The sequence below is a fragment of the Ceratotherium simum genome, chromosome 31 (genome assembly GCF_057802395.1).
Source record: "Ceratotherium simum simum isolate JZ-2026a chromosome 31, ASM5780239v1, whole genome shotgun sequence".
NCBI classification, from domain to species: Eukaryota; Metazoa; Chordata; class Mammalia; order Perissodactyla; family Rhinocerotidae; genus Ceratotherium; species Ceratotherium simum.
The window spans coordinates 14053301-14114248 of record NC_141930.1 but is presented as its reverse complement, the minus strand read 5'-3'; the positions used below and the strand labels follow the sequence as shown (position 1 = coordinate 14114248).

The following is a 60948-nucleotide window of genomic DNA, read 5'->3' as shown; positions in this document are numbered from 1 at the left end:
CCTTTTTAGGGCATCTTGTTCTTATGTCATGATTGATATCTTTTCATCTCTTCGGATCCTGGCATTCTTTATTATTTTGTTTTGTTATATCGCTTGTTTCTGTTTAATTTTGGTTTCTCTCTTTCTTTGTTAGTGGTTTTCCTCAAATGTCCGGGGCAGTCCATTTATATTTATGAGTGAGGATGAAAAAGCTGATTGGAAGCTCTGCGAGTACAGATGTGTGCTCACATGTCAAGATGGAGGCATTCCTGATAGTGATCAGACAGGGACTTGGCTATTGCAAGCTGTCAGTACTGTCGACCAAGGAAAAATCCACTACAGTTTAGACAGCAGATATTTATTTGGGCAATTACAACTGCAATCTGGGAGACACAGATTCAGGTAGAAACCCAGATTGTGCTTTGGAGAAGACAAAGAAGGCAAGGATTTATAAAGGCCAAAAGAAAGAAATTACACAGAGTGTTTTGCAAGATTTGTGATTGTTGCTGGCAACAACTGTTACTTCTTGGCTATACGTGATCAGTTGCTAAGGCCATCTCTAAGGCAAAAAGTTCCTATCTATGGGAGTAAGCATATTTCTTGAAAGAAGGTCAAGATGACAACAGTGAAGCACAGTTCAAAAGTTACGTTTCATCTGGGTAGAGATGCGGTGTGCGTGCATCAGCCCCATTTCCTTAATGGCCTCCCAGCTCCATTTTAGAAGCCTTGACTTATGTTACTCCATTTTGTTATTGCTGTCCACAGTACCTACAGTCATTTCTCTTGGATGATCCATTTCCTCAAAGAGAAATCTAACAAACTGTTCTGAGTGGGTGAGAGTGGCAGTGAGGGAGGGGAGTACATATCCCTGGTTGTAGCATTCTCAGAGCACAAGGAGAAGGGACAAGGGTGGGGGTCACCATTCATAATGGAGACTCACTCAGTCTCCATTCTCAGTTGCTGTTTCTGGTGTTTACAATCTGGACACCCCACCAGAGAGTAAACCTTCTGTCAGGCTGTTGCCTGGCTGCAGAGGACTCTAAGGCTCTAACTGTTTCTTATACCAACTGTCAATCATTCCACTGAAAGAAGTTTCTGGAACCTTTAGCTCCTGAGCCTTTCCAGGATGCTGTAAATGACCCTGTTCACTCAAATTCACTTCTGTAGGCATTTGGCTTTCTCCTCTCTTCTTAGTCAGCCATATGCTTTTCCGGTCCCAAAATTTTGTGGCCATCTCTTTTCTCCTGTCTTTTTCTCTCTTCATCTCCTTATCATTATATTTTTTTGTCTTTTTAAAAAATCATTTACCTATAATTTTATTGGGAATTGGGAGGTGAAGGAGGTAAATATATGCTCAACCTGGCATGTTTAACTGAAAAAATATCCTATTTAGAACCCTCTAACAAGGCTTCTGAATCCCTATACCTCTGAAGGGCTGTATCGTGCCTTCACACTTTATTAGTAGCTTGGCTAATACAGAAAGCTAGTTTCAAAATTATTTTCCCTCAGATCTTGGAGACTTTATTCTATTAGATTTCAAGCATCCACTGATGCTGATGAGAACACTGCTATCTTCTTATGGGGATTCTTATTCCATTGTAGGTAATCTGTTTTTCTCTCTCTGGATGGTTTTAGAGCCTTTTCTTTATCTTTGATGTTCAATTTCACAAATTTGTCTCTCGGAGTGGGGATTTTAAAAATTCATCTTGTTTGGAGTGCAGTGGGACCTCCCCACCCCAGGAAGAATGGCTCTCACCTCTGATTCTACTTGCTTTTCTACATGTTTTAAAGGGTATGGTCCCTCCATTCTGTTTTATCCCTCCGTAGAATCCCATTTGCTTACAATCTTCAAAAACGTTCTTCAGAATCTCTAGGCTGATTTCCACACCCCACTCCCGCACCCTTCTCATCTATGTCATGGACTTATTCTCTTTTGTGACTCTTGTAATCTCAATGGGATTTGCGGAAAGAGAGAGGGTAAACGTGTATCCATCTGTCACCTTGACCTAGAGTTTCACTTCTGTTTCAATATGCTCATCCCCTGATTGCTTATACCTCAGAATGCCCAGGTCTTTGCTTTCTAAATCAACTTGCAGTTATTTGTATGAACCTTCACTAGAATATTCTTAGAGGACAGAGCCAGTTTTATTTTGCATCATTTTTCTGCTTTCCTAGCAGAAAAGATGGCTAATTAAAATTTTTATGCCAGCATAGAACTAAACATTTTAAATTATCCCTATTGCTATTTATGCTTAATTACAACATTCTTGAATAACAACATCCCAAGAAAGACCCCAAAAAGAGAATAGTGTAATTATAGTTCACCTTGTTCCTTTTTCTACTCTTTTGTTTCCCTTCTCTTTTTTTTTCACTTTTCTCTTCTAAATGATTACCATCCCTAATTCCTTTCCCCTTCTTTCCTGAGTGGGTATATTTATTTTTGTTCAAATTACTTCCCACATGCACTTTTGAAAATCAGTTTATTAAGTAATTCTAGGGTCCGTAAATCATTGTAGAGTGCCTGTGGGAAGGATCCCGACACTAAGGTACTCATTAAAAAAGAATATCAACTGAGTCTTAACTACTTTGATCTTTAACTTTAAAAATAAAAGCTTTTGGTTCTTCATTAATCACTTGGACTACATGTTTCAGTTCTGAACTGTTTCCTTGGGCTTTGCTAGAATTAATAATAAGCTTTCAAGATCATTATTTAATAGTTAGGTCCTCTAGCCTAGGAAATTCTTCTCAAAAATAGAAATAACAAAAATATACGAAAGTAATTAATGGCCATGCACAAGAAACTAAATACATAAGGTGAAAAACTGATTTTATACAACTCAAATATGTTAAGTATTATAACACGTATTGGAACCATAAACATATCATAGCTTTATTGCTGTTAGTCATCAGACCCATGCCTATCAACTCTGAAGGGTTTTTTTGTTTTATTTTTGGTAAAATTTGGTCATTCTCTGACCAGTCCAGAAAACTTGGGTATTTTCTAGTAAAACAAGTAAAGAGCTTTTTAAAATGTGAACAGAAATTTATTTACTTGTATAAAAATTTTAGGTAACATTGAAAATTACCCAGGTATATCTTCGAAAGTTTTGCTTTACAAATGTTAGAAATGGTTTTAAAATGTTAATACTGAACTTATACTTGAAGTTCCTAACCTTGATGTGACTCAAATTTTTTCTTATTAATTTCTGAAGAATTTAATTTACCATAAAAACAACTCTGACAGTTAAATGAATATAGTCTGAAATATTACTACACTCAGCATTCAATAGTGAAGATTTTTCCATCCCTATTAAGCTTGCTATTGTCATTCTGTGTTACGTGATAAGTACCAAGAAATATGCATTTTAGTAAATCATTTGCTAGTGAATAATATTTTATACAAATGAAACCAAAGGAATTTCATACAGTTTAAATATCGAGATTCAATCCTCCAAAGAAAATATCCTGAATTTAAAATTTGTTTCACAAATGAAGAGGGCTTAGATTTTACGGCACAGTCTTTGGCACAGTCAGGCTTTTATCAGAGCTGAGCCCTGGATGAGGAGCTGAGACTGGGCTCAGGCTGATTCGTAGAACGACCTGTCATCCAGATCCCTAAATAAGCCACTTTGTCTCTGGTTCTCTGATTTTCCAATCATACAAGAAGGAGACTAATAATTCTCTGTGTGTGTGAGATTGTAACATTTGTAATAAAATCCATGCCTTCTATAATCAATACCTCTGCCTATTACTCCAAACATAAAAAAATGTATGATGTAGAAAAAAAGTAGTCAAGTTTACTTCACCTAAACTTGAAGTTGGACTCTGGGAGATTATTTTAGTCAGCTTCAGGCTTCAAGCCTTGGAAATAATCTTAAGATGCCAATGATGGTAGAATTTTCATAATTAAAGCAATTGTTTCATTCCTTCATGCCAAAATTTCACTTCATGAAAATGATAATATTTAAAGGAACTTGTACTGACCTAGAATGAACATTTGATGAATCATTTCACTTGAAGAAATTTCTTCTTCTTCAAAAAGGTATTTTTAGCATAGCTGTTGGTTTTTCATTACAAAATTCTTACTAAATCTTAAACAGCTTGTCCTGTGGAAAATTATTTGTAACAATTTGCTTGAAATTATTATTTCAGAATTTATGGAATAACATATGGAAAATGTATGTGTGAGAGTATACATTTTTTAAAGCAAGAAGTTTTTAAGAGATTATGGGATAGAAAGAAGGAATGCAAGACTCAAAGTGTGGATACTCTTAAATGACAACTTACCAATAAATGGACCACTAAAATGTAGTAATTTTAGTGCAAACAGACATGTATTCTGTGTGGCATGGGCCACCTGTTGAATGGGAGGACTCCAGGTGGAGGGTTAAGGACATAAAACCATGGGAGTCTTTAGGGTGGGTCCTCAACTTAGTAAAAATAAAAAAGTACTGTGTTTCTTGAGAACTGGCCCCTAAATTTTCTTTCTCTACTTTACAGTACATCAATGACGTGTGTTCAGGGACTTTGGCCAGTTTTCGAAGGTTTATGAAGCACTGAACCTGACTTGCTAATATTTATCATGTCTACAAACACATTTTAAAATATTTATATTGCAACCTATATAAAAATAAAACTATGAACAGCCGGACAAGAACACTGGTCTACTCGCCGAACTTTCTTCCAAGTTCCTTGACATCGAGGATTGCCAATTGCTTGCCAATGAAGAGTTTGATTTCTGAAAAAATATTTTGAAAATGTTAGTTAACTAAAAGTAAACCAAAGAAAATTCTAATTTACAGAATTATAAATTGAGGGTCTTTTTTTTTTTTTTTAAAGAATGATCAGCCCTAGAGTTTTGAAGTGCTTTACAAATTGAAACTTTTGAAAAATGATCACAAACTGAGTTTCCCTTCTTTGGGCTTTCAAATCAAGTTACCAATTAATCCCTATTTGAGGACACCCTCATGTTGAGAGAGTCGTTTGAGGTTACTTGTTTCTCTCATTTGGTCTGAATATATGAAGTGCTACATAAAGGAAAATGGCTTCCATTTCATATATATTTAAATTAGAGGGGTCTGAGCCAAATGATCGCTTGTAATCCTTTCCAACTCTTTGACTCCAAAATGAAAAAAATGGGAGAAGTGGAAAAAGCAAAGCCAGATTATTGAAATTATTATTTTTAAAGTCACTGGAAGCTCAGCCAGGGTTTAAGGTACTTTATGGGTACAAATTAAATTATAAGTTCATTTAAAGTCAAAATATGGATGAGGTATTCAGAAAAATATTAAGTCTAAATATTAAGTTTCTATTGCATATGAATTCCTTACCCACTTTACTGTTCATATAGTATACTCAATACAGAGGCTGTTAGGCACAAGTGACTAATAAACATAAATTCAAGTTACTAAATATTAAAATATACTATGAAAATAATGATTAACTGCAAAGGTCCATATTTTACTTTCTAATCTGTATTTTTACCAGTTCCATCTGACATACTTAAAACCATAATCCATGTCCAGCACGAAGTCTACCCTTCTCTTAGTTATGAATAGTGTTATCGAAATTAACCGATAGTTAAGTATAGGACTAGGATAGATTTTCAGTGTGGTAAAATGTTTTCATGGGTCAATTCTTTTGGACAATCCATAGACTTCTGTAGGTTTAGGAACCTGCAAAGCTGAGCCCACCACTATCTCAGTTATGATTTTATGACTACTACTGAATTGAGTAGTGGTTCTGAAATTTTGCTATGGGTATTAATCATCTGGTCAGGGGTCAGCAAACTATGACACATGACCCAAGTCCAGCCACCCTGTTCCTGTGCAGTGTATGAGTTAAGAATGATTTCTTACACTTTTAAAGAATTGAAAGAAAAATCAAAAGAAGAATATTTCGTGATATGTAAAAATTGTATCAAAATTTAAATTTTAATGTCCAGTAATACAGTATTATTAGAATAAAGCCAAGCTCATCTGTTTACATAGTGTCTATGGCAGATTTTGTGCTATGATGGCAGAGTTGAGTAGTTGTGACAGAGACCACAGGGCCCGCAAAGCTGAAACTATCTACTATCTGGCCCTTTACAGAAAATATTTGCCAACTCTTGACCTAGGAGATGGCTGAAAATCCACCCCCAAAGATTCTGAATCGAGTGGGGCTCAGGAATATGCATATTTTAAACCATCATTCCCAGAGATTCTGATTCAAATGGTCTTCGGAACACTGCTTTGGAGCCATCAGGTCTCTGGTGGTCATTTGGGAGCTTGGTCTGAACCCCAATATCCAAATTCACCCATTCATCCTGCTATAGAGCCTCCAACTCCCATAGTGTGAACTGGGCCCTGGACTCTGGAATTGCTAGATGGAACGTTCCCCTCATTTATTGTTTTGACTCCTCAAATCATGCCTTGATACTGGTCAGCTGTTCAGGACATGGAGAGGACAGACCTCTCCAAATGAGTAACAGAAAAAGTCCTTCAACCAATTTCCCTGGCTTACCCATCAGAGTCCAGGCCATCTCCAGAACAACGAAGGCTCACAGAGTTCATAGCTGGAGGCTGACAATCTACACACACGGTGTACCCCTCTCGGAGATACTGCATCCATCGAGTCAGAGGTCGGTTTTCCATAGCACAGTGAGGAGTCAATGATTCTGTCTTGAACTCCATACAGTAGCTAGAGCAAAACAATAAGGAACAGTTTTACCTGCTGTAATTAGAGGTGGTCTAACACGGTACAAAGTCTTAGGAAGCCTGTAATCCCCGAGGACATTTGACAGACTGGAGAAGGCAGTGCAGAGCATCTTCACAGGATGCACATCAGCCACAGAATGCCTTGTAGAGTTTCTCACTCGCTGAACTACCGTGATGTCTGACTGACAACTACAGTGAACCTTTTTGCTCTTTTTCAATCCATGATTGAATAACCCGGTCAACATGAATGTTCAGAAATTTGGATATCCTATATCCTGTCTAGTCTGACCACTAAATTGTGTATAAAAGCACATTTCAGTAGGAAAATAGCCCTTGATAACTTTGCTGATATTTTAATGAATTATAGAAATTAAACAAGAACTTGCTTGAGCCTGAGAATATGTGAGCCCCAAGAGAGCTAGTCCTTGACACCCAGGCCAGCATCTGTGCTTTTCTGCCCCACAAACATTCTCAGGGCCTTCCCTACACTCCTCACTCAGCTCACCTGCATGATCTGGGGTAATGAGATGAGTTTTGACTTGAAGTCAAGCATCAAAGATATACTGGGCATCACAGATAAAAAGAAATGGGAAGCTGAGACATGTTTTTCTGTCACAGAGACTACTGTCACCTTATACTGAGCTGTGGAAAACTCTAACACTATATGTGACTTGACTCTGAAGGCCCCGGGGCATCCAGACATGGGTGAATATTTTAGTCTTGTACTTAAAAGCAAACAACTTTACAATTCTTCAGGGAAACAAACATAGTAAAAACCCTGAATGTTGCAATTTAGGTTCTAACTATGCTAAAATGGGCTAGTTTTTTATTCATAGAATTGTGAGCTGTAATAGGCTAGATGAAAAGCGTATGGAGAGTCTGCTGCAGAGAAGATCTGTAACAATGGTAGGTATCATGTATTAGGTAGGTACCTTATTGTATTGAGGTAGGAAATTCTATGATGCAGCTTCAATCAACTTCAGACAGCTTAACCCAGACATCTCTTCAATGATATCTTCTCATTAAATTCTCATAATGACCCCATGTGGTAGATATTAATATTCTCATTTTTCAAGAAGAAAAAAACCGAGGTGGCTAGTGAGTGGCAGTGGGGATTTGAACATGCAGCCCTCTGGTGTCTCTAGTCTGACAGCAGAAGAGTGGACTTCTAGTGAGCACAGATGTTCCTCCCTCCCAGCCTGTGCCACTAGGTCTTGATAGAAATCGTCAGAGCTCAGGTGTGGGCCACTTACAAATTCACCAAACAGAGGTGGTGCTAGAGTCCACGGTCCCATAAAGGCTGTAAGAGGAGCATCCTGAGTGTGAATGACAAAATAATATCATCTCATTTTTATATAGTGTGTCTCTTCTTGGACCTGAGAGACAGAGAAATCTTTATGGCCCAACAAAAACAGGGAGGAGATAAGTTCTTTCCCAAGTCTGTGGTGGAGAGTCATCTTTCACCCAAAGTCAAGGAACAAGTAACAGAAGAAAACCCATCATGCCAAGTTGACCTTAGTGGGCTAACTTGGCCAAACAACTGGAAAAATATAAGTAAAAAGCATAAAAAAATCATCAAATTACCCGGCATCCTCTGTGTCTGCAGACCACCGTGGAGAAGCGGCTTGTCTGGTTCTCTCCTTGTTGAACGCAGAGGTAGTTATAAAGGCAGGGACTAGAAAAGGGAGAACGACGTTGAACACATGGAACCTGAAGTACTCACAGTGACATTTCCCAAACTTGGAGTCTAAAGCTCTCCACCTCTAAGTCCAAAGGAGCAAAATGAGGCTAAATTACAGTGTCCCCAGAACCCCATTCCAGAAAGAGTCTGTGGGAGGGGAACCGCAGGCCTTTGACAAGCAGGCTTGTCTGCAGTGATAAATCACACTGTATGAAAGGAAGGAGAGCGGCCAGGAAGGAGAACCAAGAGGAAATGATAAAAAAGATGGGGGAAAAAAACAAGGAAAAAAAGTGAGGTAATAGAGAGAGGGAGAGGACATTTTTAAAACTGAAAGGAAGAGAAATAGAGAAGAAAAGGGAAAGAGAGAATAAAGTAAAAGAATAGAAAGGAGAAAGAGAAGGAAGAAAGGAGAGAGGAAGAAGACAAAAGGGAGAGAAAAGGGGATGGAAGGAGAAAAAAAGACAACCAGAGAGACAGGAAATGAGATAGGGAAGAAACAGAAGAAGCAAAGGAAGGAAGTGTGAGTGCCCCCTAGGTCTCCGGTAACCGCAGCCGGGAAGCTTCACCACCGACAGCCACCAGTGTCCTCTCCTCTTCCCTCTCCTCCCCCGACTCTACCCCAACTCTGACACTCTTGGTAGGAGAAAAGAAAAGGAGCCAGGAATTCTTTCCTCCCACCTGTGCTCTCTTCTGTAGTTTTATTTTGTTTGTGTGTCTCCTTCCTATTTCATCTCTAAAGTCTACGGAGGGTTTTGCTTTATGTAGCACCTGGAGATAACCTCTTGGTTCCACTCCGCTGTCAACTCAAAGAAGACGAGGTTTTGCCTTGTTCATCACTGTAGCCCTCACACATTTACACACTCAGTAAATACGTGTGCAATGAATGAATGGGTTGATGAGTGAATGAATGAAGTCACAAAATTGCCACCAAGGTGCCCAGGTCCTACTTCTCTGTGGTCTTCTGTTCTTATACTGAGCCTTGCAGCCAAGATGGCTCAACAAGCCTTCCTACCTTTCATTTCAGAAACTGCATGATCCCAGGAAGGGCAGGTCCCAGCTGATGTTGGCTTGTGCGATGCCAAAGGCATCATCAACGTGAGCAAAACGGCATGAGGGCACCCTTTGCAAAACAGATGCTTCAAGTCTACATGTTCATTTCACCTGCTCCTTACCGCCACAAGATGGCAGCCCTAATTCTCTTTTAGATTTTCTTAATGAGGAGTCATTTTTACATAACTAGAGAATATAAGACAAGAGAGGCCTAATACCTGGAAGCCACTTGTTCCTCAGAGATGCAGGTAACTGGTCTTGTCTCATGTGGTTTGGTGTCTAATCTCTCTCCAGTAGGACAATTATCCACATCTAGAGGAAGCCCTGAGTCCCAGCTGTGTGGCTCTTCCTTGCTGCACTAACATGTAAAATTGTTTTTCGAAGAGAACATGCCATGCATTCGAAATGTGACTGTAGCTTTTGAACTTCCAAAATCCATGGATAGAATCAAAAAGAACAAGTGAGTGCAGGTATGTTAGGATCCTTCTCTGTTTCTCTTAGACCTAATTATCAGAAACACAAACATCCAAAGGATTTTAGTTTTCCCATGTCGTTTTCATTTCTGTTCTTCTGATGCATTTATGTGTTTATTCACCAAGTGAAGAGTGCATTTACTGCTAAATCCACGTAGCACTATACGAGACAAAGTATAAAATTTTCAGGATGTGTTTCTTTAGCTCAAAACATTTATTTGATCTCCTAATTTGCACTGCATATATTATTACAAAAGTTCAAAGGCAATATGCTTAATGTGTAGCTCAGAAAAAAAATTAGGTTAGGAAGAAGAGGGCAAGTACATGACTATAGTGTCAGGTATAAAATCCTTAGAAAAAGTTCTATGATAATAAAAATAAAAGCTAACAGTTATGCACTCCTAAGTTTCCAGGCATGATGCTAAGCACTTTTTTCATGTGTTAACTCATTTAATTCTCACAACAACCCTCTGAAATAGATGCCATCATTTCCCCATTTCACAGATGAGGAAATCGTGGCACAGAGAGGTTGAGAAATGTGTTCGAGGCTCATGTCTAAATGTGGCGGTGCCAGGAAATGTCTCCCAAACCACACTCTTCACTGTCAGCTCCATTACCTCTATTATAAAGCAGATTATAACATTGCACCATTTTATGAAGGATATTTTCCATGAATTAATTATATTCCGCTTTATTTTTCCTTTCTGTCCCTAATCACTGTCCTTAACGTGAAGTGAGATCTAAGAGAGGGAAGGGGAGAATGTTAGCCCTTACACTCGGAGTCCCCCAGGCCATGGGAGAGGGGTGGGGGTGGAGCTGGGGCCCAAGAGGCGGCGGAGGGCTCTCAGGGGGCACAGATGAAGGCCTGTGGCATGATGGCCCCTTGTGTGTTCACAGCCTGCTCATTCACAAAGTACTTTCACATCATATGTCATCAATCTTCACAAAAGCTTTGTAAAGAAGTGTTATGCCAATTCTACTCATCAGAAAACTGAGGCTCATAGAGGTTAAATGAAGGGAAAATAAAGAGTAAATGACTGGGGCCGCCTGGTGGTGTAGGGGTTAACTTTGTGTGTTCCGCTTCGGTGGCCTGGGGTTCGCAGGTTCGGATCCTGGGCACGGACCTACTCACCGCTCATCAAGCCATGCTGAGGCAGTGTCCCATATAGAAGAAGAACTAGAAGGACCTATACAACTATGTACTGGGGCTTTGGGGAGAAAAAAGCAAAAGAGGAAGATTGGCAACAGATGTTAGCTCAGGGTCAATCTTCCTCAAAAAAAAAAAAATATATATATATATAAAGAAGAGTAAATGGCTAAGCAAGGATCCCAACACAGAAGATAGGTTCTGTTTTTTGAAGACCTACTATCCATGTCAAGCCTCTGTGGTCGTGACCCATCATAAAGGCAAGCCAGTAACCCTGGACCCTGTCGCCTCCTCTCCTCCGTGTCCCGCCCCCTCGAGCCCCGGGCTTGGTTTGGTGGCACATTCCAGTGAGAGGGTGACCTCCCCCCTGGCACGAGTCTTCAGTAAACAGACCAGGAGCCAAGTTGCCTGGAGGACTCTGAATCAGCACTACTTTTTAATATCCCCCACAAATTTCATTTTCATTACTTAAGAGTGGTAAGGAATTTAGAAATTATTTTTGCCCCCAGTCCCACTTCTGCTTATGTGTGGAAGCACATAGCCGGTGCCCGGGGACAAAGGCTCTCAATAAACACTGGTTCCCCCCGTTCCCCTTCCTGGCAACAATATTCAAATGTAATAGAGTCTTTGTTAACAGGCTATTTGCCAACTTTTCTGGCATCCTATCAGCCTACCATTGTTCGGTTTTACAACAACTTCCACTTCTAAAAGCGTGGCACCGCACAGACTCACTTTGAACATGAAAGTAAATTACATTTGCTTTGAGAATTTCATAAGGCCTCTGACACAATCGGGTGTCACAAAAGCAGGACTAGAACCACTGGTCTGTAGAGATAGTGTAGAAGAGAATAGAATGAGAGTTTGACAAATAACACTGGCCTGGAATCATACACTTGATAATGCACATTGATCTCCTCTCGAGAGAAAAATGCATATAAACAATAGTCAATATGTGCAACAAATACAATAATATGGCTTTTTGGATTTGGTTTTATGATAAAAATATAGTCAAAATATGCATTAAATGAAATAGGAAAAATGCAATAGCTGCTTGATCATTAATAAGAGTGCTTCAGTGATCTTGTTTCATTCACTGGCCTCACAAGGCCTTTATATTTCTACTTAGTTACCAGAATCTGTAATTACAATTTTAGCTCTAATGATAACAATTAATAGCAAAGCAATATGAAGCAGGAAAAACAACAGGATTTAGAGCCATGAGATCCAGGTTTAAATTCTGGTAGTCCTCTCTGAGTTCCAATGTCCTGACGTGTATACCAAGGATAATGACACTGCCCCATCTCCAGGATAGGCAGAATAATGGCCCCCCAAAGATGTCCATGTCCTAATTCCCAGAGCCTGTGAATGTATTGTGTTATTTGGCAAAGAGGAATTAAAGTTGCAGACGGAATTAAGGTTGCTACTCAGTTGACCTTAAAATAGGGAGATTATCCTGGATTATCCGGTTGAGCTGAATGTAATCACAAGGGTCCTTCACAGAGTCAGAGGAAGATGTTACTAGAGAAGAAAGGCACAGAGAGATGCAATGATGCAGGCTGTGAAGACAGAGAAAGGGGGCCATGAGAAATGGAATGTGGACAGCCTCTGGGTGATGGAAAATGCAAGGAAACGGATCCTCCTCCAGGGCCTCCAGAGAGGATCACAGCCCTGCTGACACCTTGATTTTAGCCCGGGGAGACCCTTGTCAGACTTCTGACCTACAGAACTATAAGATGATAAATTTGTGTTGTGTATGTCACTGAGTTTGCGGTAATCTGTTACCTCCAACTTTCTGAGGTATCGACGAAAGGTTGTACAGCACACTCATGCTGTTTTTCTCTAGAACATGCTTTCTTGAAAGAGAATCTCTTAATTTTAGCATCATTCATCATTTTGGTAGGCTGAGAATTTTCCAATTCATCAAGCCCTGGTTCCATTAGGATTAAAAGTTCTCACCTCCATCTAGCTCCTTGCTCTCCCATTTCACTATATGCAGCAAGAAGAAACCAGAACGCACCTTCAACAATTTGCTTGGAAAGCCTCAGCTAAATATCCAACTTCATTGCTTACAAGTTTTACTTTCCACATAACTACAGGACACAATTCCGCTAGGCTTTCTGCTCTATATGACGGGATCCTCTTTCCTCCATGAAAAGGCAAGGAAACGGATTCCCCCTAGAGCCTTCAGAAAGAAACACAGCCCTGCTGACTCCTTGATTTTAGCCCAGGGAGACCTGTGCTGAACTTCTAACCCAGAGAACTATAAGATAATAAATTTGTGTTGTTTAAGCCACTAAGTTTTGTGGTAATTTGTTACAGCAGTCATAGAAAACCAATACACTCTCTTACAGGATTGCTGTGAAGACTGAATCAATAATATCTATAAAGGCGCTCTGCCCTGCAATTGTGAGGGATCAGTATGCCAGGCAACAAAGGCTCCTGCTCCTTGAATAGGAAGTCTGGTGGAGGCGGGAGGTGGTAACAGGTACACAAGTGACCCACAGCAGGATTGAGAGCCCCTAGATGGAGTGGGCACTCCTTCTCCATGCTCCCTCTCCAATCTGTGCATCCTTCTATCACAGCGCTCGCCCATCAAACTGAGTTATAAATAACTGTGATGTTTGTTATTCGAGTTTGTATTTCCAAAACCTAGCACAGCCCTGGTACGGTGTAGGTGCTCAGCGAATCTTAAAATTAATGAAACACATAAATGAATGCACAGGAACTAGGGGCCCCAGAAGAATCCACCAAATTTTCATGTTACTCTTTGTTTTCCCCTAGTGGTCCATCATTTTCCAAAGCGTATTTTACAGAACACTAGTGATTTAGTGATCAAATAAGGTTGGAAAACACTCAATATCCTATCTCCCTCTTAAAGAATGAAAATACATATTAGCATGATAAAGTCCCCAACAAGCTCTTTGGTAGAGAAGACTGTCTAGCTGGTTTACCCCACGTGTTCCTGACTAAACCCCTTCTTTGCACTTTGGGAACTTCTGCCTTCAGGAATTTTTGAGTGATCCAGCTATGGCGCAGGGGGCTGAGGGAAGAACCGTGTAGCCGTGCTTGGCCTAGAGCAGTGGTTCTCAGACTTCAGTGAGCAGCAGAACCCCCTGGAGGCCTCGAAACCACACAGAGTGCTGGGCCCCCCTCCAGTCATTCTGATCCTGTGGGTCTGGGTGGGGCCCGAGGAACTTGCAATTCTAACAAGTTCCCAGGTGAGGCATCAGGAACTACCACCAGACGGAATGTCCCAGGGGCCCTGTCCTCCTCCCTGACCAGCTTGTGACAGGAGTCATCATTTCTAAGACATCTCAACAGGAAAGTGAATCTCAGGGACCAAAGGCAGGGCTGCAAGTGCCAGTGGCCCTGCCCCAAGGAGAGATTTCTCCTCTCTTTGCAAACTAGGAGGTTTTATTTTACCTTATTAAGAAAGGAGGCCATTAAGTACAGATATCTCCTGTTAGTGTTACATCAAAGTTGCTAACGCCTTCTGGGGAGTCACATAAGAAGACTGCTGCTTCTTAAAATCCTCTTAGTGGAGTCTGGTGGGAGGGGTGAGTAAGGGGGTAATTTGGGAATTCGAGGACATTGGAGGAGGGCAGGCCTGTGAGCTCTGCCCAGTCAGAGGACAGAGGAGTGGACATCTCTGGGCAGAGAAAAGAACCCCAGGGGGCAGGGTGTGGGCCCATGTGCCCTTGGCCCATGTTCCATAGCATCCTCTTCATTGGCCTTCCTGTCCCCTTTCCTGCGACCTGCACTGTCCTGTTACAAAGAGATCCAGGGCTGGGAAGCGGTCTATGACAGCCTGGTGCAACACCGAAGAGTTAAATGTGCTGAAGAAGTACTTTCTGGCAGCCAAACGCCGTAAATGAATAGAGCAGCTGCTTTTTCTGATAGATCTGCGATACGTTTTAAGAGTCATCAAAAAAATCAGTAATGTACAGCGACTCCCTCCCTGAGCCTTTTCTGCAGTGTGTCTGCAGAGTGCATGAGCTGAACATGATTTTGTCCTGTGACCGTTTCTGCGAGCACTAAACTATTTCCCTGGGAGCTTAACATGACTGCTGTGTCCACGAGAGGCCTCCACCCTGGCCCTTCCATGTCCACTCCACGACCAGAGCGATCTTTTCAAATCAGATCTGATCACACAGGCCCCTGCAGAAAACACCCCAGTGTCTTTCTAGCACTCATAAGATAAAGACGAGAATCCTACACAGGGAGCTCCCTGCACTGAGGGGGTGTCAGCCGAGACACTTCCCCTCCCACTGCCAGCCTCAATCTCTGTTCTCCCCACACACTGACCTTCCTTCAGCTTCTCAGATGGGCCTTGCGCTTCCCCCCATGTTATATAAATGAGCCAAAGATGGCCCCTCGGTTGTTTATTTCCTGACAGCAGACTGAGACCTATTAGCCTCAAAGCCTACTGGCACCAAACTCAAATTTTTATATATCCAATTGCTTTAAATATAGCCAAACCAGCAGATTTTTAGCCATTTAGGCCCTGCCTCCTTTGAATACCCTGCGAAACTACACCTGGCATCTGCTGCCATTGATAAGTTAAAGCCTTGTGGTTGTAAGACCCCTAGCTGCTATGGCCCTTGCCCTTCGTAGCCCTCTGACCCAGAGACTTCAGGTCACGCTGCTGAGCTGACATCGCCTAGACACATAAGCCCCTGGCAGATTCCTCTCCTCCCCTTCTGGATGGTGGTCCCCACATGATAGCCTCTGGACTTCCCCTCTCATGCAACCCTGTCCAAGCACCACCCAATAAAGCTTGTGTTACTGCCTCTCGTGCTCATGTGGTTTTCCTCCCATATGACCCTCAAATCCCTCCAACCCCCCGTATGTGACTACAGTCATGCACAGCATAACGACATTTTGGTCAACGATGGACTGCACATGTGATGGTAGTCCCATAAGATTCGTACCATATAGCCTAGATGTGGAGTAGGCCATGCCACCTAGGTTTGTGTAAGTACACTCTACGGTGTTCACACAAGGACAAAATTGCCCAACGACGAATTTCTCAGAACGTATCCCCGTCGTTAAGCGACACATGACTGTATCTGGTTCATCACACTGGCCTCTGCCCGGGAAGCTCTACATTCTCAGCCTCATCTCCACATCCTTAAGGAAGTCCTTCCCCTCCTCACTTGTGCGGATCCCCTCCTCCCCCGAGACCAGGCGGATCAGCTTATTACACACACTCATAGCTCCGTGTGCCTCTCACTTGTTCAGAACCAGTGGCACCAAATTGCAGCTGTAATTTTGGGGGATTAATTTCCTAGGATTATCAGATTATCATCTCCCCCTCCCACTAGACTGTGATCTACACAACAGCAGGCTCCATGTCAACTTTTTTCACCATTGTGACCCTGGCACCCAGCCCAGTGCCTGGCATCAAGTAGACCTCAATAAATATTTGTGTGTGGAATGGAACAAGGTGGCTTGACAAGGGTCATGTTGACATGAAATTTTCCAGGTTCCTGTGAAAAACATAGGATCTTCGCTATACTGAGAAATCAGTGTTTTCCTCTATCAGATTCCATCCTGATCAACACATTGGTATTCGCCCTTTTGTTTATTTCTTTGTGAGCTTCAGAGGCTCCAGACTCATGAATGAGCGATTCCTGTCCCCTGCACTAGCCACTCCACAACCAGGAGGATCTTTTCAAATCACAAATCTGATCACATTAGCCCCAATCCAGTCGGCTTAAGAGAGGTAGGTGTTTTAAGAGTCATTGTACCATTGTGTAGGAATTTATAATGGAATGTCTACCATTTTCACACATGTGTGAGTGTGCATGATTAAACAGGTAAAACAGTTATCCTTCCTGGACATGCACTATTCTTTGTGAACTATCCTCACCCTGTCTGAAGTTCTTTGTCATCAGCTTGAATGAATTCCCTAAAAACACAATGCACTGGTCCCTTACACCTACGGCATGCACAGGAGAAGGGGCCACCATTGAGCTATGAACACACGGAGGAAAGAGGGGGTGAGGGAGGGCTGGGAGGCGTTTTTGCAGCTGGCCGCTAATCCCTTTATTGCGCATTTCCTGAGCTTCCTATCTCCTCTGGGCAGCCTGGCCCATCCCACGCTCCGCAGGGAATGGAACTTTCCCTGCACAGCACATGGCCTCTCATGGGACGAAGAGATGTAAAGTCATCAGAGGCAACAGAGGTAGCAACCGTGCAAACCTCTTACCGAAGGAGTGGCCGCAGTCCTGGCCCTGGGGCGTCCAGTACTCCAGGCAGCCGGCTCTCTCTTCCAGGGGCGGGCAGGGCGCCCCTCCGTTCAGGGGCTCCTGCTGCACCGAGCGCCTGCGCACGCGGGCCGTGGGCTTGCACTGGTCGGCGCAGCCACTCCAGGGGCTCCACTCCCCCACGATGCACGGGCGAGCTGAAAGACAGCACGAGGGGGCGCTCGGCTGAGTCACCCGGCCGCCCGCCAGGCCCTCCCGCCACCGGAGACAGTGGAGCTCGGCCCACGAAAACCGCGCTTTGACTGGGCCCTGTACCAGGAGGGCACACAGAGCCTCAGCGGTCCCGGGTGACACCCACTCCACCCGCCCTGATGGTTAACTGATAATCCGGTACCTTTGAGAGGCAGGCGGATGTTCCAGGATCCTGAAGGTGGGTCTGAGCCAAGGACACACCCGAGTGAAAGACCGGATGCCTCCAGGGTACTTCCTCATTCTCTGGGGCTCAGAGCAGACCTTTGCTTTCCAAACATTCTTTTTTTTTTTTTGTGAGGAAGATCAGCCCTGAGCTAACATCCATGCTAATCCTCCTCTTTTTGCTGAGGAAGACTGGCTCTGAGCTAACATCTATTGCCAATCCTCCTCCTTTTTTTCCCCAAAGCCCCAGTAGATAGTTGTATGTCATAGCTGCACATCCTTCCAGTTGCTGTATGTGACACGTGGCCGCAGCATGGCTGCAGAAGCGGTGCATCAGTGCACGTCAGGGATCCGAACCCCGGGGCCGCCAGTAGAGGAGTGAACGCACTTAACCGCTAAGCCACGGGGCCGGCCCGACCTTTGCTTTCGTTTTACCTTGATTTTAACTTTGTCCTCCCCTGCCCAGAACATTCTTATTGTAACAGCAGTACATATTCATTTGTAGAAAACGTTAAAAAAAGAAAATGTACTGCATCCACCAATAACCCATCACCTACCCAAGTCAATTCTTATCAGCAGATGGCTTTGGGCCACACCAAGGGACCCCTATACTTGGGACTTCTCCTGGATGCTCTATTCTCATCGTCCTTGGCTCACAGACGTCAGCTACAAGAAGAGGAGTTTAGAGATGAGGACCCTGGGCCCCAGAGGTGAAGAGGACTCATGGTCCCATGTGAAGGGGCAGAGGCAGGGAAGAATTTGGCTCTCCTGACAATTCCCCAGTCACGACTGTAAAATCAGCGTGGTTGCACATTTAACTCTGCCATTTAGCCCTAATGAGTCTTTTCAAAGGACTGTAATGAGTTTTTAAATTGAATTACTTCAGGACTTGAAATTGGATATAAGAACAGAACAAGAAGACAGTACGCCTAAACTAGAGGCCAAAACTGGTTCTTTCCCACGAAGTGTGACCCACTTTCCTATCACCCTCATAGCTTCAGGGTTACAGTGTCTTCATCAAGAAACCACCCTCGCTTCTTTGAAACCTTGATTTGGACCGCTGACAGTTTGTACTTGAAAACTCATTTTGCCTCTCAGCAAACTAGTTTCGGGTTCCTGGCTTTTGGAAGACGTATCATTTGGCAGCATATAGCTATCTCTGACATGAAAAGGGTCACACACAACATAAACCTCTGTCAGTAATGCAAAAATTTCAAACTGTTTTAAAACAGGCTTTTATTAATCACCTAAAAACTCATAGGTATCCCGTGTCAACTACCGAAAGAAGCAAGAATGAGCCACGTTAGTGTTCATTCCCAACATTCGCCGTGTACACATCCTTTGGAAAATCAATAACAGGTCACTTCCTGCCCTTGTCATTTCCTGTTGACTCCTCCCTTTTTATTTTCACCATCCCATGATTTAATTGGCCCACAGAACCAGAAGGCATTTAAAGAGACTGCCAGGCTAGGAGCTGGTTGAGAAGGACTTCTGTTCTTAATTCATTCAATAACTCTTCCTGCCCCCAATTTCTTCATCCCTGAGCCTAGCTAGTCTTGTCCTGATGTGTTGGACTTGACCAACACTTAATAATACACTTGTTTTTTTTTTAAATACACTTGTTTCAAAGATGAACATTTGGACATCACTATAAAATAAAATTTTGCCATGGCATTAACTCCAAATTTAGTGATATGGCCTTGGGTTACACTCGATCCATACAGTAAAAGATGACATTGATGAGAGTTTTCTGACAGAATTTAGTCTCCTAGTATTTCTTCAACATTTGTGTCTCATGTCCAATGTTTATTTATTTTATTTCATTTGACCCCTAGTTAAAGTCCTCAAATCACAGAATCGTTGAAGCAGTTATTGTTCCTATTGGTTAAGTTTTGTCTCTGGCAAAATGCTATGCTCTGTTTTCCCAGTCCATGACTTTAACAGCCCTATAACGAGAACCAAAGTTCTAGAGCCCTGAACAACATCTTGATGGTAAGCCAAAATGAAAAAAAGTTCACATAGAATTACATGAGTAAAAGGGTGTTCCATAAAATGTTTTGAGTTGGAAAATTAATCTGAAGTATTTATTCCTACTCTGCACAAAAGATTCTCTTCTTGATTACCTTATGAACTTTTGATTATTTGGATTGCAATTCATCGTAGATCACAGAGATCATTGGTCCCGGAGGCTAGGGGAAGTACAGGAACTTCTGACAGATTTATTAACACAAGTCATATACCACAGCTGCACGAGACAGATTTCTTTTTGAACTGTTCCATTAGAATTGCTGTCCCCTTTCCACTAAAGCTTATCTAATTCACATCTATATCCAGCATATCAAAATATTCTTTCTTGAAATCTGACTTTTTCAATCTTCACATGTCACCAGCTGTTCCTGAGGGCAACAGACTCTTGTGAGCAGCGTGATCTCCTTTGACTCCAGGCTTGTCAAGGCTGCCTGAGGTCTTAAGAGTTAGTATTTGATGACATCATCCCACCCCTTTTAGGGGAAAGAAGCCTAGATTTGGTGGGTGCCAGGAAGTTCAGCAAGCTCCTTCTTTTCTTTTCTTCTTCTTTGTTTAAACTCAGTGTAATATTCAGCTGGAGTTTCCCCAGAAGCAGATCTGGAGACATGGATTTGAAAGCAAGTAACTTATTTGGGAGGTGATCCTAAGAAGCACAATAGAGGAATGGAGGGCAGAGGCAGAGAAGGAGACACAGAAGAGATCAGAGACATAAAGAAGACACCTACGTTCCTATGTTAGGCCCAGTGGGCACTGCTGACTCTCAGCTCACTGGAAGTGAAAAGAACAGAAAAGTAAGCTATATATTTCAGTAAGGAATCTGGGCACAGGAGTAGGGTGCATTTTCACATATCCTAACAGGGATATCCAATCAATAAATATTTGTAGAATGAATGAATGAATGAATGCAATGGCACTGGGCAAGTTCCTCCTCCTTCCTAAATAATGTTCTATGTTGAAACAGACTCTGGTCTGCTCATATCATAAGTAAGAAGCCAAAGCACTGACAGACGCTCCAGGATGGGTGGGAAAGCCGGTGGAAAGACAGGGGCAAAATCAAAAACTCCCCTAGCCCAACACACGGGCATTCTAACCTGGGCCAGAGTTGTCTGGGCTCTCCTGGCAATGGTGGCCCCAAAAGGTGTCCACTGGAAGGAGCATTGCTTTCTGTGCCTTACAGTTAGGAAGATCTAAGCTTCTCCGGGCAGCCACAAGTCCTTCAAGTGGTTTTTAATCCATTTATATCTCCTGCCCATAACACATCTTGAAAGTAACAAGCTTCTTTAATTTTATTATCTGTAGCGTGAAGTGGTATTTCCTTTTATCTGAGCCAAATTTCCCTCAGTCAAGAATCTCAGACTATGGTGAAAAAAATATCTGTGTTTATCTTATCTGTGCCACTCATGGACACTGGTCCAGTAGATCCCCTTCCTTCCAGCACAGACTTTCCAGGTTGATGACTTCAGCTTTTGGACCCATCTTTCCGGACCCTTCCCCTCTCGGAATTACCACTGGATTTTCTCCAGGTCCATTCACAGCCTCACCCGTTCACAGCCTCAGTGAGCTGTGGCAACCAGACTGGACACATTGTTCTCAGTCTTTAGGTACCAAAGGGTAATTTAAAAAAACATTTTTCTAGATGATGCCAAATACACACACACAGCGCAAGAAACTGAGCTGACAGCCAGATCCTTCATTTCATAAATATCGTCTGGATTATTTCTTCTTAATGTAAGGCCTTGCTCTTGTTCTCATGTAGTGTCTCCTTGGTTAATCACAGACTCAAGCATTCTCTTTTGTAATCTGGCCCTGCTTGGCTCTCTGCCACCTCAAAGTTGAAGGCCACCCACGATCAAGTGCTTTCTCCCTCACGTTACTAAGTTCAAATAGTCCTCATCATTCCTAAGGAAACATCATTTTTATACCTCACCCATAGCGCTACCATTTATGCATACCTTTTGTTTCCTGACATTCTATGGAATAAAAACAAAACAGCCCCTTTATCCACACACATACCTTATGGTGACCCAATTTGAAATGTATGACATTTGCCTTTTCTCTCTCCTTATGTATACCTTTTTCTGTGGAACGTTGGCAAAACTGTGAAAGTCGAATAAGACTACATTTCCCAAGTGCCTATGTAGCCCCTCAAAAAGCTCTCATAAAATGATCAAGTATTTTTTCCTTCTTGAAGAAACCATGTTATCTGGCCCCAGTAGGTTTCTTTTTTCTTTTGAGACATTAATTGGATGAGTTCATGAAATGCTAGCAAGACAATGAAATGGGCCTCCTCATTAGAAAAACAGAATTTAATACACCATGCAAACTCAGGGAAAAAGGGGAAACAAGTGAAAAAAAATAATGATGCTTCTTCTGGGTAGTAAGATTCTAGGTGAGTTGTTTTCTTCTTTTGTGCATTTCTATCTTTTTCAAATTATCTGCAACAAACATGTATTTTGTAGTCAGGGAAGGAAAATGTTATTTTAGTAAGGCTATGTGCATATGCCCCAGATGGCAGGGCCCTCTGAAACCACAGATAACATCCCCTGGGTGGAATGACTGCTCATGTTGTTTTGACAAAGATTAGGAGACACCACGATAGCGACTAGGGGATTGCAAACAGAAGCAGGACACATGTTTTGCCCTTGAGGAGCACACAGTTGATCAAGAGAGAAGGCTCACTCACTCTACAGTATTTATCTGGGGCCTACCCTGCAAAGTACACGGTTTCTCATAAAGCCCCATTTCTCCAAGGCAGTAAAAACATAATGTTTAAATGTGTGGGCTCTGGATCCAGAATTCCTGGGTCAAATCTCACTCTATCACTTATCAGTGGTGTGATTTTGGACAAATTGCCTAAGCTTTCTGTGCCCCGGTTACCTTGTCTGTAAAATGAGACCACAATGAGGAATCACCTCGGCAGGTGGTGAGCCCTAAGTAAGTTTAGGGCTGTGACGTGCCTGCGAGAGTGCCTGGCACGGAGAGAAGCTGGGTAAGCGCTGACGACTTGAACCTTCTTGACTGCAGACCCAGGGCTGCAGCCAAATGCCGCAAAGTGAAGTCGTGTTGAATACTGGTGCCAGGCCTTGCTCGTTTTTCTGCAGAGACAAAGGCAGGGGAAGCCACATGCTGTCTCTCGGGCTGCTCTGGCTCCAGTAAAGCCTCAACACTCTAAATCATCCTAGGCTGGGACATCCTTCCTTTGGATGAGTTGGAGCCCATATTTTCAAGGAGAGTGCCCCTCTCCCTCCAGATATAATGTCATCAGATTTGGGCCAGTGTGTTGCCTAGATTCCCCATAAATCTGGGAGAAGAGACTGGCTCACACAGGCTACTCAGTTTTTGTCCTGCTCCACTTGGGTTAATTATTACTCTTTCCTTAAGTTGCTCATCCAAGATCTAATGCCATCTACTGTTTCTATGAACTGAGAACGCAGACCCAGGAACCTGGCTGATGAATTAGAGACTGGGGTGTTATGAACCCGATAAGCCAGCCTTCCAATAAGTTTTTCCAGAGCAGGGTCACTTGGATTCATCCCCCTTCTCTGCTTCCCCATCCCTGATCAGGCTCAGCCAATGGAGACTTTTCTATCCTTTTGTGTGTGGGGGAGGGTTTGTGGAGATAGATTATTGGTATTGAAACCCATGCCATCATCATAGTGAGATTTTCTGAGATATTAGTTTCAGAACAGATTTTTTGGCAATTCAGTAATTCTATAGATCCAATAACTTATTTTTATTTTTACTGAGTTAAAAAAAAAACTTTCTATTTATAAAAAGAAATTCCAGTATTTCCTCTCTTAGCCACACCCAAAAAATTGTGTTTATCAAGATAAAAAAAAATCAGAGGGAATAGAAGTAAGGCATGCTTAGTTCTCTGACATAGTTCCACTTTTCATTCACAATTAACGTAATTTCAGTCAAAAAGGCTTCAGGCAGCGTCGGTAGGTAACCTAACATTGGGTAAAGAGGAAAAGAGATTCTAAGAGGCAGAATGGTTCTGCGTATAGAGAGTAACTGGGGGCTCTGTGCTACTGAAATTGATTTATCTAGAAATATACATAGCCATGAATTGGCACAGATGCGGCTGATAGCAGCTGGAAGTCAGGCAGCTGTGGGTTCAGATCTCAATGTGCTGCCCGCTTGTGTTAACTTAGTAACGGGAGAGCCCTCTCAAAGTCTCATTTCCTGCAGCTGGAAAACGCTCATCCAGGCCCACGGCGCCTTTCCCCAAACCCCAGAGTCAGCAGGGTTGCGACCTTGTCCAGGCTGAGAAGACCGAGCCTCTGAGGCCCGCAGCGCCCTCCCTCTCACCCTCAGCTCTCAGGCGCGGGCAGGCTCAGGCTCGCCAAGTGGCCAACTTCCAGTTGTCTCTATTTTCTTCTTCCTTTCCCAAGAAACTCCGGGCGCAGAGAATTTACCAACAAGAAGCCTTTTCCGTCCCACTTCTGCTTCTGCCTAGGCCTGCAAGGTCCTATGCTAAGTCCTTGGGGAAGGGCATTTAAGGCTCCTGATAAGCCTCTTTTACAAGCCTATCAGACTCCATTTCCTTTTCTGGCTTCGGATCCTGGTCCACCGCTCACAGCTCTTCCCCCAGCCACACAGAGGCTGTGATTTCTTTCTGAGTTCTCCTGAGATGGTAAGGTCATCTCGTCTCTTCTATTCCTGACCTGACAAATCCCCACTCCAAAATGATAGGCTCTTTGTCTTAATATTTCTACCCCCTGGACTGAAAATAAGAGGTTTATTTTTGACCAAATGAAGACTTTGAGGATTCTGCAACTCATCGCACCATTCGGCCTCACCGGAAAGCTGGTTCTCATGACACTTGCCTGTCTTTCCCCATCACTCTTCCGTTCCTGAATCTCTCCATATCTAGCTGTGTTCACTGTCCGTCCTGGTCACCAGGTTAGCCTCAGGGCCTAGCCTAGTCCGGCACAAGAGGCTGACACCCACGGGTAACTGCTGGACAGCCATGTGATGCTTTCCTGCAGGAATTCTCCTTCCCCTTCTCGGGACCTCCCGCTCATTCTCCAGGATTACGCTTGCCCATTACTTCCTCTGGGAAGTCTTCCTGGAATTCCTCAGGTCTTCTGAGTCTTTCCTCTCTAGCCTCCCAGATCCCTTATTTAGGCACTAAACATGTTGCAGGTGGTTTTGCATGTGTGTTTCCCTGCTCAACTGTGAACTTCTAGGGAGCAGAGACTGTGTTTTCATCATCTCTGTATCCCTGTGCTTCCCAAGCACATCCCTGTGCACATTATCTGGACTCTAGGAATTTCGTATTTGCCTTTAATATGTAGGCAAACCCCTGGTGAGAGAGTGCTCCTGCCATAGTGAGAGAGGCTTTGCTAGAGGGAGCCTGGTAACCAAGGCAAACAGGTGCGTAGGTAGAAGGCTGCCAGGAGGGAGAGTGGGGTGCCTGACCGGAGGACACTGCGTTTCCTAAATAACTGACTCCTCACCTTACTTTAGTAGTAAAATATTCTGGCCTTGGAGCAGGAAAGGGAAAGCAGCTTATCAAAAAGAAGACCAATATTCAAAGGTAAATCATTAGCTTTCAATCAGGGTCAAAAAATCTGAATGTTTTTCAACTGTGTTCTTCCGGCAGCAGGCCTGGCTGACCATCCTGCCACGGGCTGGTGGCCTCATCCAGAACCACAGAGGCAGAAGGGGTGCTGCTCTCTACAGGGCATCTGGTTCCCTGGGGAATGACATAGCCTGCTGGTTACTCTTCCAGGAAGACGCTGGGGTCATTGAGGTCACACCTTAATGTATGTATGGCGTTTGGGATGATGAGATTAACAGAGAGCAGGGTTGCTTTTATTTCTAGAGCTGGCTTCTCTCAGGTACACTTGATTCTTCAGGACTATACTCACGATTTCTTCCTTTACCTTTTACTTTAATTAAATCAACATTTATTGAGCCCTTACCAGGGGCTGTGATACTATGGGAAATTCAAAGATGAAAAAGACTGACGACCCTAAAGGAAAATCGGCACGATTAAAACATAATAGGAACCCTGAGATAAAAGTCTTTATCGTGCTAGACGGATAAAATTGAATTAAAAGAGCATATCAAACACCTCCTGTGAGGAAGGGGCTACGCTACATGCTGGAGTCCAGAGGTGAGGACAACTGTGGTCCTCACAAGAACTTGTTCTCCAAGAGAAAGTACCCTCCCAGAGCCAGCCATTGGCACAAAGTGGGATAAGTACACATTCCTTCCTTCTCACCCCTCACAAGGCCCCTGAGATCCCCCAGGGCTCACAGAAAGAAAGCGTGGAGGCTGGCCCCGGGCCGTGCCCCTGGAACCTGTCAGTGCTCTCTCTCCAGTCAGGAGTTGGCCCTACCAAGCTGGAGTTCCCGAGTCTAAGAATTCACACGGCAGAGGTGGCCCCACACCCTTCCAGGAAAACAGAGGGTTCCAGCCCCTTCCATCCAGGCTCTGGCGGGGAGGGGTGCTTTGGAGCCGTATGTCCAGGTGGAGAGGACTGGGAGACCCCTGGGAGTGGGCTGGGGGACTCTAGCATGGAGGGAGTTGGGCGTACCTGGATGGAGGGGTCTGGAGTGGGCCGGGATAGAGGGTCTGGACCCGCCAGGATGCCAGGGGCTGAGGGACCCTGGCTCCGGGGCTGCGGTCCTTGGTGAGGGGCCCTGTGCCCCTTGGCTGCGGGCGAACAGCCGACGCCCCACCCTTGGCCCCGCCACCCACCTGGGCACGCCCTGGAGTAGTCGAAGCAGCAATCCCCGGTGAGGAGGCAGGCTTGGTCGCAGAAGCACGTCCCGTAGACCCTGTCCAGCCTCCAGCCGCGGGCGAAGCAGGCGGGGTCCCGGCCCGGGCAGCAGCGCCCCGCCTCGGCGCAGCCGGCCAGGGCCCCGGGCCACAGCCGCGCCAGCGCGCACAGCGCCATCCACAGAGCCCTCATGGCCAGCGCTCCGGGGCGCCCGCGAAGCCGCAGACCTTCGGGGCAGGCGCGGTGCTCCTCCAAGAGCGCGGCCCGCAGTAGCCCGAGCGGCCGGCGACGCGCAGCCCGGCCCGGCCCGGCCCTGCCCCGCGCCGGCCCCCGCCCTCCGCGCCGCCCCTCCGCAGCCCTGGCGGCGCGCCCGGCGGGTGCTGCGGCCGCCCGGCCCAGGTGGGGAGCGCGCCTCGCCCCGGCGCCCCGCGATCCGCGCTCGGGCCACCGGCCCCCTGCCCGCGGCGATCCGCCGCCCCAGCCCCAGCCCGCGGGGACCGCCTGGGAGGGAGCGGAAAAGCAGGTGCTCTGGGATCCCAGCGGCCCAGCGAGCGTCCGGGCCTGCCAACAGCCCGGCCAGGGCGGCCACATTTCCTGGCTCCAAACTCTGCTTCCTAACGTCTGGGCACACGTTAGCGAGTGGGCATTTCCACCGTAAAGCCAGGGGACTTGAATAGCGCGTGGTGTGCAGCCAGCGGTCCTCGCAGCACCGTGCGCGCGGGGCAGCCTGACTGCGCGCGGGAAAGCCCGTGCTGTACACTTTCCGGGACACGGGTCCCCCGAGACACAGAGGCCCCTCAGGAGCGAGGAGATGAGACCAAAGAAGCATCTTTCTTTCCGCTGCATTTTATAATGGGATTTACCTGCCCCGGGAAAATGCCACTTTGCTTCACTGAAGAGGCAATTAATGAACGTGAAGGAAAGGATAAATAAAATATAAACGGTGCTCTGCTTTCTGTTAAAGCAGATTTCCCAAAAGAAACCCTGCTTAATGATATCTTAGAAATAACTTCTTTAATAAAGCACTTGCCTAACTTTTCATATACATTTTCTTCCCTCTTTCTCTCCAGATATATTTTCTGCATCTCACTCTTTTTGTTAACCAAAAATTATCCTGGAAATTTCATTTTATTTTATGTTTTCTTTTAATAATTTTATTTATTTATTTTTCCCCCAAAGCCCCAGTAGATAGTTGTATGTCATAGTTGCACATCCTTCTAGTTGCTGTATGTGGGACACGGCCTCAGCATGGCTAGAGAAGCGGTGCGTCCCTGTGCACCCGGCATGCCAACCCGGCCGCCAGCAGGGGAGCGCGCACACTTAACCGCTAAGCCACAGCGCCGGCCCTATTTTATGTTCTTAAATCATTTAAACTATTATGGTTTTTATGACAAACTGGGAATATAAAGTTTTTTCTATCTGTGAATCTAAGATTTCTAGTTAATTTCAGAGACTAATTTTTTTCTTTTATCATACAAAGACTTCTCAGGAATTTCTTTTACTCTTCAGAGAGGAAAAATAACAAAAGTAAAAAAAAACTTTACTGTAAAAGTAGTAAAACAATAAAATAGCCAAATTTTATCACAGGTAAGGTTTGGCCAATGTAGAATGTAATCTTTTTTCGTTGTCTGAGGAAAACACACTCTAAGGTCAAAAAGAAATACTTTCTTTGTGATGATTTATCAAATAAATCTCAGGATTGGAAATTTATTTTTGTTTTCCTCTTTAGGTAAGTCTCTCTTACTTTTGCAATTTAAATAAATAATATATACTTTTTCATTTTTTATATTTTTAGTTCTTGGTAGTTACTGCTAAATAACTTTGTCAGCAAATTATACCCTCAGCCTTTTACCTGCGTTGTAGGTTTTACTAGCAGCTTTGTACTATCTCATTCATGTAATTTATCCCTGGCTTCTTCCCTAAGGCTGTCTGTCTGCTTTATGGAATGCCTTTAAGCTAGAGACTTATTCTGTAATGCCATAAGAATCTGGAATTGTTCCAGAAAAATGTAAAGGAAAATGATTCACTGACAAGTTCATTTTCAGGAATAAAATATGAAATAAAGTAACACAGAAAGTAGAAGAAGATGACCTCCAGATTAAGAGGATTAAAAATATAATGCCAAATGTCTGCTCAAACACCATTTTTCCCTACTCCCCTTCTCCTTTTACCTAGACAAAACCAAAACCAAAAACCAAAAATAAAAAGTTGAGGGTCTGTGCTCAGGAGGTTTGGGTCCAGTTCTGATTCTATGATCTCTGATAAATTGCCTCAGCATCATCTCAAACATAGATACTAAACCTTCTCAGATTGCTGTGGGATGTTTATAGAAACCAGGTGATGTGTGTAAATTGAGCACCAAGTGAATGCTACATATCTATTCGTGTCCTAATGTTCATCCCCCTCCCACTCCATAATTTAAGCCTAAAACCAAGTAAAAGACAAACTCATTTTTAATGGTGTGCAAAGTGGGGAAAGCACAAAGAAAAAGGTGAAGAAAACCACATATAAGTGAGTACCACTTTAACACCGAACATAAGAGGGAGCTTGTCTCTGGTAAGTAACACTGAAAGAAACACTGAAAGAAACTCACAATCTCAAGTTAAAGCTTGCATTGTCTTAAAAACATCAAGATAAGGCTCCCCTAGCAGGCCCTTGCAAAGGAAGCAGTTCCTGCTGGGACCGGCTAAGTCAGGGGGACACTGACATCTAAAGCAATGAAGTTCACGTCCTTACTGGAAACTGGGTGCAGTCAAATGTAACAATTAGTCACTTTGTTTTCCATGTCTTGTCAATGTTTGGAGAACAGAAATCATCCCAGCGATCATGTGGGTGAATATGGGAAGTAATCAAATGCACCTTAAAAGACACCCTTTCTTCGGAAGTGTTGCCTTTGGAAGCTGTCCAAGACCGGTAAAACTACAGAGGGAACGGAGGCCTCTCTGCTCATCGGATTCCAGATGCAGTAATTTTAAAGGACATCCACATACATGATCTCATTCCACCTTGCGTAGCTGTGGGGTAAATACTGGAACCCCCATTTTGCAGATGACAGAGATTAGACATGTAACTAATTAGTGACGAAACGGGACTAGAACTAAAATTATTCTTTCCAAAACACTGCAGAGTTCTTCCCGTTACTTAAGTCTTGGTGGTGGTTGTGGTGAGATGGTAATGGAAAGAAAAGGCAAGTAAGATTAAGTGCTAAATACTATAACCGGTGTATGTGGAAATAAAATAATAATAATTTCCCAAAAATTTGGATACAGTTAGAATGTAAATGGATGGGGATGCCAGGATGCCATGAGGGATGTAGAGGGAATGTCTTAAGGTTGACAAACAAAACAATTGATTCTTAGCATTTGTCAGAGGAAGAATACTGCATGGATATCAACATCATATTTTGTTGACTACCAGTCACCTTTGATTGTAAGATTCACCATTATTTTATGTAATACTAAGATATAGTACATAAGACATAAGAAAAAAGCACTGTCAATTAAACTATGGTGCATACTTATACCTGGATTGCAGAATTGTCTTAGTCCATTTGGGCTGCTATAACAAGATTCCATAAACTTGGTGGCTTATAAACAACAGAAATTTATTTCTCACAGTTTAGGAGGCCGGGAAGTCCACGATCAAGGCACTGGTAGATTCAGTGTGAGGTGAGGGCCTGCTTTCTGGTTTATACACAGTGTCTTCTAGCTGTAACCTCACATGGCGGAAGGGGCTAGGGAACTCCGTGGGGTCTCTTTTATAAGGGCACTAATCTCATTTATAAGGGCTCCACCCTCATGACCTAAGCACCTCTCAAAGGCCCCACTTTCCTGTACCATCACCTTGGGTGTTAGGTTCCAGCATACGAATTTTAGGGGAGACATAAACATTCAGAATCTCTTTTTCAGATATGTTAAAATATGAGAAAATGTGCATCTTAGAATTAATGAAAAATTGAAAGACATAGCATTGTCATCACTTTACATTTTATAACAAGCTTTTCGGATAATCATCTGAAGCAGATATTGTTAATTCTCTCATTTCGTTGAAGGGGAGGTTCAGAGGGGCTGGATGACCTCACCAGGATTCCCTGGGCTCAGCCCTCTTTTCAGAGCCAGCGCTGATCATCTGGTTGCAGTCATTCCCTTCCTGTGGGTCAGATGCTACTCCAGGCTGAGGACCAAAAATGGGTGAAAAATGGTCCTTCTCTAAGGGGACTGAGATCCAGTGGAGACACGAGACACATAAACAGCCATTGCAGCCTGTTGTGATGGGTGCTATTGGAAAAGGGGTGGTGGGGGATGTCTGAGATCCTGGCACTGGAGCTGGGCAGATAAGGGGGAGACTGAATTATAAAGAACCCCTAGTTATAAAGACTAGGATAGTTATGACAGTCCTAGTTATAAGACTAGGATTGGGTCACTGTTAGTCCCTTTACTTTCTTCCTGGTAAGTGCAGATTTAGCCACCAGGAAAAGCTCAAATACTTTTTGGGAAGACCCTGCCTTGATAGGCTGATACCTTTTCCTTTAATGCCAGAGGCGCAGGCAAGTATCCAAAGGTGCTTGTTGAAGACTGGTGAGTATAATGTACCTTGAGAAATTCTTCCCCCACCACGTTAAAGCAAGCATTCGAGGACACCACGGTGTATGCTGCCAGTTTTGTATCTTTGACCGTATCAATTAAATAAATGTGGAGTAGATATGGAGGTGGTAAAGTAAATTCATTGGTTGACAATGAAACATTCATTCTTCCCTTCTCCTTTTTCTAACAGCCTCCAGATTTTCCTTTCCAGAGGGAGCACCCCTTCCTTCCATATGTGACAGCAGTTCATTTGCGGTAGATTGACCCCACTCCCAGCTCTAGGGATGGGCTCTGAGGATTAATTCCATCCGCAGCCTATGGAGCAGTCCAGAGTTTGGTCCACTCAGAGCCCCAGGATCGTGATGTTTGTTCAATAGATGATTTGGTTTCACCTTTGTCCTTGCTGGATGTGAATGAGGATGCAAAGCCAGCTGAGATCTTAGCCCACAAGCCAGCGAAGTCAGAGCCAGGGATCATAGAGCTTTGCTTGAATGATGCTTGAAGTTACACTTCCCCTTTTCAATCCCCTGCCCCAATAAATTCTTCTTGTAATTTATGCCAGTTTCCATTGTGATTTCTGTGGCTTAGAACAAAAGCACCCAAGAGAGATGACATGGAAAGAGAAGAGCTCAGATTTTAAAGAGAAAAGTAGATTTGAACTGTGGCTCTGTCACTTACTGGCGATGTAACATGAAATAAATTGTTGTAAGCTCTTCAAGCCCCAGCTTCCTGATCTGTAAAATGGAGATAAATAAGGAAAGGATTAAATTATGTAATCTATGTATGTCTAGTATAGTTCCTGATATATAAGAATGAGTTGGTAATTACTATGTTCTCTGGACTTTAACACAAAAGGCATGCTTTAATTATGAGTAATAACATTGTTGACCTAAAATAAATAAACAGCCAGTTACTTTACCAGAAGAATGGGTTTATTCCAGAATAGCAAAGAATTGCAATTCTAAACACGCCCTCTGTGGGGAACAACACAGCAAATCCAGACAAAGGAGAGAAACCATTCTTTTATGAAGTTAGGTGGGGCTGTTGTAAAGGAAGAGCCCATTGGAGGAGACTGAGAGTTTGAAGTGTAGTGGCTTTTCATTGGCTGAGTTATGGCAGTCTCTCATTGGCTGAGCTGTTGCTGGGTAAGGAGGAATTTCTTCCTTCCTTCTGCTGGGGTAGTAAGTGGTACCACTTCCTGTCGGAGATGGAAGGGACCTCTCTTCCTCTTGGGGTCAGTGGTGTGCTTGAGTGGCACCTGCCTCAGAGTTCTCTTTTCTGGTCTCCCTACTCCATTTCAAATGAGGTTTCCGTTTATTAATTTTCACACATTCCTTTTCATAAACTATTGTGTCAGGCAATATGGTGCAATTGAAACAGGTCTGTACTGGGGATCCAAAGACCTGGCTTCTAGATCCTGCCAATGAGCAATGTTGGGCAGTTCCTTTAGGCTCTCTGGGCCTCAATTTCCCCCATATAATTTGATGATATGAGACAAGAAAATCTCCAAGGACCCTTTTGGCTCAAAAATTCTAATATTCTACTTACATAGCAGTATAAGTCATGAGAGAGAAGTCTCGCAGGCTTTCTTTGACCCTAATAGGAGGCTGCTAGTAATGCAGCTGAGGAAGTCATTTTGCAAAGTCCAAGTCTCTCCAAGTTGAGGTCAGAAGAGCTAATTGGGAGACAGATATTTATGTCCACAGATTAATTACACATTCATCACAGATGCCTGCATGGACGTGTGTAAGTCATGGTGATTACTGAAGAATGACACGGTTTAAAAAAATCTGATTCAGGAATCAGGAGAAGGGATTATGCTCTGTCTTCCTCCTCGCTAGCTGTAAGACTTATTGAGGAAAATATCTAATTTCTCTGTGCTTCAGAATCTGAGCTATAAAATCAAGGGTCCTGAGAAGCTCTATAAGTCTCCAGCAGATCCAACACTGATTCTATTAATATAATTTTCCAGTTCAGGGATAGACAAATTATGCCTATTTTTGTACAGCCTGTGAGCTAAGGGAAAATTATTTTTAAAGATTATTTTGTCATGTGAAAATTAAATGAATTTCAAATTTGGGTGTCTACAGATAAAATTCTATTGGAACACAGCCATGCCCACTTGTTTACACATTGTCTGCGGCTGCTTGCGTGCTACAAGGCCAGAGTTAAGCAGCTGCAGCAGATAGAAACTATACAGCCTGCAAAGCCTAAAATATTTACTACCTGGGCCTTTACAGAAGTGTCTGGCTGACCCCTAGTCAATGCATCCAGCTTTAAAATTCTGTGAACTAATATACATTAAACACTTTGTAAACTACATAGCATTCATCCATATGTAAGGCATTCATATAAAATGGAATTCTGAAATTAAAAAGGCACAGCCAGAAAGCTCATGCCCTGTGAACACTGTTTACAACGGGTGAAGCCATGGAGAGTGCCAAGTCAGGCCTGTGCTGCTAGGAAATACTGTGGAATTGTAAGCAAAGCTTAAAAATGAAAAGGAGAAAATCATCTGGATGCCATTAAAGAAGTCAAGTAATTTGCTCCTTTTATGGTAAAATAACCTTCTCTGATCCACAGCAGGGGTTTTATAGCAAATTGTTCCTGCTTCCCACATGCAAAACTCCCACTAAGTCAGCAGTGGGCACGAAGTGCTCAGAAGTGCCTGCCACACGACAAGCCAGAGGGAAATGTGCCCCTTCAAGCAGAGGAATGTTCCTGCTCCATTGAGTTCTAGGAGTAAGTGGGCAATAAGTGTGCTCACTGACGTGCCCAGCAGCCCTGTGTGGGTGTGAAGGCAGTCCACAGCTGCATATTATGACTTTGACCTTGATCGAGACATTTCCTTGAGAGAAAACATGTTCTTTGCATGATAACCCTCCAAATACTGTCTTATTAATAGGAAGTAAGGGAGCTACCATTTATTTGGTACCAGGATCTGCATTAAATACTTAAAGTATCTTATTTTGTTGAAGCTTATGAGGCAAGTATTACTATTTATTGTTGACAGTGAAGGATATTGAAGTTTGATGACATTAAATAACTTGCCCAAACCAGAGATATTCAAACCCATTCTGTGCCATTTCAACAGTCTACATTTTTTTCTACTCACTACTAATTATATAATCAACAACTGGATTTCCAGTAAAATGTCATAGGCTTTTTATGATAAATACCTTGACAAATAGTGTACAGTTAGACTATTAAACCATGTGGTATCATTTTCTATTAACAGTTCCTTTAATTCTTTTTTTTAGTTACAAATTTTTTTTCTTGTGATGAGAACTTTTAAGATCTACTCTCTTAGCCACTTTCAAATATACAAGATGGTGTTATTAACTATAGTCACCATGTTGTACATTACATCCCCAGGAATTATTTGTTTTGTAACTGGAAGTTTTTCCCTTTGACCTCCTTCACCCATTTCGCCCACCCCCCACCCTCTGCCTCTGGCAACCACCAATCTATTTTCTGTATCTATGAGTTCAGTTTTTTTTTTTTTTTTTAAGATCTCACCTAAAGTGAGATCATATGGTATTTGTCTTTCTCTATCTGACATTTCACTTAGCATAATGCCCTCAAGGTCTATTCATCTTGTTGCAAATGGCAGAATTTCCTTCTTTTTATGGCCGAATAATGTATATTGCATTATATATATATGATATATTTATTATATATATATTCCATTATATATAATATATATCATATATCCAATATATATAATATGTATTATATATATTCCAATATATATAATGGAATATATATATATATACCACAACTTACCACTTCTTCATCTGTTCATCCATCGATGGACACTTAGGTTGTTTCCATGTCTTGGCTATTGTAAATAATGCTGCAGTGAACATGGGGTGCATATATCTTTTTGAGTTAGTGTTTTCATTTCCTTCAATACGGTAGTTGTATTTTTAATCTCTTGAGGAACCTCCATACTGTTTTCCATAGTGGTTGCACCAATTTACATTGCCACAAACAGTGTACATGGGTTTCTTTTTCTCCACATCCTTGCCAACACTTGTTATTTTTTGTCTCTTTGATAATAGCTATTCTAACAGGTGTGAGGTGATATCTCATTGTGGTTTTGATTTGCATTTCCAACAGTTCCTTAAATTCTTAAACATTATTTAATGATAGAGAACCATGAATTGGGGGTCAGAAGAACTGAGTTTTGATTTTGTTCTTGCTGCTCCCTACTTGTACTTAAACTCTACGAGTCTCAGTTTTCCTCATCTGTAAACAGGGACAGTAAGGTCTATGTTGATAACACCACTGGGCTCTTGCATGAAAGTGCTTTGTAAACACTTATTGTTATTTCTTGGTCACTGTTGGATTTTTATATTAAAATCTTAGTTACTAATATTCTAAGAAGTAAATGGGAGCATGCCTCAAAGATTTAAGTAGATGTAAATACAGGCTTTGTACATACTATTGGCTTAGAAATGTAATTTTTAAGAGAAAAACCATGTCTCTTTTTAGTAAGGTTAAAAGGAGAAAATTATTATCACAAAGAACAAACATTTTTCAACTTTGTGAGATGCTGTACAAAGAGAATGGCACAACCAGAGTCATAAACCCTCTAGGAGTTTGCATTTTAGTCAGACGTAGCAAAAGTTTAAATTCCACGCCCATGTACCGCTGCACACCCAGCTGGATTATGACCACCAGAAACAGTTCCCACAAGTCTCTGCAGGGAGCCTTCCAAGAATCACAGAGGTTGCTGGACACAGCTTAGCAGTGGTCTGCATTACCACTTCTGGCTACTCCACTTGCAAACATCTGACAAATTGGAAAGACCCACCTGGTTTCTCCTCCTGCCCCGAAGAGCTGTTCCAGGCAACTACGCCATCTGCCGGCTGGCTTCAGGAACTGATTCAATGGCCTCGCCTTTCTCCCTCAGAACTGTCATTCACCAGCTGTCCCTCACCATACCTCTAGATTTCACAGTTCACAGTTGAGTTCATTCCGTCTTAGGAAATCATTCTTTTACATTTATACACATATTCTCTTTCATTCCTAGATTAATTTGCTAGGGTTGCCATAGCAAATTACCACAAACTGGATGGCTTAAACAACAGAAATTTATTGTCTCACAGTTCTGGAGGCCAAAAGTCTGAAATCAAGATGTCAGCAGGTTGGTTCCTTCTGAGGGCTGTGAGGGAAGGATCTATTCTAGGCCTCTCTCCTTGGCCTGTAGATGGCTGTCCTCATGCTTACATGGTGTTCTTCCTGTATGCGTGGCTCTGTGTCCAAATTTCCCCTTTTTATGAGGACACCAGTCATAGCGGATCAAGGCCCACCCTAATGACCTTATCTTAACTAATTACATCTGCAATGATCTTATTTCCAAATAAGGGCACATTCTGAGGTTCTTGGAATTAGGTCTTCAGCATATGAATTTTGGGGGGACAATTCAAACCATAACAACTCCCCTTTTCCCTCCTTCTTCCAACTCGGTCAGATACCTCAAGGCAACATTTTATTTTCATTCTCCCTTCCACTTCTCCTCCTACCTACCTTGTCAACCCTGTAAATTATCCTATATACGATGGGAACACATAAGAATGGGCATGTCTAGGAAAAAGAAGGCCATGTGCTTTGAAATGTAACCTGACCTGGATGGAGATATGAGCGACCCCTAGAATCGCTCAGGAGCTCTCTTCAGAAGGTCCTTACTTCCCCACCCTCCTCTGGTTAAACCAGTTTGTTTTCTTTTCCTTAAGTACTATCGTTCAAAATAAATATTTCTTACACAGCATTTTCCTGTTTCAATCACTAATGTTTAGACTGTATTGTGTTCTGCTCTATTTTCATTGTCAATGTGTAATATTTTAATTGTTATAAAATAAATTAGAATAAAAGTCCTTATGAGATGGTAACTATCCCTTCCCTCCCCACCCCCCCAAGTCATTGCTACAATTCTTGTTTTCTAAGGATTTGTTGAGTAACCATTATGTGCTGGTCACTGTGGTAGATGTGGGAGATATAAACGTAAGCAAGTCATGATGTCTGCTATAAAGAAACATCCAATCTAGAGGGACAGACAGACATAACCAATACTCTAAGTCTTATAACAGTAGTATTTATAAGAGGATATGGCAGCATAGAAGATGGAGTGATTAATTAAGCATTAGGAATCAGGGGTCATCAGCCTCTATTTATCCAGTAAAGGGCAGCATTCCTGGTGAAGGTAAAACTTCGTAGCAGGTTGAATGATAGAGAGAAAGCCTGGCCTGTAGAAGAGAAGGTCATTCTAGCACATTGGGGGTGAACTGGAAAGCAGAAGGGAGATACGAGTGGGATATCAGATGAAAGTCTTTGAGCAGTCTTCCATCCAACCACTGGCCTCCATCTACTGCTATGGATTAGTTTGAATTTGTTAAAGCCCAAGTTTATTAAAGTGATGGATGCCATCTTTGACCTCAGGGATATGCACATTGCCCAGTGGAAATGAATAAAGTATTTCTGAACTTGCTTAAAAAATTGCCATTCAAGCCTTGTCATCAACTTACAAGAGTCATTATAATCATCAAACCAATGATTTGTTGACACGCTATTTCATCACCCTCAAATGACAATTAAGAGCTGCCATGTGACCAGTCATCCATAGAAACTTTTAATTTTCTCTTGGTAGGTAGTTTCATATCATTTCCACTTGTACCAATTCTCGCACTATTTTTGGGACTGAATTACTTCAGCACTTGCCATATACTCACCGAGCTAAAACCTGGATACACTCATAAGCAGGCTTTAGAATTATTGTTTTGAAAGAACAGTCCTATAACCCTGATTTTCACTAGAACCATTTGATTGTGTGATCATAAACCAGAAGGAACATGTTTGTTTTGTTTGTTTGTTGTCTATGACACAAAGATTTGGTCAAGATCTTGCACCAAGGACCAAGGGGTCCTTTATTACCACTGATTTCTCACTTTTACTTCTTATCAATTAATATGACGTGAACATATTCATGACCCAACTTGGTCCAACTAAATCCTAGCCCTTAGCTTGGAATGACTTCTTGTCCCCAAAATAGTGGTGCAGATCTAAGAAATCTCTGAATTTTATAGCTGAGAGAGTTAGAGATCATCTTATCCAACCATATACTTTTACAGTGAGGTAACTGGGTCTGGAGAAGTTACAGGACCAACGAGGTTACACGGAATCTAAACCAGAACACATGTCCCCAGATAATCAGTTTTACTGTTAGTGTTTCCCATTCTTTTTTTTTAAATCTGTTCCAGCCCTCACCTCTCTCTCCATATAAACCACATTAAGGATTTTGATCTTTATTAAAAAGATAGGATATCAACTGAAGGATTTTAAGCTGGAGTGAGCGTGACCTGATTTGTATACATTTTTAAAACTCCCTAATGGCAAGCAGAGAATGGATTGGAAGCAGCACTGTAAAAAGTATGTTTGATGGTGTTCATCCCGATCACAACCCTGAAGCAACCCCATGTGCCTCTTGAAACCCACCTACCCCAGCCTCAGCTCAATGTCCTCCAATGGACACATGACCCCAGGGCAACCAATCAGCGGCATGACAGAGTCTGCCCAAATAGAGATGTGCTGGTCTGTTTCTCTCTCTCCAGAGATTCTGATTGAGTCATCTGGGACAGGACCCCAGGAATCTCTATATTGTATAAAGCCCCAAGCAATGTCAATGATCAGGCAGATTTGTGAGCCACTACTCTAGGGAATTTGAATTAAGAGACACAGAAATAGTTGTCAGCTGCAGTGGGTAGTGGACCAGGATTGTTGTGCTGTTACGACTTGAGACTATTTGGAGCCAAACGCCAAATGAGTAATCAGAAGACATTGTCTGAGGGGTAGAGAAACAAGGGAGGCAGAGAAGGAAGAAAGGGGCCTCTGTTTCTGAATTCCCAACCGCACAACCTGCTATACTTCATTTCATGTCCTCATAACTTCTAAGAATATTAGATCTTTGCACTAATCCTTCCTTCTTCCCTCCCTCGTGTGTGTATGTGTGTGCACACTCTGTTGGATGGGTTTCTGGTCCTTGCTATTGGAACACCCAACATGTCAGAGGAAGTCCCTAGGCTCAGAATCTTTCCTAACTTTCCTTTCCCACAACTCTCTGTTCTCCCTCATTTCCTGCACCCCAACTCATACCTTTGTCAAGGCCTTCCTCTCTTCCCAGACACTGATGATCTATTACAAGTTAGGGTGTTATTAAATGTCTGATAAGGGTTTGATGTGATATCGATAAGCAGGCACCTTTCCGTTTGAGAATCTTCCCAGAATTCCTGTAGCACAAAGACTAATGGGTCTTGGACAGTGTAGGGACCAGAGAAAGCTGGGGAGGAGGCTATCTATGATGGGCATGTTGTGGGGCTACCTTACTTCACACTTTTCAATCACACCATGTGGGTTGAGATCAGACAAGCCTGCTCACAAAGCTCTGATTTCAGCATCTCCTCAGACCCTTTAAATTTTAACCCCAAATCACCCTCATGAACAGAAACTTGAGTACCGACCTTCTCGGATAACTCTGATCTGAAAATCACATTGTAGACATGGTCCAAGAGTTAGCTTCTTATAGATAAAACTAAAGTACCTCTACTGAGGAAGACAAGTAGAAGCTTCTATTCAGAATTGGGTCAAATTGAGGGAAATGAGAGTTATCACCCTCAAGAAACTTTATTTCTAGTACAGTAAAACTTAATATGTAAATACACACATATAAACACACATACACAAAATGCAACGTCAGAGAGAGACGTAGTCTGGTAGTCTGGATAGTCTAGAAGAATTTCCACCAGAATGTTAACTGAGATCATTTTTGGAGGAAGTGACCATATGGTTTGGTTTTGATTTTTGTGTTTGCTTATCTGTATATTTCTTAATGTTTTGTAATGAACATTGCATTTGCAATACTATTATATTAGTACTATAAGAAAACAAAAGAATGAAAAATCATTTTTCTAAGAAAAAAAGAAAAGAAAAGGAGCAAGAAAGAAATGGAAGGGAAGGAAAAAGGAAAGGAAGGAAGGAGAGCAGGCAGGAAGGAATGAAAACTTCAGAAATGGCACTATCATTGTTTAGACCCCACAGTCAGTCCCGGTGTGTGTTTTGTTGACTTGCTCTCCAGAGTGATGGTTTTTGGAACTCTGTGTATGAAATGTGGAGGCTAAATGCACCACGGAAAAGAGAAGAGAGAGCCCATCTGCACGGGGAGAATCTACTCTTCTAACAGAGGATTTACTCAATAGGAAAAACACTTTGTTCCTGTTTCAAGTTTAAATTATAGCCACAGAGATATTGAGGACTTGACGAAAGGATCGTTCAGGTCAACTTCAAAGTGGTGCTGAGATGCAGGAGCTGTCAGCGGAGCGCATGGCCTGCCTCACCTCCACCTCCATGCGGGCCGCCCAGGCCAGACGAGGAACACGCCCCGCTCCCTTTGTGTGTTCCCGGGGGATTCAGAGACGGGCTCAAGATGCAGACTTCAAGCATGCTGCATTGTTGTATTTTTCTTTTCCCTTCTTCCCTCACTTGCTTATTTCCTTGTGTCTATTTACTCTTTAGTGATCTCTCTCTCTTTTTTTCTCTAGGAGCCTAAGATGAAAAGTCCTCAAAACGAGAAGCTGCCCGGCCGTGTGCACACAGAGCGTGCATCTGTGACTCAGAAATTCATTCCTGGTTGGCTGTTTGCCTTCTCCGGGTTCCAGGCCCTGGTTGGGGGCTAACCAAGAGCGACCTTCTCACGAGAGTGAACATTGAATCTTTTAGGCTCATAAGAATCCTTTTAATTTTATTTTTAAGATTACTTCAAGCATCTCTCAAGGACTCTTACATTTTTCTTTAGAAAAATAAATTTATTTTAATATCTTAGATACCAGTAGGCCTAGAGTGATACCAGACAGGTCAGATTAAACTAGCATTGTAATTATCAAACTGCTATTGAAATTCCGGGCCTCAGAGGCCAGCATTTCAGAAAGGGGTTTTCCCTCCTTTACTAATAACAGTAATTAACAGTTGTATTTTGTTTTTAACGCATACGAAGCATTTTTACGTTATCTCAGGTGAACCCTTCTATGACTCTGCACAGGAAATAGGGCACGTGTTGTCTTAGCTCCAGTTTAGAAAGATGGGAATCAGACTACAGGAAGTGAAGTGACCTGGGGAAGAAGGTAGCCACTGGGACAGGACTGAGGCTCCCCAATTTTGGCCCAAGTCAGGGCCACTTTTCCACACCAGCCATCACTCAGCTCCATTCTCAAAGAGAAGAAGCTCCTTTCCTGGAATTTGCTTCACTGCCCACAGGCATGAAGATTAGGATGGAGGTGGGGAAGAAGCTGGGGGCTCTCTGAAATATACTTCCAATATAATTGTATGTTTTATGTTTAATAATTATTTATTAAAAATTTTAATATGTATATGTTGCTTTGATCAAGTGAATCTTAATAATATCTGATCACTCACTCCAGAATAAATTTTTAACACTTATAGTCTTAGAGACATAAGAAATCTAAACATTTAAATTTACATGTGTATTTTTATTGTAGAAAATTATGATAGGGTGATTAATAAAACTTTCAAGCGTAACAAGATAACAGGATAAAATTCTATAGGAGAAGTGGGCTGGAAATACAAGTTCAAGGAGACAAAGGAACACTGTGAACTTTCCTGCCATTAGAGGAGTTTTTCCATGTAGTACAAATGGATGACAGTGGTTATAAAATAACCATAGTATTTGTAGTTCAGTGAATATATTTTAAAGAGTAATATAATAGTGTTATTTTTAAGTACCAATATTTATACTATTGCTTCCTTTGCATCAATTTACATCAAAGACAAAAAATTTTATATGTCAATTTTTTTTTAAGCATGAGGGTTACAAAGTTTACAACATTTTTTGGGGGGGCATAAACAAATATTTTGAAAACCACTGCATTAGAGCAGCTGTAGCCTCATGGGAGGGTGGGAGGCGCAGTGATAGGGGCTTCTCTTAATGAATGATTTAGTGGGAGACAGAAACTTGCAATGGAATAATACAGGTCAATCACCAATTTTGCTTCATGTTAGACTAAACTGAATCTGACTTTTTAAAAGCTGAAAATGACCCCAAAGCTGTGGGATGGGAGATTTGACAGAGTATTTTTAAAGGCAACAATTGGATAAAAAAATTGAACTATTTTGTTTTTGTAATTAACCAAATTTTGACTGTTCAACAAACCACTTATACAACATCTTTCTACTGAAAAAACAGGCCTTTTCCTATAATTAATTCAGCTGAGCTGTGTGAAAGGGCTCAGGAGAACCACAGCGGGTTGCCGGTAAATTAAGGCAGCCCACGAGCCACTGTGCACATTCCCAGGAAAGGGGGGCGGGGGTGTAAGGGCTTTCCCTAAGTCCATAGAACCTGCGAGAAGGGATTCCAGTGGTAAGAGGCCCTGGATTATTTGGCGGGAAGAAGGGATAGTTCTGAAATATATCTCTTACTGAGTTAGCTGGGGTTTTAAAAAATTCATTCATGTAGCCATGAATAAATATACTTATTGCTATAATGAGATAGAGTTAGTATACATTTTATTGCTTTTTTTATATGAGCACTGAGAAAATTGTTCACATAAATAAGTATATGAAAATGGAAGATGTTTTGTTATAGCAAAGTCCCTCAACTCTTTGAACTCCATTAGAGTATTCTGCCATCAACAATTATTTTTAATGATCAAGATGCAAATCAAAAAGGTCATCCTTCAATTTTGTTGAAAGTAAATATTTGGAAACCACCTGAATTGGAAAAATATGTGTTACCTGATCATTAGAATCACTCACTTTATCCACACCAACACCAATACAATCTGTCACATTGTCCCTTTCTTAGGGGGACCACAGAGTTTTGTCAGACCCAGGACAATGCAGCATAGTAAGATTAGAGATGGATGATATCTTTCTTTTATAAAATGGAAGAGGGAGAAGGAGAAGTGGAAAATGAACATCTTCCGGCCTACAGGTGCCTTGCTGGGCAAAAACATGTTGAGTATATATATGGATGTTGGTTGAATTTGATTCTCTTAAAGCTATCTGTGAGCTGCACACCACATGGAAAGATCTTGTGTACCCCCAGGGTAACGTGTTTGTGAGATAATGGAAAATATATATTGGTCTCTGCCTCCTGTTCCTGGCACAGAGCTCCTGAAACCCTTGTAATTTCCTAGTTACACTACTGATAGGAGTGTCCTTTGTTCTGATGAGGTGACTCTGGGGGGCTCCTGTCTGGCTGCTGGATGAGGGCTAGTCACTGGAAAGACCAAGCCATGATTAGAAGCTTGGAATTTTCAGCCCTGACCCCTATTCTCTTGAGAAGAGAGAAGGGCTGAAAATGGAGTTAATGATCCACCATGCCTATGTGACGAAGCCTCCATAAAATTCCAAAAGTACAGGGTTCAGAGAGCTTCTGGGTTGGTGAACATGTGAAGGTGCTGGGAGAGCGGTGCGCCAGGACAGGGCATGGAAGCTCTGCGCCCCTCCCCACAGACCTCACCCTGTGCATCTCCTCCATATGAATGTTCATCTCTGTTCTTTATCATATCCTTTTATAAGGCACTGGTGAAGGTAAGTAAACTGTCTTCCTAAGTTCTGTGAGCTGCTCTAGCAAATTAATCAAACTCAAAGAGCAGGTCATTGGAACCTCCAATCTATGGCTGGTTGGTGAGAAGAACAGGTGACAAGGCGTCTGAGGTGTATGTGTGTAGGGGTGGGGGTGGGGCAGACGTATGGGACTGAACCCTTACCCTGTGGAATCTGATGCTGTCTCCGGGTAGATGGTGTGAGAATTGAGTTAAATTGTAGGACGTCCAGCTGGTGTCACAGAGACTTGCTTGTTGTTGTGGGGAAAAACCTCCATTTGGTGACCGAAGTGCCAGAAATGAAGTGTTCTGTGTGAGTCGTAAAGGAGACTCACAGGGAAGAAACACCCAGGTGCAAAGCTGAGTCTTTCCAGTAGAGTGTTCCAGCTTGAAGACCGCTACCCAGGTCTGTCCCACTCCTCTGTCCTGTTAGCTCTTTTTTCTGCCACATGGCACCTTCCTTGGCATCCGCCAGCTGCCCAGTTTCCTGTGTGGTCTCTTGGCTCCACAGTGGCTTTCTGAGGGTCAGTTCAATCCCTTCCCTCTTTTCCAGCCAAGCATCTCAGAACTCAGCCTGAGTCTAGTGCAAAACAAACAAAAACCAAACAAACAAAAAACAGACATTTGTTTTAAGAATACTTGCTTAGCTCAGAATGAAATAAGGAGATCATCTCAAGCACCTCAGCAAGGCTCCTTTTCTGTAAAGTTATCCAAAAAGAAGTGGAGAAGAGGTAAAGGGCTTCACAAACAGCGGCTACTACGATCATTACGGTAATAGGTATCGGTTATTGATTACTTCCTGTGTGGTGAGAACCTTGCCTACGTTAACTGAAACATGCCCCACAATCAAGATATTCTGTGGTCAATTTTATCCTCACTTTACCAATGAGGAAAGGGGTTAGATAGCCTGCCTGTATACAAGCAACTGATAGAGCTTGAATGAAAAGCCACACTGTTCTGATTCCCAAGCTCATGGTCTTTCCGTTATGCCTCCTAGTAGCAAATACATGAACAGTGACCGTTTATGGCTCATGTTAATACGAAGGACGGTTAGGGGCGACGCTCCAGGAATCACTGCCCCATTATTGCCCTGCCTTCCTGCGTCCTTCACACCCATCCACTCTCCTTGATCCTCCTCTTTTTGGTCTTCCCATTTTTCCTTAGTTGTCCCAAGGCCTTAAGTCTTCTAAAGTCACTCATGGGAATGGCGTCATTCCTCCCAGGGTTAAAGAGTTCAGCGCACCCCCATCTGGTGGGAGGGATATTCCGAATTTGGACCTGTTTTTTAATGTCACATTCCATTTCTGGACTATTTTTTCCACTGAAGCCCACACAGAGTAATTAATATCAAATAGTAAGACAAGTTCTCCAATAATGAACATCTGGAAAGAAGCCAGCCAACTGGCATCAAAGCCAGACTCAATGCAATTTGGTTTCACTGAGCTGGACAGATAATGAAGAAAAGAACATTTAGTCACCACTGGAGTGTTTGGGCTTTAGTGGAGTAATAAAAGCTGGACAATAACCAAACAAAGACAGAGATAGGAAGCTGGAAGCCTCATGGAGTAACACTGGACAAGGGCAGCTAAACTGAACTGATGCATGAGTTGGAGATGGGACGTAGCAGAAAATATTCTGTGGCCCATGGACAGTGGAAGGCTTTATACGGTTAAAACACAGATCTCACTAGGCTTTTGTAGGTTCTATTTTGGCAGTCAAAGGGGCATTTGGATTAGCTAAACAATTGTTCTGAAACCAGTTCTATTCCAGTAAGGGTGGTTGCAGCCAGGGGCATGAGGAAGTGAGTGGAAAGTCCCACTCTCAGAAAGTCCCAGTCTCTGCCCAACTGTGGTGCTTTAGATTCCCCCCACCAGGTGCCCCTCTGGGTTAAAGCACTCGAGGTGTCTATTATAATGTGTACCTTAAGAGCATGTTGGAATATTCTAACAAGACACCAATGATTTTCTTTTCACCAAAGGAAAGTTAGTAACCTAACTATCCGGTTAGGTTTCCCTCTCTCACCAAGCAAGCTGTTTCATGACCTATGTCTTACTAGGTCACAGGGCACACCCACTTGCCCTGTCAGCTACATCAGCCCAGGCTGTCGATGCTGTGACAGCTCCGACAGCAAGAGGGGCCACATGCTCACAGCACGGCTCCACCAAGGCGAGAGAAGGCAGTTTTCCTCTGCAAAACAATTTAAAGCCCAGAGTTTACGGCGTTTTGTTTCGGATTTTTGCTTTTCGAAGAAAGTATTTCTGCAAAATTTCCTTAGGTTTATTGAAATACAGTAGAAAAGAAAATATACCTTCCATTTCAATGAAGTATTAAATACTCTGAAAAATCTCCCTCACTGGCAAGTGAGTAATTCACTTCAGCTTTTTTTTAATTGAGGTGAAATTCACATAAAATTAACCATTTTAATGTGAACAGTTCAGCCAACTGGCATCAAAGCCAGGCTCAATGCAATTTGGTTTCATTGAGCTGGATAGATAATGAAGAAAAAGAACAATATTTAGTTACCACCAGAGATTTGAGGCTGTAGCGGGGTGATAAAAGTTAGTCAACAGTGATACTTAGTACATTCACAATATTGTACAACCATCACCTCTGTCTAGTTCCAAAACATTTTCATAACTCCAGCAGGAGACCCTGTACCTATTAAGCAATTACTCCTAATTCTTCCTCCCCCCAGCCCCCAGCAACCACAAATCTGTGTTCTGTTTCTCTGCATTTAACTATTCTGGTTCTTTCATTTAAATGGAATCATACAATATGTGACTTTTTGTGTCTGGCTTCTTTCACTTAGCTTAATGTTTTTGAGGGTCATCCAGGTTGTAGTATGTATCGGTACTTCATTCCTTTTTAATGGCTGAATAATAGTCCATTATATGGATATACCACATTTTGTTTATCCATTCATCTGTTGATGAATATTTGTTTTGTTTCTACCTTCTGTCTATTGTGAATAGCACTGCTTTGAATATGGGTGTATGTGTATTTGTTTGAATACCTATTTGCAATTCTTTTGGGTATATACCTAGGAGGGGAATTATAGAGTCATATGGTAATTCTATGTTTAACTTCTGAGGAACTGACAAACTTTTCTTCACAGGGGCTGCACCATTTTACATCCCCACCACATCTTAAGTTTTCCATATCCTCATTAACTCTTATTATTTTCCTTTTTTTTTTTTTTGTTAGAGCTATCAGGTGAATGTGAGGTCTTATTTCATTGTGGTTGTGACTTGCATTTCCGTAACAACTAATGATTTTGAACATCTTTTCATGTGTATGTTGGCCATTTGTAGATCTTCTTTGGAGAAATGTCTATTCAAGTTCTTTGCCCATATTTTAATTGGGTTGTTTGTAAGTAATTCACTTTAGAAAGAGATGTTAATTGCTTCAGAAAACATTCATAGTTGGTATTTTCTAACTTTTTGGGGGTAATGAGGGTCAGCATCCTGACTCATAATATCTCTCACCTTGACACTATTTCAAGAGATGCTCTTCTCTGGTCACAATCCCAGATAATAACTGAGCTAACATTTATTGAGTCCTTACTATGTGCTAGACACTGCTTTAAGTGCTTTCATGTGTATTAACTCATCTAATTGTCATGATGACCCTATGAAATACATTTCATAGAGGAACAAACCAAGACACAAAGGCATTAAGTAACTTGCTCCAAATCACACGGATAGAAAGTGGTGGGGCCAGGATTTTAAACCCAGTTCAGATAGGCACAAGTAGTGATAAAATAAGATTGGATTGAGGTAGTCTTCAGCTCAAAGTGTTGCCCTGTTAATAGTCTCTAAAAGGTGGTTTTCAGTTCAGTTTACACTCGAGGTCTATAATGTTATTGGGACAGGAAGATGATCTGCTATGTGCAGAACTAAACTTTCTCAAGAAAGAAGCAAGCTTGTGAGAGTCTTAAAATTTTACCTATGCAAATAGAAAAGGTGTTGACAAAAATAAGCACCCTTAGGGGTAAAATAGACAAATTTCAGTGAAAAACTATGAATTTCCACTATTGAATGGGATCAGTGATGGAGGACATATGAGGACCAGGAGTGCAGTTTTAGGAGTGCTAAAACCAGGAACCCAATAAAGAGAACCTGTGGACTGTTCGTTCCCTTTTCATCATGAAGAGGGATTGAACGTGCTGGATGGCTCAAAGACACATCAGGTGTAACCCTAATGAAAACCAGGATCCAAGAATTTGTTCACCAGGGAATTAAAAAGAAAAAAATCTCAATGGTCTGTTCTGTTTAACACAGAAGAAAAAGCCAGGCTAATCACACTGAGTAAGATTTTTTTATAACTGGATCCATTAAGCACAGGATGTGCCCAAACTTCTTCCTGAAAGTATGCTAAGTAGTCTTTGAAGATGTTATTGGCTTAATGAAATGCATTAATAAACCTAAAAACATTATGTTTTAATATAAGTGAATCATGAACATGACATACACACTATTCCCCCAAAGCCTTCAATTCCCCACCCACTTTCATCCCTTTATTTACTTTCTATCCCTTTCTTTTAAGTTTTTTCCCCTCATTATAAATTACTTATAACTTTATAGCAAGAATTGAGATCTATAAGAAACTGTGAAAACCTGGAGAGCAAAATGCCAGACACAAGGGAGGAGTTTGGAAAACAAACTTGATTTGGAGCAAAGCAGAGAGCAAAACTGGCAAAGAACAGGTTGAGAACAAATTGCCTGAGGGCACGGGCTTGATTCTGTGGTTCACGTCTGATATTAAACGGACTTTGTAAATAGCCAATCATCTGATGCATAGACATTAATTTTTGAAACATCAGTAGACCTAGAACAAGTGGATGTTTGACCAAGATAATCAGAAACAACTGATTAACTGAAATTCACCACAACTGCTGTGCAAATGCAGCTCAGAAAAGGGGCAGAGAGTGGCGAATGTTTCCTTGCATTTAACGAAATTGCTTGTTACTCCACTAGGCATGTTATCAAATGATGCTCTTTTCAGAATCTGTTCATCTAGGGGTGGATAGATATGGTCATGGGAAAGTTGCTGGAGGGAAGAGAGATTGCTAGACAGAGAGTTAGGAAAGATGTCCCCATGGAGTCGGGTTTGGAAAATGTTCTGTAAGGAAGAGACGGGGGTGATCGGACAGGAAGGATGTGGGAGGCTCTTTCAGCTGGGGTGGAGGGCGGAGAACAGAGACATCCTAAGGAACAAGAGAGAGGTCAAGAGTGTGTCTGCTTGGGAAAAAAGAGAGAAAGAGTTCAATGAGGTGAACGGGCTGAGAACGTCACAAAGTCACTGTGCACAAATGCAGTGCAGGGAGCTGACTCATGAGGAGGAAAGAGAGTTGTGGCCAGGTCAGAAATCTGGAGAGTGAGATTGTTCTAGAAGCAGCATTATGGCCTCAAAAAACCAGGAGCGTTGTGCTGCTAAGAGCGTTGAGTGAAAGGCTGCAGATAACATTGGCAAGGTCTGTCCTTTGAAGCGGGTTTTTGTTTTGACTCGGCAGATGTTGGAAACCTTAATACAACGTTGATTCACACAGGCTCAGACAGTTTTCATTCCCATCTCCCATCTTGAGGTTCTCATCTCCATCATTTATTTGGTTGGCAACAAGAGGAGTAAAAGACCAATATGTAGAGCAGAGGTTCTCAACCGTGGGCGATTTTACCCCCCAAGGGGACATTTGGCAATATCTGGAGACATTTTTGGTTGTCACAACTGGAGAGGGGGTGTTACCGGCATCTAGTGGGTAGAGGACAGGGGTGCTGCTAACTACCCTACAATGCTCAGGACAGCCCCCAAGACAAAGAATCACCCAGGCCAAAATGCCAATAGTGCCAAGGTTGAGAAACTCAGATCAGTATAGACTGATCCATTGTTTTACTTCTTTTGTGCTCCATGCCCAGGAGACAAACACACACACACACACACACACACACACACACACACACAGAATTCAGGAATCCAAGTCTGGGTCCCAGGGGTCAAAGTGTTGGCCTGGCTGTCATCTGGAGGCTAGAGAGTGACTGAATAATGACAATAGTAATAGCTCCAATCTTGAGTATCATGTGTTGGGTACCATACTTTATTAATCTCTCATTTCATCTCTATAGCAGCCCTGCAAGTTAGGTAGTCTCAGGTCAGTTTCATAGAGGAAGAAACTGAGACTTGATCAGAAAAGTTATCCAGGGTCACACAGCCAGTCTCTCAGGGGGCTTAGCCTGGGCTCACCCAGTTCTGTAGACTCGAAAGCCGTGTGTTTTTATGAGACTGTTTCAACATCCACTGTGACGCCAGCGCCATTTTGATTTGGAACATTTTTCAGTGGAGAAAAAAGAGCATTAAACTCTCAGCTATTTGTTTAACCAACGACATTTTGGTCCATTCCAGACCCTCATGTCTTTGCCTGAGTGAGGGTGAAACTGACTAAGGCTCAGAAATATCTGTTGTTTTAGTTTTTATGAGGTAATGAAAATAAAGTGGCACTAAATCAATCTGACTTTAGCCCATTCTCCTGTACCACACTGCAATCTTTCTTCTTTCATATGTCACTCATTTTTTTCTTTTTCTTTTTCTTTTTTTGTAGGTTGGTGGACAGCCCACATTTGTTTTCATATATAGCAAAGTGTTCTGTCTTCCTAACTACTCCTATCCCGTCTCCACGCTCTCTCAGCACTACGTACATTACCAGGCCCATGCCATGCCCTCAGCAAGCGTTTCATAAACGTTAGCTGTTATTACTATTATTTCTTCGTTTTGGTGCATGTTACAATGTGAGGCCATACTGTCCCTTTAGCTGTCTTCTTTCTGGGACTGGGACCTCCCGTAAGGCAGGGACTCTGTCTTTCTCATCTTTTAAGTCCAGCTCCTGCACACGGCTGACACTCAATAAATGTTTGTTAATTGACTACTCTATTGGAAAGCAGGCCTCAAACACAAGGTTTTGATGATTCAGGAGGCCTGGTTCGTGCTTTCACTCAGCACTTCTGTTTCTCAAGAGTGTTGGCACAATCCTTCAAAGCCATTACTCTACAGAAACATCAGGTTTTGGTTACTTCAAGCATGGCAGTTGGCCATTGGCGCCAATAGAGACGAAGAGAGTCATATTTGTCAGAAGAGAACTTGATGGAGATACCCAGTTTTCTCTGCATTTTGATGTGTTTCCTTTTTTTTAACTTTTAAAATTCAAAATTATAACCTAAATGTTAAAAACTTAAACTTTTTAATGTGCATGTTTAGGTATTATAACTTTAAAATAAAAGTTCATTTGAAATCCAATAAAGAAGAGGAGAGGGAGAAGAGAAAGAAACATGGTGCTGTTCTAACTGTACCATCACCTCATTGCTTCTAAAAAAAGTTTATGGTTAGAAAGCTGATCTTGGAGTTAAAAAACAAACAAATATGTCCTTGAGTCAGTAAGTAGGGCTTTTCTTTTTTTTGCATTGATTCATACAGTGCAAATTAAAGAAAATGGTTTTTGTAGTTCTTGGCTTGATAATCACCTTGGAAAATGATTTTGGAATGTTAGTGATTGCAAGAGATTGTATATTCCATTACTTTCACTCTGACCAAGCCCACGTCTTTCTCTAAAGTATGTCTTATTTTTAGAGTTTATAAATCAAATGTATTGTAGAGAAGGAATGCCACATAAAATGCACTCAGACAAAAATTCAGCCTTATTCAGCGGTCCCTACCCAGCAGAAACAAAAGTGTACCCACTGAGACTTTTCTCCACATGAGGCTATAACTTTGGACCCTTTTTGAGATATTTAACGTGTGTTATTGCAAAAAAAAAAAAAAATTAGAAATCTACCTTTAAAGAAAATTTGATTGTTTGAACAAATATGTAGCAGAAGAGACAAAAACCAACACTTAATTCTTATTCATTCCAACATTTGAGACCACAAGTTTTACATATTTAAAGCCCATTGGAGATAGGTGAATATTTAAAATGAGCATAAAAATGAGACTAAGCAGAATAAAACAATTCATTGACATACGATCACCTTGATATCAAAAAGAAGGTGTGTACTCTTGGATAACCCCTTATCCTCTCTGCGCCCCAGTTTCCTCACCTGAGAGATGAATGAGTTGAACCATGATTTCAGGTTCTTCCTGGTCTCAAATGCCATGATTCCCTGTTTCTCATTTCCAAGTGTATTAATTACCTTGTAAGTCATCCATATTTTACATAGCACTGATCTCACAGCCATTTGAAGGGGTTTTGGTTTAGACACGAGTCCAGCGGGAGTCTTTAAGTTGTCTTGATAATGGAACCAGCTTCCAGGGGAAGTTGAGCTGCTCAGAGAGGGACCAGCTCTGCTGCCCTTCACCGCTGATGAGCTGACACTAGTCCATGATGGAAAAACTTTCCCACATCTTTGCTGATGCTATCTTGGTGCCTAAAGATCCTCTGCTCCTTGCCCCCAACCAGGGGCCCCAGCCACTGGGGACCTTCAACTGCTTGTGGCCATCCCACTTTTCCCCTTCAAACCACTGCAGATTTGTTTCCTCGCTCTGGTCAGATATCATTCAGATACACGCCTTAAAACCCACTGTGCGCCTTTCCTATGGGCCCTTGTGACTTTATTCCTCGGAAAGTTTTTATGTCTATTAGCTCACTGGCAGTTTGGAAGTGGCAGTGTCCAACAATAATTTCAGAACATCTGGTTTCTAAACATAGTCTTACTATAAAAAAAAAAGAAAAAAAAACCCTATGTGTTTCACTTTGCCTTAATTTACTCATCTGGAAAAATGGGAAATAGGCACAGCTTTTGCTTCCTCCCTCAAATGCTGTAAGGATAAAATGAGATATATATGTAAAAGAGGTCTGAAAAGTTTTTGCTAGATGTGATATGAATATAAAGTAATGTTCTAAATGAAGTTAATATCAGAACAATCTCCAAGAAATATTTTTAAATGTGTGTGATGCCTCTTTATGTTGGGTGCCTGATAAATTATAGCTCTCAGATCCAAGTTAATAGAGCGGTGGGAAAGAATCCACCCTCTCCCCACGCCTCCCACCCCCTCTTTTCTCCTTGCCTGGAACATCTGGCGGCCCTTTGTAGTTCTGGATGATTTGATTTGGAATTCATTAGTAATAATTGATGTGCTTTCTGGAATTTGTTTAAACAGTTAATCGTGTGGTGAGTTGCTAAGCCAAAAAGTATTGTTCAAATGGAGCCTGCCGACCTGGTGGAACTGAGATGAGCAAGAACCAGTGCTTGGTGCCTGAGGCTTTAGAAGGCTCCCCATGGCCCTGCCTTCACCTGACTGGGCTGTGAGGGAGCTCGTCTGTCATGGGGAAGCTTGGTCTCCTTATGATGTTCATTTTCAGGGCTCCCTTTTGGCAGAGTGATGAGAAGAACAACCAAAGATATTTGTACTTTAATGACTGTAGGTGATGGGGCCACACACATATGTAGAGCTAGGAATTAGCATTTGGAAAGTTTAAAATCTGGAAATCTGGAAAAAAAACTTTGCTTACAGGCAACTCTAAGCAGAGTGGGGAGAATTACTCCAAGGCAACGCTGGGGCAAGGGTCCTTCAACATTTTTTAGGTCGTGGACCTCTACAAGAGTCTGATGAAAGCTATTGACAGACGTGTGCAACACATGTATGACATATGTGTGAATGTGTTTGTGTGTGTGTATTTGTGTGCAATTCCATTTGGCATACAGTTGCAAGGGCTTCACAGACCTCCTGAAGTGCATCTGAGGACCCAGGTTAAGACCCTAGAAACAGTGATGGTAAAATAATAAATATCACGTCCATTATGAATCTTACTGCTATAAGTAACAGGAAATTTTTTTCATTTCATTTCATTTTTAAATAAGCCCTACTTTTTAATTATTAGATTCAATGGCCATAACATTACTCTGTTAAATTATTATAAAAGTTTCAAAAAGCGTGCTCTCAACTTCTGTACTTATCTTGTTAGGGATCAGTAACAAACACTTCGTAGGCTGGCGTGGGTCCATGGGTCCCTCTGAGTAGCTAGCCCTGCACTAGATCATAATTCTTCTCACCTGCTCAGGCACATTATTCCAGAAATTCTCCCCTCTCGTCTCTCTCTCCTGAATCTTCAGTTTTTCCCTTTCCAGTAGATAACACAAACATACTGTTAAGAAAACTCAGTGCAAACTGACTTAATCATGATGGGAATTTATTGATACTATGTCCACACAAAAACCTGTTGAAGTATTTTAAAGGCTATTTAATCCCTAAATAGTTCAGCATACCTTTCTAAACATTAAAGTCAGTTTTTTACCTAACAACTATGCTAATTTCACACTTAAGAAAATGTAACAATAATTCCTTAATATCATCTAATATTCTAATTTCTGCCAACCATCACCTCAAAGTTTGGTTACAGTTGGTTTGTTTTAGTCAGGATCCAAATATGTTCCATACATTGCATTGATTTGCTCTGTAACCTTAGGCTCTTATCATCTTCAACAGTTTGTCTACCATTAACACACACATGTCATTTTTTCCCCATGCTGTTGACTTGTTGAAAAGGTGGATCAGGTATATTGTAGAAGGTTCCACATTCTGGATTTCTCTGCTGGCTTCTTCATGGTATTGTTTAACCAGCTCTTCTATCCCTTGTATTTCCCATAAACCCCTAAGTTACATCTAAAGTCTTGATTAAATTTGGGTTCAAACTTTTTGGTAAGAATACTTGATAACGATGTAGTGTATTCATAACGCATGACATTAGAGACACAAGGTCTCATCCTCTCACTTTTAGTGAGATGAACATTGATCAGGGTGTTCAGGTGGTGACAACTTTATCCCTCCTTTGTAAAGATACACATCCCCATTTGTGATCAGCAAATCATTTGTGGGTGGATACAGAACTATCAAATATCAAAGAAGGCTCCCTCTGTGATAACCGGTGAAAGCTTGAGTTTATGTAACTTCTTACGTGGAATGTTATTTCTTTTAACTTTCCTTCTGAAACACACGTGATATTTCTGAACAGGTTCCAGCCTCCAGCCCCCAGGAGCTAAGAGAGATATGGAAACTCCTGACAAGCCTGGCTTGCTTTTGCTTTAGTGAGAATTAAGTTTCTGCAGTGTGCTACACTCTTATCAAGTCCCTAGTTCTCTTCCTCAAGAACACAGAACCTGGCAAATCTTGCAAAGATTGGCGACACTGGATATTTGGGTTTTTTGTTTTCCACAAAGCAATGATGGTTGTTAGAAGTCAAATATTTTTCATTTTTCTTTTATTTCATAGTAATGACATTTGCTCCTTTTCATCTTTTTCTCTTTTCCTCACCTGTAGAATTTCAGACTATTTTTTTTCCCTTTGCTTACAACCACACATTATCACCATGGGAAAACATTTATTGAGCTTTCTACTCTCCCTCAGGGATTATGCATTGATAGATGATATTGTGGAAAGATTTGAAAGACCGGAGGTTTGATCCTTTTTACTACATACCTTGAGCAGAGGCAATTTATGTTTTACTGATATTCACTCCATTTGAAGTAGTTAACTTTCTTTTGGAATTCTAAAAAAGTGCCCTTTCAATTTTGTGAAATAAGATATGACAATAGTAAGAGTCACCAAAGATTATGGTTTCCAATTGTGGTATCAAAATAGAATTTAAGTGAATAAGAAAATAAAAAATTTGGAACTATGTTAAGACAAATGATGGTGCTCCTTATAACTCTCTGACAAACAAGTATACCGTAAATCTTTAATAAATGTCCTTTCAGATGCAGATATTGGCATTTCTGAAGTTTTCTAAATACATAAGAATTATAGAATTTCAGAGTTTGGAGGCATCTTAGAGTCATGGAGTCTAACCATCCATCTGATCCATGACCCCCCAGGTTCCACCAAATAAACAGTCAAGGGCCCCCTGCTCTAGCCCTTCCCAGGAGCAGAAGCTCCCTGTCTCATGCATTCCGCAACTCATTCATTGGGCACCTGCAGTGTGCCAGCTGCTGTGCCAGGGGCCCGATACCCTCAAGAGACACCTTTGTGGGTACAGAGAATAGGATGAGTACAGATGAGGAATAAGAGGTCCTTGAACAAAGTGAGATGGTTCCGGGTGGTAAGAGTCAAAACAAAGCATAGTGCATCCATGTCACCCGACCGGCATTACCACTTCTCCATTCCCTGCACCCACACCTGGCTGTACTGACCGTTGTTACAGCATACTTACATAATTGGTCTTATTTTATGTTCTGAAAAGTATCATTTCACCATTCAAGTAGTGTTACATTGACCTGCATTCCCTGTGGAAAGATGTCATGATCTAACTCCTATAACAGTCAAGATGACACTGAAAAAAATGAGAAGGGTTGTTTCTGTTCTATCCTGTCTTTACCTGGTCTGACCACGAATAACCCTGGGGCTTTGTGGGACTCCTGAGAGCCAAGTGATGGGCAGTCTGTCCGTGTCATTTCCTAGCTGCCCGTCCCCACTGTAACCCTTATCGCAGCCTGTAGACCGTGTAAGGTCAGCAGACCTGGGTGTCTTAGATCTTGTCAGCCAGGAGAGAAGCGGGTGCAGGGGAGAGACTCTGAGCCAAGCTGCTCTCACTTAGGGGAGGGAAGGAGATGACAACTATGATCCGTAATGCTAACCACTCTGGGACACCCCCCCCCCCACCCTGCCACTTCCCTCAGGCTTAGGATGATGTTTCTGTCCCAAGGGAACTAGACTATTAATCCCTTCACTGACATGGGAGGATGTGGTTCCCGATCGTCCTTTAGGGGTTTCAGAGTCTATTTCCTTTGGGCTTTCTTTCTCTTTTCTTCCTTTCCTTATCCTTCTCTGTTTTCTAGTTCTTTCTCCTCCTTCACTCCTTTTGTTCTCTCTCTCTCTGTCTCTGTCTGTCTCTCCCTTTCTCTGTCTCTCTTTCTCTGACTCTATCTCTCTGGCTCTCTCTCTGTGTTTGTCTCTCTCTGTGTGTCTGTCTCTCTAGCTATGTCTCCCCTGTTGACGGAAGAGCATTCTAGGCCTTGATCTAGAGACTGAGATAAAAGCATGAGGACAGAACATGGGGCTGAGTTTCAGGAAACCTGGATCCTCTTCCTGGCTCTGTCATTAATATTTGTGACAGACAGGATGAGATGAAAGATGTGAATGTGCTTTGAAAAATAATACAGAGTACAATCGTCTATTCTTCCCAAGAGTGAGGGAAGTGAGGGAAGCTCTCAGAGTGAGGTCGAGGATGCTCAACCACAAGAAGAAATCTAGTCAGTCACTCCTTGTTGTGTTGGCATTGGGTCAGAGACTCCATTCAGCATGTAGAAGTATTTTTGAGTTTAAAAAGGCCCACTTAGAGCAAGAAAACCTGAAGAATTCGTGCAATACCAGACATGCAGTGAAACCTGAGAACACAGTAATTCCTGAGCTTGGTTTAAAATCAAGACCAACGTTGTCATTCTGAAGTCACTGTTCCGTTTAGCTCCATGCCAAGGATCCCTGCCATGCTGAGTGATGGGGCTGCCGGATGCGGCTCTGTACCATGAAAAGCGTAAAACAGACAGATGTCATTTTCTCTAATTAAATTCTTGAATGGGCTGCTACTGATCTCTCTGGTATGGGCCTTTCCCCAAACCCATGGTACAGGGACTAAAAGGGACTTTTACAAACTGCTGTGTGCATGCTCCGGTGATAACTGCTTCATTATACCCATACCTTCAAGTCCCCATGTCACTTCTGGATTTCTCAAGCCAAAGGATACAAAGAACACTCAAATAAATAAAATGGGACACTTAAGAAGCTGAATGACCTGCTGCAGTTTAGAGGTCCTATGAGAGAAAGTGTAGCTTGTCAAAGTGTGGGCCCCGGTCCAGCAGCAGCAGCATCTCCTGGGAACTTGCTGGAAACGCAAATTCTTAGGCCCCACCCCAGACCTACTGAGTCAGAAACTTTGGGGGATAAGGTCTAACAATCTGTACTTTAATAAGCCTTCCAGGCATTTCTGATGCACACTAAAGATATTCCTTTTCTATCACTGCTGTAACAAATTACCAGCAACTTAGTGGCTTAAAGCAACACTAACGTGTTATCTTGCAGTTCTATAGGTCAGAGTCTGACATGGTCTCACCGGGCTGAAATGAAGGTGTTGTCAGGGCTGCATTTCTTTCTGGAGGCTCTAGGGGAGAAACCGTTCCCTTGCCTTTTCCAGCTCCTGTAGGCTGCCTGCATTCCGTGGCTCATGGCCCCTTCCTCCATTTTCAAAGCCAGGAACAGCGGATCCAGTCCTTTTCACACTGTCGTCTCAGGTTCTCTGACCCTTCTTACTCTTTTAAAGACTCATGTGATTAGATTGAGCCTACCCAGACAATCCAGATGAATCTCTCATCTCAAAGTCAGCTAATCAACAACCTTAGTTGCACCTGCAACCTTAATTCTCTTTTGCCCTGCCACATAACATATTCACAGTTTCCAGGATTAGGATGTGGATATCTGGGGGGAAAGGAAGGGATTATTCTACCTACCACACTCTACCCTCTCTGGCCCCCAAAGTTCCATGCCAGTCCTTCATGTAGAATGCATTAACTGCACCCCAGGTCCCCAAAAGTCTCAATGTGTTACAACGTCAACTGAAAGTCCAAAATCTTGTCATCTAAATCATCTAAATAAGGTATGGATGAGCCTCTGGGTATAACCCATCATGGAACACAATTTCTTTCCATCTGCGGGCCTGTGAAACTAAAGAAACAAGTTATTTGTTCTTAAAATACAATAATTGGACAGGCATAGGATAACTGTTATAGACAGTCTCGTTCAAAACATGAGAAAAGGAAGGAAAAAAGAAATCATTGATCTTAAGCAATTTCAAAATCTGGATGAGCAAACTCCACTTGGTTTCAAGACCTTGGAGTAACTGTTTGTGGTTCACTGCTCTGCTCTCTGGGTCAGCCTTCGTTTTTCATCAAAGGTAGCATGTGTTTGTAGCCTGTTTCTTGACTTCTGGAGGATCAACAGGCTTCTTTCATTTTGTAATCTCTCTGTCTCTTTTAATCCAAGCTGGAAGTGTTTCAGCTGGTATATAATTCTCAGGAACCTTGTGGGTCTTCCATGTAAGTCATGGTGATTCACTCCATTAGACAAGAGGATCCCACAAAGATCTTCCCTTGATAACCTCATCTCTATTTTTGGCTTCTGCTGAGATGACTGATAAGATCTATGAGCCCTATTCTTCATCTACAAAGAGATTTTTTTGTGACCCAATATTCTGAATTTTTAGTCTTTCTGAGGTATTATTAAAATGTTATTCAGCCATAGCCTCAGCTTTTCCTCTATAGCATGCTTTCCTGACAGCAAATCTCTTAATTTTAGCATCTTTAGCAATCTGGATAAACTGGGAATTCCCCAAATCATCAAGTCCTGTGTTTTATTTATTTTTTTTTTGGTTTAACTGTTCTTCCCTCAATTTATCTCATCCCTCTCACATTTTACTTTAAGTAGCGAAACTAAGCCACACCTTCAACACTTTCCTTGGAAATCTCAGCCTACTAGCTAATATTATCACTTACCACTTCTGCTTTCCAAATAACTGCAAGACACAATTCTGCTAAGCTTTCTGCCACTATATGACAAAGATTCCCTTTCCTCTAGTTTCCAATAACATGTTCTTTATTCCTCTGAGCCTCACCAGTGGCACCTTGAACATCCATATTTCTACTAGCGGTCAGTGCTCTGTGATTAAGGTAGTCTCTAGGGCAATTTATGTTTTCTCTGCCATGTTCCTCACTTGCTTCTAAGTCCTCACTAGCAGAGCCATTAATATCTAAATTTTTACCAGCAATCTGTTCAAGTCAATCTAGACTTTTTCTTCATGCTCTTCAAAATTCTCTCAGACTCAACCATTGTCCAATTCCAAAGCCACTTCTACATTTTCATGTATTTGTCACAGCAGCACCCCACTTATGATATCAAAGTGTGTATTCTATCACTACCATAACAAATTATCACAAGCTTAGTGGCTTAAAATAATACAAATTTCTTATCTTATAGTTCTGAAGGTCAAAAGTTCAACAAGGGTCTCACTGGGCTAAGGTGACAAGGTGTCAGACTGGACTGCATTCTTTGGACTTAGGCTTTGACTTGGAGAGGGTAAAAATGTGTCTAAGATCAGACAGCTGCACAATGGTGGAGCATCTAGCACAATATTAGAATACAATAGGAGTTTAATAGATATCCATTTTAGGTATATATGACTAAAATTTGTATTGCTGGCGAGGAGAAGACTGAGATATAAACACTAAGAATACAGAAAAAATACAAAGAGATGAAAGTAATTAGAATATGATAACTATTGAAGACAAAGATGTTCTAACATATGAATAATTGGTATTCCTGAACTAGATGGCCCAATAAATGGACCAGAAAAGTATTCTGAGATAGAATATGGGGAAATTTTCCTGAATGGAAGGATAAACTGAGTTTGCAGGTCAAAAGTTCACACCATATGCCGGGAAAAATTCATATCAAACAATCAAAATGAGATATACTCTGGTTACATCATTGAAACTCAAAAATTAAAAAAAAAAAATCTCTAGACACCCAGGGAGAAAAACAAAACTACCTACAAGGGGGAAAAATTAGATAATTCTCAAATTTCTCTAAAACCACGTCTAATAGTAAAAGATAATTAAACAGTGTCTGTGAAATTCTGAGGCAAAATGTGATTCAAGAATATTGTATCTAGTCAGATTATATTTAAAAATAAATGTAAGAAATAAATTTATGTTCCTTCCATGCAATAGTAAAGTACTCAGGCTTGAAAGAATGAGGAGCTATGTTCTGAGAAACAATCCCTATGATGTAAAGTTAACTGAAAAAAAGATGTTGAACAAAGAACACAGAAAAGAAGTTTTCACCGAATGCCATTTCATATTTTCTGAATTTTTGCCATGACCAAGTATTTTTTAAATTACATAAATAAAAATATTTTTAAAAGAAAATAAATATATTTTAAAATAAATATTTTTATTTATTTAAATCTTAAAAGTTCTCAGCACAAGAAAATAAATTTGTAACTATGTGTGGTGATGAATGTTAACTAGACTTATTGTGGGATCATTATGGAATATATACATATATCAAATCATCATGTGTACACCTGAAACTAATATAATGTCATATATGTCGATTTTATCTCAATAAAAAAATATATTTTTTAAAAGAGAACAAATAGGGGATGATCTCAACAGGAAATAATTCAATAAATATTTTTATAATCCCTTCTTTAAAAAAATCGGTTTGACGAAACCAGAATCAAGATGAACAGACAACCCACCAGCTGGGAGAGAATATTTGCAAAACATGTATCTGACAAGGGGTTGATTTCC

At 41.9% G+C, this 60948-nt stretch overlaps 1 protein-coding gene across 1 annotated transcript; it reads right to left on the bottom strand.

Annotated features, from left to right (window-relative positions):
* Positions 1-331: 331 nt before the first annotated feature.
* On the bottom strand, positions 332-26698 carry SBSPON (somatomedin B and thrombospondin type 1 domain containing). The gene is made up of 5 exons (XM_004436279.2): positions 26391-26698; positions 17240-17434; positions 8262-8352; positions 6484-6660; positions 332-4717 (listed from the first exon to the last, which is right to left on the bottom strand). Exons 1-5 carry the CDS (start codon positions 26602-26604, stop codon positions 4600-4602), a joined length of 795 nt encoding a protein of 264 aa, XP_004436336.2. The 5' UTR covers positions 26605-26698; the 3' UTR covers positions 332-4599.
* Positions 26699-60948: the final 34250 nt, after the last annotated feature.

Bases quoted from the DNA above. Each gene is read 5' to 3' on its own strand.
- SBSPON (XM_004436279.2), bottom strand. From the start codon at position 26,604: ATGAGGGCTCTGTGGATGGCGCTGTGCGCGCTGGCGCGGCTGTGGCCC. The intron at 17,435-26,390 runs GTGGGTGGCGGG...GCTGTCTTTCAG, and splicing joins CTACTCCAGGGCGTGCCCAG to CTCGCCCGTGCATCGTGGGG. The intron at 8,353-17,239 runs GTAAGAGGTTTG...TCCCTTTTCTAG, and splicing joins GGACTGCGGCCACTCCTTCG to TCCCTGCCTTTATAACTACC.